Genomic DNA, 72,089 nt, shown 5'->3' with positions numbered 1-72,089 from the left:
ATCTGACAGGACTGACATGACTGACTGATCTGACAGGACTGACTGATCTGACAGGACTGACTGACAGATCTGACAGGACTGACTGATCTGACAGGACTGACTGACTGACTGATCTGACAGGACTGACTGACTGACTGACTGATCTGACAGGACTGACTGACAGATCTGACAGGACTGACTGACAGATCTGACAGATCTGACAGGACTGACTGACTGACTGATCTGACAGGACTGACTGATCTGACAGGACTGACAGATCTGACAGGACTGACTGATCTGACAGATCTGACAGGACTGACTGATCTGACAGATCTGACTGGACTGACTGACAGATCTGACAGGACTGACTGATCTGACAGGACTGACTGATCTGACAGATCTGACAGGACTGACTGACAGATCTGACAGGACTGACTGATCTGACAGGACTGACTGACAGATCTGACAGGACTGACTGACTGACTGATCTGACAGGACTGACTGACAGATCTGACAGGACTGACTGACAGATCTGACAGGACTGACTGACTGACAGATCTGAAAGGACTGACTGATCTGACAGGACTGACTGACTGATCTGACAGGACTGACTGATCTGACAGATCTGACAGGACTGACTGATCTGACAGGACTGACTGACTGACTAATCTGACAGGACTGACTGATCTGACAGGACTGACTGACTGATCTGACAGGACTGACAGGACTGACAGATCTGACAGGACTGACTGACAGGACTGACAGATCTGACAGGACTGACTGACTGACAGATCTGACAGGACTGACTGATCTGACAGGACTGACTGACTGATCTGACAGGACTGACTGACTGACAGATCTGACAGGACTGACTGACTGACTGACTGATCTGACAGGACTGACTGACTGACAGATCTGACAGGACTGACTGACAGATCTGACAGGACTGACAGATCTGACAGGACTGACTGATCTGACAGGACTGACTGACTGATCTGACAAGACTGACGGACTGACTGACTGACAGATCTGACAGGACTGACTGACTGACTGATATGACAGGACTGACTGACTGACAGATCTGACAGGACTGACTGACTGGACTGATCTGACAGGACTAACTGATCTGACAGGACTGACTGACTGATCTGACAGGACTGACTGATCTGACAGGACTGACTGACAGATCTGACAGGACTGACTGACTGACCGATCTGACAGGACTGACTGACTGGACTGATCTGACAGGACTAACTGATCTGACAGGACTGACTAACTGATCTGACAGGACTGACTGACAGATCTGACAGGACTGACTGATCTGACAGGACTGACTGACTGACTGACTGATCTGACAGTACTGACTGACTGACAGATCTGACAGGACTGACTGATCTGACAGGACTGACTGACTGATTGATCTGACAGGACTGACTGACTGACTGATCTGACTAGACTGACTGACAGATCTGACAGGACTGACTGACTGACTGATCTGACAGGACTGACTGACTGACAGATCTGACAGGACTGACTGACTGACAGATCTGACAGGACTGACTGACTGACAGATCTGACAGGACTGACTGATCTGACAGGACTGACTGACTGACTGATCTGACAGGACTGACTGACTGACTGATCTGACAGGACTGACTGACTGACAGATCTGACAGGACTGACTGATCTGACAGGACTGACTGACTGATTGATCTGACAGGACTGACTGACTGATCTGACAGGACTGACTGACTGACAGATCTGACAGGACTGACTGACTGACAGATCTGACAGGACTGACTGACTGACAGATCTGACAGGACTGACTGATCTGACAGGACTGACTGACTGACAGATCTGACAGGACTGACTGACTGACAGATCTGACAGAACTGACTGACTGGACTGATCTGACAGGACTGACTGATCTGACAGGACTGACTGACTGATCTGACAGGACTGACTGACTGACAGATCTGACAGAACTGACTGACTGGACTGATCTGACAGGACTGACTGATCTGACAGGACTGACTGACTGATCTGACAGGACTGACTGATCTGACAGGACTGACTGACTGACAGATCTGACAGGACTGACTGACTGACAGATCTGACAGGACTGACTGACTGACAGGACTGACTGATCTGACAGGACTGACTGACTGACAGATCTGACAGGACTGACTGACTGATCTGACAGGACTGACTGACTGACAGATCTGACAGGACTGACTGACTGACAGGACTGACTGACAGATCTGACAGGACTGACTGACAGATCTGACAGGACTGACAGATCTGACAGGACTGACAGATCTGACAGGACTGACTGATCTGACAGGACTGACTGACTGATCTGACAGGACTGACTGACTGACAGATCTGACAGGACTGACTGACTGATCTGACAGGACTGACTGATCTGACAGGACTGACTGACTGATCTGACTGATCTGACAGATCTGACTGGACTGACTGACTGACAGATCTGACAGGACTGACATGACTGACTGATCTGACAGGACTGACTGATCTGACAGGACTGACTGACAGATCTGACAGGACTGACTGATCTGACAGGACTGACTGACTGACTGATCTGACAGGACTGACTGACTGACTGATCTGACAGGACTGACTGACAGATCTGACAGGACTGACTGACTGACTGATCTGACAGGACTGACTGACAGATCTGACAGGACTGACTGATCTGACAGGACTGACTGACTGACAGATCTGACAGGACTGACTGACTGACAGATCTGACAGGACTGACTGACTGACAGGACTGACTGATCTGACAGGACTGACTGACTGACAGATCTGACAGGACTGACTGACTGATCTGACAGGACTGACTGACTGACAGATCTGACAGGACTGACTGACTGACAGATCTGACAGGACTGACTGACAGATCTGACAGGACTGACTGACAGATCTGACAGGACTGACAGATCTGACAGGACTGACAGATCTGACAGGACTGACTGATCTGACAGGACTGACTGACTGATCTGACAGGACTGACTGACTGACAGATCTGACAGGACTGACTGACTGATCTGACAGGACTGACTGATCTGACAGGACTGACTGACTGATCTGACAGGACTGACTGACTGATCTGACAGATCTGACTGGACTGACTGACTGACAGATCTGACAGGACTGACATGACTGACTGATCTGACAGGACTGACTGATCTGACAGGACTGACTGACTGATCTGACAGGACTGACTGACTGACTGATCTGACAGGACTGACTGACTGACTGACTGATCTGACAGGACTGACTGACTGATCTGACAGGACTGACTGACAGATCTGACAGGACTGACTGACTGACAGATCTGACAGGACTGACTGATCTGACAGGACTGACTGACTGATCTGACAGATCTGACTGGACTGACTGGACTGACTGACTGACAGATCTGACAGGACTGACATGACTGACTGATCTGACAGGACTGACTGATCTGACAGGACTGACTGACAGATCTGACAGGACTGACTGATCTGACAGGACTGACTGACTGACTGATCTGACAGGACTGACTGACTGACTGACTGATCTGACAGGACTGACTGACAGATCTGACAGGACTGACTGACAGATCTGACAGATCTGACAGGACTGACTGACTGACTGATCTGACAGGACTGACTGATCTGACAGGACTGACAGATCTGACAGGACTGACTGATCTGACAGATCTGACAGGACTGACTGATCTGACAGATCTGACTGGACTGACTGACAGATCTGACAGGACTGACTGATCTGACAGGACTGACTGATCTGACAGATCTGACAGGACTGACTGACAGATCTGACAGGACTGACTGATCTGACAGGACTGACTGACAGATCTGACAGGACTGACTGACTGACTGATCTGACAGGACTGACTGACAGATCTGACAGGACTGACTGACAGATCTGACAGGACTGACTGACTGACAGATCTGAAAGGACTGACTGATCTGACAGGACTGACTGACTGATCTGACAGGACTGACTGATCTGACAGATCTGACAGGACTGACTGATCTGACAGGACTGACTGACTGACTAATCTGACAGGACTGACTGATCTGACAGGACTGACTGACTGATCTGACAGGACTGACAGGACTGACAGATCTGACAGGACTGACTGACAGGACTGACAGATCTGACAGGACTGACTGACTGACAGATCTGACAGGACTGACTGATCTGACAGGACTGACTGACTGATCTGACAGGACTGACTGACTGACAGATCTGACAGGACTGACTGACTGACTGACTGATCTGACAGGACTGACTGACTGACAGATCTGACAGGACTGACTGACAGATCTGACAGGACTGACAGATCTGACAGGACTGACTGATCTGACAGGACTGACTGACTGATCTGACAAGACTGACGGACTGACTGACTGACAGATCTGACAGGACTGACTGACTGACTGATATGACAGGACTGACTGACTGACAGATCTGACAGGACTGACTGACTGGACTGATCTGACAGGACTAACTGATCTGACAGGACTGACTGACTGATCTGACAGGACTGACTGATCTGACAGGACTGACTGACAGATCTGACAGGACTGACTGACTGACCGATCTGACAGGACTGACTGACTGGACTGATCTGACAGGACTAACTGATCTGACAGGACTGACTAACTGATCTGACAGGACTGACTGACTGATCTGACAGGACTGACTGATCTGACAGGACTGACTGACTGATCTGACAGGACTGACTGATCTGACAGGACTGACTGACTGATCTGACAGGACTGACTGACTGACAGATCTGACAGGACTGACTGATCTGACAGGACTGACTGACAGATCTGACAGGACTGACTGACTGACAGATCTGACAGGACTGACTGACTGGACTGATCTGACAGGACTAACTGATCTGACAGGACTGACTAACTGATCTGACAGGACTGACTGATCTGACAGGACTGACTGACTGACAGATCTGACAGGACTGACTGACTGATCTGACAGGACTGACTGACTGACAGATCTGACAGGACTGACTGACTGGACTGATCTGACAGGACTAACTGATCTGACAGGACTGACTGACTGATCTGACAGGACTGACTGATCTGACAGGACTGACTGACTGACAGATCTGACAGGACTGACTGACTGACAGATCTGACAGGACTGACTGACTGGACTGATCTGACAGGACTAACTGATCTGACAGGACTGACTAACTGATCTGACAGGACTGACTGACTGATCTGACAGGACTGACTGATCTGACAGGACTGACTGACTGATCTGACAGGACTGACTGACTGACAGATCTGACAGGACTGACTGACTGACAGATCTGACAGGACTGACTGACTGACTGATCTGACAGGACTGACTGACTGACTGATCTGACAGGACTGACTGACTGACAGATCTGACAGGACTGATCTGACAGGACTGACTGACTGACAGATCTGACAGGACTGACTGACTGAACTGATCTGACAGGACTGACAGATCTGACAGGACTGACTGACTGATCTGACAGGACTGACTGACTGATCTGACAGGACTGACTGATCTGACAGGACTGACTGATCTGACTGATCTGACAGGACTGACTGACTGACTGGACTGACTGACTGACAGATCTGACAGGACTGACAGATCTGACAGGACTGACTGATCTGACAGGACTGACTGACTGACAGGACTGACTGACTAACTGATCTGACTGGACTGACTGACAGATCTGACAGGACTGACTGACTGACTGATCTGACAGGACTGACTGACAGATCTGACAGGACTGACTGACTGACAGATCTGACAGGACTGACTGATCTGACAGGACTGACTGACTGACTGACTGATCTGACAGTACTGACTGACTGACTGATCTGACAGTACTGACTGACTGACAGATCTGACAGGACTGACTGATCTGACAGGACTGACTGATCTGACAGGACTGACTGACTGATTGATCTGACAGGACTGACTGACTGACTGATCTGACTGGACTGACTGACAGATCTGACAGGACTGACTGACTGACTGATCTGACAGGACTGACTGACTGACAGATCTGACAGGACTGACTGACTGACAGATCTGACAGGACTGACTGACAGATCTGACAGGACTGAGTGATCTGACAGGACTGACTGACTGACTGATCTGACAGGACTGACTGACTGACTGATCTGACAGGACTGACTGACTGACAGATCTGACAGGACTGACTGATCTGACAGGACTGACTGACTGATTGATCTGACAGGACTGACTGACTGATCTGACAGGACTGACTGACTGACTGATCTGACAGGACTGACTGACTGACAGATCTGACAGGACTGACTGACTGACAGATCTGACAGGACTGACTGATCTGACAGGACTGACTGACTGACAGATCTGACAGGACTGACTGATCTGACAGGACTGACAGACTGACTGATCTGACAGGACTGACTGACTGACTGATCTCACAGGACTGACTGACTGACAGATCTGACAGGACTGACTGATCTGACAGATCTGACAGGACTGACTGATCTGACAGGACTGACTGACTGACAGATCTGACAGGACAGACTGACTGACTGATCTGACTGGACTGACTGACAGATCTGACAGGACTGACTGACTGACAGATTTGACAGGACTGACTGATCTGACAGGACTGACTGACTGACTGATCTGACAGGACTGACTGACTGACTGATCTGACAGGACTGACTGACTGACAGATCTGACAGGACTGACTGATCTGACAGGACTGACTGACTGATCTGACAGGACTGACTGACTGACAGATCTGACCTGACTGACTGACAGATCTGACAGGACTGACTGATCTGACAGGACTGACTGACTGATCTGACAGGACTGACTGACAGATCTGACAGGACTGACTGACTGACAGATCTGACAGGACTGACTGATCTGACAGGACTGACAGGACTGACTGACCGACTGATCTGACAGGACTGACTGACTGACAGATCTGACAGGACTGACTGATCTGACAGATCTGACAGGACTGACTGATCTGACAGGACTGACTGACTGACAGATCTGACAGGACAGACTGACTGACTGATCTGACTGGACTGACTGACAGATCTGACAGGACTGACTGATCTGACAGGACTGACTGACTGACAGATCTGACAGGACTGACTTATCTGACAGGACTGACTGACTGATTGATCTGACAGGACTGACTGACTGACTGATCTGACAGGACTGACTGACTGACAGATCTGACAGGACTGACTGACTGACAGATCTAACAGGACTGACTGATCTGACAGGACTGACTGATCTGACAGGACTGACTGACTGATCTGACAGGACTGACTGACAGATCTGACAGGACTGACTGACTGACAGATCTGACAGGACTGACTGATCTGACAGGACTGACAGACTGACTGATCTGACAGGACTGACTGACTGACTGATCTGACAGGACTGACTGACTGACAGATCTGACAGGACTGACTGATCTGACAGGACTGACTGACTGACAGATCTGACAGGACTGACAGATCTGACAGGACTGACTGATCACTAGCAGGACCCTCAGGGGTCCTGAGCGCTGCGGGACCACCCACCGTTTTTAAACGTCGGCGCTGCACAGAGCCCAGGCAGCGCCGACATTTATGTACAGTGGGCGGTCGGGAACCGGTTAAATAAAAGGAGGGCATTACCAGTGTGAGACATGTAATGATTGACAGTCTGCTCTCCTTATCTACATGTATCACACTGGAATCCCCCTTTCATCTAAAAAAAAATAAATAAATCTTTGGAGGCAGATTGTTATGCAGATCAGTGTCCAGACCATAGTCCTAAACATAAGGAAAATTATATGAAATAAAACATTGGATCGCAAATATAAAGGTATCATTTTATTCAGCTTTCTATGACCTACATTGCCCTTAAGTTCCATTCTAACAAGGTAATGAACACATTTGTTTTTTTTTTAACCTCAATAGGAAAAACCATTGAAACATCATAAAAATGGACATTGTAATAGCAACCTCTAAGTTAAGTGAGGAAACTGATCATTTAAATGTATCAATGGGGAAATTGTGATATTTTATTTCTTTTACCCGCTTTAATAGAGCCCTCAAATTTCTCCGCGCTGTACAGACATCATCATCACTGTCCTCATTGGGGCTCACAATCTGAATTCTCGATCAGTATGTCTTTGGAGTGTGGGAAGAAACCGGAGAACCCGGAAGAAACCCACATATACATGGGGAGAATATACAAATTCCTTGCACTTGTTGCCCTTGGTGGGTTAGGAGATTGCCGAATATACAGCTCTCTGGTATATACTTTTAGATGGATCAGTGCATTACCTGAGAAAATAAAGGCGTTTTACACCTGGGAATACAATTTTAAGGGTGGATTCTTGCCACCCTAGACATATTAAAACTAATATTCCCATTGGAGAGATGATTAGGGTAGGACATTAAGCTCTAAAATCTCTTGATAATTCTCTGATGTCATGATTCCTGTGATACAGTCAAGGCTTCTAGTACCAGATGCTGCAAAGCAACCCACAGCATTATGGATCCTCCACCATGCTTAACTGTTGGTAAGGTGTTATTTTCCTTATATGCTTCATTGCACCATCTGTAAACAGACTGTTGCTTTGCATTACCAAAAAGCTCTATTTTTGTTTCATCTGTCCACAACTTTTTTCCAGAAGGATTGTGGTTTAAGGTATTCTTTGGCAAAGATCAGTCATTCCTTTTTATGTCTTTTCTTCAGCAATGGTTTCTTCCTTGGCCTTCGCCAATGAAGCTCTGCTTGGTTTAATGTGTGGTGTATGGTACTTGTTGAAACCATGACCCCAGACTGTTCCAGGTTGGCATTGAAGTCTTTGGATGTTTGACGTGGTGTTTTTACCACTATTCGCACCAACCTTCGAAGACCTCTCTTGTTAATTTTCCTCTTTCCCCCACATCCAGGGAGGTTCTTGACGATTCTATGCTTGGCAAAGTTCTTAATAACATTGCGCACTGTTGAAACTGGGATACCAAGGTCTTTGGACATAGAATCATAGAACATGGCCTTATACTCTTTGAAAGTCTTGTGTTTTCTAATAATAGCAGTTCTGATGTTCTCAGATAGCTTTGTCTTCACAATTGTGACAAAGGAACAGGGCCTACCATGTGTTTTTTTTAAAACACTGAAGTCATCGTTTATTGGCTAATTCTCTTTTGTGATTTACCACAGGCGAGTCAAAATGTGTCGCAGCAAGCTTTAGGTTTTTATATTTTTCCCTCCCATTGTTTTTGGTTTTAAATTATTGTTTATCATTTACTCTTTTGTATTCAACACAAGTGCTCTATACAAAAAACTGTTTCACTTGATTCATTTTTTTCAGGAGATATTCCACATTCTGTACTTTAAACTTCATGGGTGCCAATAACTATGAGCTGGACTGAAAGTTGCATGTTTGCTTCTAGACCTTCTGTTCTATCCATTTTGCTGTAAGAGATGTAGTTTTATTTCATTTATCCTCTAACTGCAGCACGGTGGCTCAGTGGTTAGCACTGCAGCCTTGCAGGGCTGGGGTCCTGGGTTCAAATCCCACCAAGGACAACATCTGCAAGGAGTTTGTATGTTCTCCCTGTGTAGGTTTCCTCCGGGTTTTCCGGTTTCCTCCCACACTCCAAAGACTGAGATGTCCCCTGCTGTATAGCATTAGGAACCGAACAAAGCAATTTTTTTACTCATGGATGAGGCCTGTATAACATAGAATATACAGGTTCATCTCAATAAATTAGAATATCATCAAAAAGTTAATTTATTTCAGTTCTTCAATACAAAAAGCAAAACTCATATTTTTTATAGTCCATACAAACAGAGTGATCTATTTCAAGTGTTTATTTCTGTTAATGTTGATGATTATGGCTTACAACCAATGAAAACACAAAAGTAATTATCTCAGTAAATTAGAATAATTAACAAAAAACATCTGCAAAGGCTTCCTAAGCGTTTAAAAAGGTCTCTTAGTCTGTTTCAGTAGGCTCCACAATCATGGGGAAGACTGCTGATTTAACTAGGCTTTGTGTGTGGGGCTCTTGAGACAACATTTCTATGGATATCTGTATTGAACCAGTACTCACACGAAGTGATTTCATCAGATAGCTTAAATTGACTGCAGAGGCATGGATGAAGATTCCAGAAGAAGTTTTATTCTCAAGCTGAAGTCTTGTGTTATGCTCAGGTAGCAGTAGCTGCAGTAGCAACAAGATGTTTCTGAACCAGAGACATATAGAGATGAACCTCAGACGAATATGGCTGACCAACACTGGAACATGAGGAAAAAGGGAAGTGTTACTTACATGAGAGCTGGGCAACAGGGAGGGAGACGGAACAAACTTCTAAACAGCAAACTGATTCCGAAGCAATGTAATAACAATACAATTATGGATGATTCCAAATTCCTGCAACATGACAATGTCCGATTGCAAGGGGGGCTACAGTAGCTGCAAACAAGAGGGAAACAACCTAAGGCTGTGTTCGCACGTAGCGTAAATGCAACCGTTTTTTTATGCTATTTATCTGCATCTCTTCTGCAAGTGTCCACTTCGAAATACACAATAATGATCTTTGATTGTTTTGCTGCATTTTGTTTGTGTGGTTTCCCATTTATTTGATGCATTAATTTTTTAGTACAGAAAATCTTTTGAGTCTGCACTTAAAAACGCAAGTGTGCTTTTTACATGCGTTTTATCAGGCTCCCCATTGTAGCCTATCGAGAAAAAACACATAAAAATGCATAGTTCACCAGCATCTTTGCATGCACAGTGGGCAGGAGTTTTCATTAAAGTCCATCCACTTTACATGGACTGGCAAAAAATGCAAAAAAAAAAACGGCAGCCATTACATTACATGGCCTATCTGTATGCAACAATATTATTCTTTAGGCCAGGTTTAGGAGGCCGTTGTAGAGTGACTATGACCAAGGGGAGCATTGTGCTCCAGTAATGCATCTGAGTGACTATGCCTTCACCAGTTCATAATTTTTAATGAAATTGACATCTGATAAAGTTTGAAGATTTTTACTTAAGACTTGATGTGCCGTCCTCCCCTTCCTTTCATAAGTAGGTGGGATGCTGTATTGAACAGCTCGGCCACACCGAGTGTGCACCAAGCACCTCATTAGTATACTTCGATAAAGAATAATATCGGGAAAATGCATAAATGGATTAGCACCCTAAAGTTAAAATTTATAGGAGGATTATGTCCCCTACACCATGCTCTTGGTTTGCACACTCATGTACTGAAAATAGTGAATTATCCACATTTTTTCTTCTGTAACACATGTACACACTATTTTCTTGCCTGAATACATTTATTCTCTAAAATGCTATGTAAACCTTTTGTGAGTCTCGGGCAATTTGTACTGTGAAGCAATCTAGCAACCTATAAATACACAGAGTATGGGTGGAATAATATTTAGCTTTCCTTCATGTGCAATGACTCAAAACAAACTAGAGGCACACTGTTCACACTGATGAACATATTGTACAAATCCCCCCCACGCATTCTGAGGAGGGAAAAGAATAGGAAAATAGACCAGTTTGTTTTTCTTAAATAGTTGTTAATGCTCTGGGAGTCCAAGGAATTTAATGCACTTAAATGTGCAATTATTAAGAGAAAGTGTTTTATTTCCATGAAATTCTGGTCAATTCATGATGTCTGCAATTGACATCGTGTGAATACTGAGAAACTTGTTTCTTGACCTGAAATATCAGCACAGTGTCAGTCCAAGTCACTGGATTCAGATTCAAACTGGTTTCTTAGAAGGCTGTAGCTGCTCGGAAGTCTATTCTTTGTGCGGTCAATATGTCACTGTTCTTTAGGTCTCTAGTTCAGGCTCAATAAATGTTGAGGAAATGGTAGCAAGGGTCTGTGTAGTTTAGTTAGCGCCTGGATAAGGTTAGAGGTTTATGTTTATGGTTTTGTTTTAGTGCTGTGCAATCTGTGAAAAATAAACGGCACATGGTTTTGATACAAAAGTCCGGTGCCTGTGTGAACACTGCCTACCTGAGAGTGTGAATACCTACAATATATATATATACTGTAGGGTTTCTACTCACTCGGTTGCCTTTGCAGTAGGCACAGGAAGCGGTTTCATTAAAATTAAAAAAAAAAAAAGCATGGACCGCACCTCCAAAAAATCATACATTTGATCCAATGCCCCTCGGCAAAAAAATATATAGCTGAACATGAGGTTCTTAGTTTAACATTCTGATCAGACTGCATGAAGCCCACTGCCACGTCACGACAAACCTCGTAGTGGGTCCTAACATTTCCTACCTGAACGGGAGCGGAGCCGTGCGCCAACCACTGCCGCAGTGACAATGCACCAGCAGGGCGGGCGGCCTGGTGCCTCACAGCACCCATGCTGCAAGACCGAGTCCCCATGACTCCAGGCCGCACCGCCCCACAAGCACAAAACCACAGCAACAATGGCCGACACACTGCACCAACACCACATGAAAGGAGCATTTCTACTCGCCTTCCTCAAGCTCTCAAGTGAGAGCAAAATTAGGCTAGACCCTCTTTGCAGTCTCCTGCTAATTAAAATCGCCTGTGCCAAATGGGAGGCTCGTCCAAGAAAGGGGAAAGAATATGCAACGCATATTGTTGCTGTGGTTTTGTGCTTGTGGGGCGGCGTGGCCTGGAGTCATGGGGACTCTGTCTTGCAGCATGGGTGCTGTGAGGCACCAGGCCATCCGCCCTACTGGTGCATTGTCACTGCGGCAGTGGTTGGCGCACGGCTCCGCTCCCGTTCAGGCAGGAAATATTAGGATCCATTACGAGGTTTGCCGTGATGTGGCAGTGGGCTTCATACAGTCTGATCAGAATGTTAAACTAAGAACCTCATGTTCAGTTATATATATTTTTGCCGAGAGGCATTAGATCAAATGTATGATTTTTTGTAGGTGCGGACCATGCTCCCATTTTTTTTTGCGGTTTCATTAAAATGTCCAGGCTGGTTTATTAAGACTTCAAAAACTGCTCAGGAAACAAAACAAAAAGACAGCCTTTTCCTGCACAAAGTGGAAATACAAAGTAAATATTCCATACAGTATTTCCAATCCAGTTCTTCAGATGTTAGCAAAGACCAACACACTGGAGATCTACACATTTCCAGACACAGACACTGAATGAGACAACTGGTCTCCATTTTATCTGCCATACCCTGCCCCCAGGGTGGGGATATGTGAGCAGTCAGTCTCACCCATTTCTTTGACTATTCGTAAACCCGGCCCTAATATGCCATATTAACTCTCAGCACTATACAGTTAGTTCCATATATATTTGGACAGAGACATTTTTCTAATTTTGGTTCTAGACATTACCACAATGAATTTTAAACAAAACAATTCAGATGCAGTTGAAGTTCAGACTTTCAGTTTTCATTTGAGGGTATCCACATGGCACATGTTAAGGAGCTGAAACTCCTAAACCCTTCATCCAATTTTAATGTGGATACCCTCAAATGAAAGCTGAAAGTCTGAACTTCAACTGCATCTGAATTGTTTTGTTTAAAATTCATTGTGGTAATGTCTAGAACCAAAATTAGAAAAATATTGTCTCTGTCCAAATATATATGGACCTAATTGTACGTGCTGGAGCCTGCTATAACAGGCTTACATCACTAAAGCTACCAACCTTGATGATGCATATCTCCCCTCAAGGACCTGTCCGGCGGCCATCTTACTTACCCCCCCCCTCTCTGCCCAAAGTCAGGGGGCTTGGTACCTTTCAGACAGTGGACCCCTGACAGAGCATCAGCATTGCCATGCAGTTTCCCAGGCCTATGTTCTACGTGAAAGCTAAAATCCTGAAGTGCTAGGAACCATCTGGACATTTCTCCCCTTCTCCCTCATCAACCTCAGCCGGGCATGGTCTGACACTAGCCTGAATTTCTAGTCCATGAGAGTGTCCAACGCCCACTTGATGGCCAATCATTCCTTCTCCACTATAGAGTAATTATTCTCGCAGGATGGCAGCTTCCGACTTAGATACATTATTGGGTGCTCTTCACCATTCACCTCTTGTGATAAGACAGCGCCTAGCCAGACATCTTATGCGTCCGTCTGGACAACAAACTCCTTAGAGAAATCCGGTGCCACCAGCACTGGCTGTTTACACAGGGCTAGCTTCAGTTCCTGGAAGGCTGTCTCAGCTTCTGGAGACCACTTAGCCATAGCCAACTTTGTCCCTTTAAGAAGGTCCATCAGAGGGGCTTCTATCATGGAGAAGTTAGGGATGAACCAGCCGAAGTAGCCCAGGAATACCCTGACCTGCTTCTTTGACAGAGGTTGTGGCCAACTCTGGATCACATCAACTTTATTTATTTGGTGCTTTATTTCGCCCCTGCCTGCGACATTGCTCAAGTATTTAGCTTCCTCTATGGCCATGGCACATTTCTTCGGGTTTATGGAAAACTCCGCCTTCCGTAGAGCATCAAGTATCGCCTGGACTTTGCTGGATTTTTCGCTGGAGGTTTATTTTTCCTGCTGTCGTCTGCTGAACTTGGTCCTGGGCGTCTCCTTGTGAGGATATACACGGCTTCTCTACAATACTTATCCAGTGAGCAGACTCTCCCATCCCCTCTTCCCTTCTCGAGTTCTCTTTCTTCATATGTTCAATACTTTTTCCCTGTGTGATTTCTCATTATTACACATAACTTAATTTATGGACATCTGTGGTTTGATTTCTTTGCCTGTGTGGATTGGATGGGTTGTTACCGACGTCTGGTGAGAATTTCATGTCAATAACACCTTTATAAATATAGTTACATAGAAAATTGGTGACATGTTCAATACTTATTTCACCCGCTGTGTATGTATATGAGATAGGGTGCCAGAGATGTAGGCACTTTGTACAGTTAAATGGGTTGGCCACTTTATCTTTATTGTAACAAGTGTGTTGAGGATGTTATTTTATTGCACTTATATATTAAGTTTACATGTTTTCTTCCTGGACTTGTTAGTACAGCCTTAATCACTTAGTTCCACAGATTTCCTGTTCCCAAAATGATTGATGATGGAGGAGCATGTGACCAGACCTGTCCATTAACCTCCTCTTAATTGAAAAACACATCACAAGGGAAAGCTGCTGTTCAGTTGAAGAAGGTTGATAGTCAGTTCTGGTCCAACAGCAGCCATTTTGAGAATAGTCTGTGAGGAAGACTGCATTGGCAAGCCAAAGGAGAACATGTACATGTAAATGGCACATTTGTAAATTAAAGATAAAGGCATTGATTCATCAAGACCGGCCATGGGGAGATGGTGGGCTGAAGTCAGATGTTCCTGATTCATTAAGTGGTGCACTCCTTTTAATGAATCAGGAGCGTGTGAAAAGTGTCAGCCACTGGAGTAAGATTTGTGGGGTAGCAAATGCCGCTGCTAGTCATGAATTTGATAAGCAGGGATGGCCATGCCCCTGTCCTGCACGAGAACACCAAAAGTCGCAAAATGTATGAGCAGCCAAAACCTCTGGCGTTAAAGCTTTGATGAATTGGGCCAAAGTAGCTAGCCCCCTTATGTATTAAATGAACATTACTACATAATATAGCATCCTTTATAAAAATAAAATATTTTTGTCTTTATATGAAATTTGAAGCTTTTGGAGGTACAGTTGGGCCTTTTTAAGTCTATGGCAGATACATAAAATAAGTGTTCATGAGCTTAAAGTGCAAGACCCAAACCAACTACATCTGGAATGAATAAATGAGTTACAGAGTCCTTGTCCTTATCAATTTGCTGGTTTGTATTAAGTGGGATTGATATTATGACATTTTCCTGTTAAAAATAAAAAATAAGCTAGTTTAGGAAATAAAAAAAAAACAATTTTCAAATATTTGCTATGGGAAATCCAAGTTCTATATCAGAAGGCCATAATTAAAGGGAACCTGGGCACCATGAAAATGCAGACCAATCTGCTGGCACCATGTTAAAGAGCAGGGTGAGGGGCATATATTGATATATAGTTTTGTGGGAACACATTTAGTATAACCTGTGTATTAACCATTTAAACCTTTTGATCTTTCTATGATTTCAAGTCCAGTAGGCGGTCCTATTGGTGACTGACAGCCTTCCTTATATAAGAGTTCATACCGAGAGCTGTCAGTCACTGATAGGACCACCCTCTGGATCAGAAATATTAGAGCGGAGGTTTAAATGGTTAAACCACAGGTTATACTAAATGTTTTCCCTCAAAACTATATATATCAATCTACTCTGTTCCCCCTGCTCTTTACCCCTTAACGACTTATGACTTACTATGTCCTTCATAAGTCGTATCCCTGCCTTTGATGTGGACTCGAAAGCCAAGCTCACATCTTTCACTGTAGATAATGGCTGAAGTATTCAGCTATCATCTGTCTCTAACAGCCACAGGTGGAGCAGAGCCATTTCTGCTATATACAGCAGTGCTGTGGCATTGATTTATATAGCACAAGCAATCATATGATTGCAAGTTTAAGTTCCCTTAGGAGACTAATAAATACTGTAAAAAGTAAAAAAAAAGTTTTAAAAAAATATGAAAAAATGAAAAAAAATATACTTCAAATCACTCCCCTTTAAAAATTAAGAAATACAAAAAATACACACATTTGGTATTACTGCGTTTGTAAAAGTCCAATCTACCAAAATATGGAATAAATTAATCCGATCAGTAAATGGCGTAATGAGAAAAAAAAAAAATTGTCAGAATTGCAGTTTTTCAGCCGCTACAGCAACAGAAATAATTTTGGGGTAGATATGTTTTGATCACCTCTTATTAAATTTTATCTATAAAAACATCGGCTTGGGGTGAAAAAAACAAGCCCCCAGACATCCCAATATCCCGAAAATTGAAAATGTTATGGCTCTCGGAAAGTGGCGACATTTTTTTTATTTTTTTTACATATTTCTGAATTTTTTTCATCTCTTAAAACAAAAACTATACATGTTTCATGTCTGTGTAATTGTACTGACCTGTAGAATCTTATTACCAGGTCAGTTTTATTATAAAATTAACGCTGTAAATGAAAACCCCAAATCACTATTGCAGAATTGCACTTTTTTGTTATTTCGCCCCACTTTGAATTTTTTTTTCTGCTTTCCAGTACATTGTATGATAAAATGAATAGCGTCATTTGAAAGTACAATTTCTGCCACAAAAACACAGCTATATTGATGAAAAAATAAGAAAGTTATGGCTCTTGTAATAAGGGGAGGAAAAGCAAAAACGAAAAAAATGGAAAATTGCCTGGTTCTTAAGAGGTTAACACAATGGCAGCAGATTGGACTGCATTTTCATGGTGACAGGTTCCCTTTATGGCCAGAAGGTGGGGTCACTACTATCAGCATCATTACCCTTGGAGGACTCTGCATTAGGGTAGGTTCACACGACTGATTTTTCCACATACGTGAAAAGCGTGCCGATTATTCTGATCAGATAACACACAGGCAAAGTCAGTATGAAAAATGAATGAAAAGTAACAGGGAGAGCATACCGATCCGGGGCTGCACCTAGGACCACCCCTGATGCGCGTTTCACATCAGCTCCCTTCCTCGGAGGAAGCTGATGTGAAACACGCGTCGGGTGGTCCTAGGTACACCCCTGGATCGGTATGCTCTCCCTGTTACTTTTCATTCATTTTTCATACTGACTTTGCCTGTGTGTTCCACTCTCCACTATATGTCTAACATGATAGATATATATATAGATAGATATATAGATAGATATATATATATATATTTATATATATATAATTCATTAGGATATAAAACATTTTGTTAAAATATTTGATACCTTTTTAGAGTGGAATTAGTCTAACACCTTGCCTATGTATTCCACTTTTCGCTCATATCAAATATGATATATATATATATTACTGGGATATGAAATATTGTGTTGAATACTGGCTACCCTATTTTGGTGGAATTAGTCATAAATCCGAAGTATTTGGTGTTTTCATGTGATATTCTGATTGATTATATCCACTGTGTGAACAGGCTGTTGTCCACCTTATGTTAGACCTTGATTTGCAGGGGGAAGACATTGTAAACATTTTTTGAGTGATTGCTATAAACTCCTATGGCAGAGATGAGGTAGCTATTTAGCTGATATATGATTTACCTTCCCCAACCGATCTGTTAGTGCTTGAATGTTGCTTGTATATTCACCTTTTATTCCGTTTTTAATATATGTATGTGTATATCTATCTGCTGAAATAAACATTTTCTCTACATTTTGACATATTGCTCCAATCTTTCTTGTAGGATTTATATCCCTTTAAAGGAAACCTGTCATGTCGTGTCTACTATGTAAACTACCCCCATTGCGTTGTTAGTGATGCAATGTGCATCACGAACACGCTTTTTTAATTAAAATCGGTGCTGAAACCGTGAGTATAAAGCATTTTATAAACTTATATCATACCTCCCACACATTTGCATTCATGCGCCGAGTCAGTGAAGCTGTGACCTCAACACAGCCTCACTGCGCGGGAAGCCGCTCGTCACGGCGCATGCGTGGCTCCCCTCACTGCAAGCTTTGCTGTCTAATGGTTTCAGCCCCGATTTGCATCACTAACAACGCAATGGGGGCAGTTTAGATGGTAAACAGGACATGACAGGTTCCCTTTAAGTACAAAACGACTAATATTCTTAGCTTTTAAAATATTTTCAGATTAGAACCATATTAAAAATACTTAGAAAAAAAACAGTAAGCAACATGACACTAAAATTTCTAGGCTTATTGCAACAGGAGAATATAAAAAATTAAAATCTAAAATTTTCTAACATAACACAATTGGAATGTGTAGACATTTGAGTGTAATTTCAGACCAGATCTGTTCCTTACTACGCTTTGCATTATAATCTCATCTTTCCAATTGTTACTTAATATGGTATTACGCTCCGGCACAATGAGCAGGGTTGGAGAGGTCTTTTTGTTCACAGTGAGGAAGAATTTCTGGTATTTTTTGTGTGTATATAGGATATATTGTAAGACGTCACTTGCCATGAGCGCTCCCTGCCAGCGTTTAAGGAAATGTTTAACTCTGCTATAATTTATATATGGTCCTTTCAAAACATAAAAACGTGTTTGCTGAAGAGGCAAGTCATAAAAAATAGGAAACAGATTTTTTTTTTAATTTCCATTAAACATAAACCATGGGTGCATACTGCTTGGCTATACATCTGACTGGAGTCTTATTTTGATGTGGAGCAGCATTTCTCATGTCCTCATGGTTATAAAACTTTACAGAGTTGAACTCTTGTGGTTATAAGTATTGTGAAGGCATCCTTCTTATGATCAGCACTACACAAATATAATTTTCCCAAAATAAAGCTTAATAAGCTAATGAAGGGGCAAGTAAACTATGTTCAAACTTTTTTTTGCAGATAGTTCTGGACGCATAATGCCCAATGGTCTAAGAAAGGTGCAATTTGCATATCTATATAAAGATAAGAAAAAAAGGAATTGACCCAGGCATGCTCTTCTGCCCGATGTGACATCTGACGTATAGAGATACTAGTGCATTCTGGGCAGTTCTGTTGTAGAGTCAACCAGCCAATGTCTTGTGAGTATCAGCAATGGTCTCGCTCTTAAAGGGAATCTGTCACCACTTTGGAGTTATCAGACCTCTACTATGGGCATACAGGGTATAGAAAAGTAAATCTATACATACCTGTATGGCCCATGGTAGAGGTCTGAATGCAGAGAAATGTATTTTTATCTTCTTGGTTTTTCACAAGCTATCCCCGGCCATCTGCTTATTATTCCACCAAATCCCCCCCTATGTACACGTTTATCATATTTACCCCCCTCCCCACACGTCACAGGGCCCTGTGACGTGCGCTTTTTTCCCTCACCTCTGTGCGTGCATCATGCAGCGCGGGCCTGTGTGCCAGGGAGAAAGTTACCAGAGACGAGTAGGATGCTGCAGAGAAGCGAGCTGAGGTAAGTTGCGTTTTTTAGTTTTTATTTTTTTAACTGAACCTGGGGAAGCTGGGGAGAGGAACAGGAGAATGAGGAGGCTGGGGTGAGCAATGTGGGGAGGCTGGGGAGAACAATGTGGGGAGGCTGGGGAGAACAATGTGGGGAGGCTGGGGAGAGCAATGCTGGCGCTAGGAAAAGCAATGAGAGGGAGGCTGGGGAGAACAAAAGGGGGAGGCTGAGGAGATCAATGAGGGGAGGCTGGGGAGAGCAATGTGGGGAGGCTGGGGAGGTAGAGCAATGTGGGGAGGCTGGGGAGATCAATGAGGGGGGGCTGGGGAGAGCAATGCTGGGGAGAGCAATTATGAGGATATGGATGGGGAGAGCAATGATGGGATGGTGGGGAATGGGAGAGCAATGATGAGGATGGGGGTGCTGGGACAGAGCAAAGATGGGGGTGCTAGGAGAGAGCAATGACGGGGGTGCTAGGAGAGAGCAATGACGGGGGTGCTGGGACAGAGCAATGACGGGGGTGCTGGGACAGCAATGACGGGGGTGCTGGGACAGAGCAATGACTGGGGTGCTGGGGCAGAGCATTGATGGGGGTCTCTTTGCTTGTACTGTAAAGTCTTGTATATTTTCCATGTGCACATAGCATTACAGTTAATTGGGGAGAGTCACAGAGACTGAATAATTTATATTATTGGCCAGTGGAGATTGTAGTTAATGGGGAGCACAGTGCTTTTTATCACTTTATATTTTGATTACTAAGTGGCTAATAGTATATTAATGGGGGGGGGGGGTACATATCTGTAGTCAGGGGCGCAGTGTGGGGTAGACACATGTGTATATACAATATATGTGATCTTGTTATTTTCTAGGCTGGAGATCGTGACAAGACAAGTCGTGGCTGGGAGATGTCGATATGAAGGTCTGACCAGATGGAGAAGAAACAGCAGAAACTGACTCTGATGAGATGAGATGTCAGCCGTAAGTGCCTGGATGTAAATATTATTCTGTATCTGCACTGTGTGACTTGGAGTGATAATGTTCTCTGTAAAATCCTTTAGGCTGCATTCTCACATTTGTGTGAAATGTCTGTGTGCTGCCAGATTTTTTTATCGGATGGTCCACGGACTCGTAGAGTTTTATAGATCCATTCACACATCCATGAAAATCACGGATCTGAGAATGAGATCTGTGAGGGTTAGAGAATGTCCTGTTCTGATTCGATTTTAAGGATCAGCATAGGACATGCTCAATGTGTCTGTAAAAGCGGGCAGCACACCGACACTGCACACGGATACAGGAATGTAGCCGTATTATGTATAGCATACTCCCTTAGTATATAGTGTGCTCACTTATGTATAGCGCCGTCCTTAGTTACATAGTTTCCTCTTTTATTACAGTGTCTTGTGAAAGTATTTGGCCCCCTTGAACTTTTCTACCTTTTGCCACATGGCTTCAAACATAAACATATAAAATTCTAATTTTTGGGGGAGGAATCAACAAGTGGGACACAATCGTGAAGTGGAACAAAATTTATTGGATGTTTTAAACTTTTTAAAAAAATTAAAAATTGAAAAGTGGGGTGTGCAATATTATTTGGCCCCTTTACTTTCAGTGCAGCAAACTCACTCCAGAAGTTCAGTGAGGATCTCTGAATGATCCAATGTTGTCCTAAATGACTGGTAATGATAAATAGAATCCACCTGTGTGTAAGTCTCCGTATAAATGCACCTGCTCTGTGATAGTCTCAGGGTTCTGTTTCAAGTGCAGAGAGCATCATGAAGACCAAGGAACACACCAGGCACGTCCGAGATACTGTTCTGGCGAAGTTTAAAGCCGGATTTGGATACAAAAAGATTTCCCAAGTTTTAAACATCTCAAGGAGCACAGTGCAAGCGATCATATTGAAATGGAAGGAGTATCAGACCACTGCAAATCTACCAAGACCCGGCCATCCCTCTAAACATTCATCTCGAACAAGGAGAAGACTGATCAGAGATGCAGCCAAGAGGCCCATGATCACTCTGGATGAACTGCAGAGATCTACAGCTGAGTTGGGAGAGTCTGTCCATAGGACAACAATCAGTCGCACACTGCCCAAATCTGGCCTTTATGGAAGAGTGGCAAGAAGAAAGCCATTTCTCAAAGATATCCATAAAAAGTCTCGTTTGAAGTTTGCCACAAGCCACCTGTGAGACACACCAAACGTGTGGAATAAGGTGCTCTGGTCAGATGAAACCAAAATCAAACTTTTTGGCGACAATGCAAAACGATATGTTTGGCGTAAAAGCAACACAGCTCATCACCCTCAAAACACCATCCCCACTGTCAAACATGGTGGTGGCAGCATCATGGTTTGGGCCTGCTTTTCTTCAGCAGGGACAGGGAAGATGGTTAAAATTGATGGGAAGATGGACAGAGCCAAATACAGGACCATTCTGGAAGAAAGCCTGTTGGAGTCTGCAAAAGACCTGAGAGTGGGACGGAGATTTATCTTCCAACAAGACAATGATCCCAAAAATAAAGCAAAATCTACAATGGAATCGTTAAAAAATAGACGTATCCAGGTGTTAGAATGGCCAAGTCAAAGTCCAGACCTGAATCCAATCGAGAATCTGTGGAAAGAGCTGAAAACTGCGGTTCACAAATGCCCTCCATCCAACCTCACTGAGCTCGAGTTGTTTTGCAAGGAAGAACGGGCAAGAATTTCAGCCTCTCGATGTGCAAAACTGATAGAGACATACCCCAAGCGACTTGCAGCTGTAATCGCAGCAAAAGGTGGCACTACAAAGTATTAACTCAAGGGGGCCGAATAATATTGCACGCCCCACTTTTCAGTTTTTAATTTTTTTAAAAAGTTTAAAATATCCAATCAATTTCGTTCCACTTCAATTGTGTCCCACTTGTTGTTGATTCTTCCCAAAACAATTAGAATTTTATATGTTTATGTTTGAAGCCAGAAATGTGGCAAAAGGTAGAAAAGTTCAAGGGGGCCAAATACTTTCACAAGGCACTGTATGTATAACACCCTCCCATATTACCTACCATACTCTCTAGTTATATATGGCTCTTATTATACAGCTTCCTCTGCTATTATGTACATTGTTGTCCCTTATATAGCATATTGTTATTTTTGTCAATCACAGTGTCCTCTTTTATTACATAGTCCTCTCTTTTTAGACATAAAATGACTGCTGATGGAGCAGTCGATGACCAGAAGACTAATCAATCAGCTCCTCCATCAGAAAAGAAGCTTTCCCATGCTCCATCAGCCATTATTGCATTATATATTTAACAAGAGAGGACGGTATGTAATAAAACAGGGTGCTATATTATCCGATATGTAAGGGACGGTGCTATACATAACAAGAGAGGGCATTGTGGGAGGGACGGCAATATACATAACAAAGGAGGCTATGTAAGAGGTATATATGTACAGTACAGACCAAAAGTTTGGACTCACCTTCTCATTTAAAGATTTTTCTGTATTTTCATGACTATGATAATTGTACATTCACACTGAAGGCATCAAAACTATGAATTAACACATGTGGAATTATATACTTAACAAAAAAGTGTGAAACAACTGAAAATATGTCTTATATTCTAGGTTCTTCAAAGTAGCCACCTTTTGCTTTGATGACTGCTTTGCACACTCTTGGCATTCTCTTGATGAGCTTCAAGACGTAGTCACTGGAAATGGTTTTCACTTCACAGGTGTGCCCTGTCAGGTTTAATAAGTGGGATTTCTTGCCTTATAAATGGGGTTGGGACCATCAGTTGTGTTGTGCAGAAGTCAGGTGGATACACAGCTGATAGTCCTACTGAATAGACTGTTAGAATTTGTATTATGGCAAGAAAAAAGCAGCTAAGTAAAGAAAAACGAGTGGCCATCATTACTTTAAGAAATGAAAGTCAGTCAGTGCGAAAAATTGGGAAAACTTTGAAAGTGTCCCCAAGTGCAGTTGCAAAAACCATCAAGTGCTACAAAGAAACTGTCTCACATGAGGACTGCCCCAGGAAAGGAAGACCAAGAGTCACCTCTGCTTCTGAGGACAAGATTATCCGAGTCACCAGCCTCAGAAATCGCAGGTTAACAGACGCTCAGATTAGAGACCAGGTCAATGCCACACAGAGTTCTAGCAGCAGACACATCTCTTCAACAACTGTTAAGAGGAGACTTTGTGCAGCAGGCCTTCATGGTAAAATAGCTGCTAGGAAACCACTGCTAAGGACAGGCAACAAGCAGAAGAGACTTGTTTGGGCTAAAGAACACAAGGAATGGACATTAGACCAGTGGAAATCTGTGCTTTGGTCTGATGAGTCCAAATTTGAGATCTTTGGTTCCAACCACAGTGTCTCTGTGCGACGCAGAAAAGGTGAACGGATGGACTCTACATGCCTGGTTCCCACCGTGAAGCATGGAGGAGGAGGTGTGATGGTGTGGGGGTGCTTTGCTGGTGACATTTTTGGAGATTTATTCAAAATTGAAGGCATACTGAACCAGCATGGCTACCACAGCATATTGCAGCGGCATGCTATTCAATCCGGTTTGCGTTTAGTTGGACCATCATTTATTTTTCAACAGGACAATGACCCCAAACACACCTCCAGGCTGTGTAAGGGCTATTTGACCAAGAAGGAGAGTGATGGGGTGCTACGCCAGATGGCCTGGCTCCCACAGTCACCCGACCTGAACCCAATCGAGATGGTTTGGGGTGAGCTGGACCGGTGAGTGAAGGCAAAAGGGCCAACAAGTGCTAAGCGTCTCTGGGAACTCCTTCAAGATTGTTGGAAGACCATTTCCGGTGATTACCTCTTGAAGCTCATCAAGAGAAGGCCAAGAGTGTGCAAAGCAGTCATCAAAGCAAAAGGTGGCTACTTTGAAGAACCTAGAATATAAGACATATTTTCAGTTGTTTCACACTTTTTTGTTAAGTATATGATTCCACGTGTGTTAATTCATAGTTTTGACGCCTTCAGTGTGAATGTACAATTTTCATAGTCATGAAAATACAGAAAAATCTTTAAATGAGAAGGTGTGTCCAAACTTTTGGTCTGTACTGTATGTGTGGCTATATACACATCTGTACCTTTGTCACCATAAAAGGTGGGGGGCCCAGACACATTTCTTGCACAGGGGCCCCAAGCAATCAGTGTCCGCCTCTGGGCAGGAGAGTATGCCCGGTCCTTTCTTTGATTTCCTTGCTGTGTTTACAATATGGAAGAGGGCCTGTGAATCCTTTCTGTTTTGTTGTGTTCCTAAATGAGTAAGTAAATAAGCACTTTGGTTCCTTCCGAGCTTCTCACCCTAGCCATGTCACCTAAACAAGAAACTGTAATACAAAGATAGGAGACGATTTATTAAGTTGTTTATCCCAAACTTCTGCTCTAAAGCACCTTAATAAATTGCAATGTTTTTGTGCAACCCAGATTTTGCGCAAAAATATTGCGGCTTTTGTCGATTTCATGCCAGTTCTGGCCACCTATGCTAGTATGGGTGCAGCATAAGTAGGATGGGTGTGGCTATAGCCATCTGTCAAGTTCATGAAAAGTTACATGACCTTAAACACCGGAAACTAAAGCAAAACCAAAGAAATGAACCGGAACATATGTTGGTAGGTGCAAAGTGTAGGTGCACATTCACACTGTAGGCATTCAGTTTTTGTCTGAAAATTGCCTACAGTGTGAATGTGCACTTACACTTTGCGCCTACATCCAAATTGAGGTCTGCTGGCACATGGTGAGGTTTAATACTACAGATAGGACCATCCCGATTGGGTACACCTTGTTGCGGTGGGGTGGCTTTTATGCTTTTTGGTGAAAACAGTGTCAACTAAGTTATTTACATGTACTATTACTATTTATTTACTTACTGCAGGATATTTGCTCATTTTGTTTTTATCTTAGGTTTTGTCTGAAAATTGAATAAATACCCTGTATTAAGTAAATAAATAGGAATATTACATGTAAATAACATAGAGTATTTAGTTGACACCATTTTAATCTAAAAAGCGTAAAAGCCATCCCACCCTCACAAGGTGTACCCAATCGTTACAGTCCTATTTCTAATATTAAACCTCACCATATGTCAGTCGACTTTAATATGGATTGGGTCAGAGCAGGACCCAGGCCCACCTGTTCAGATACCTGCCCATGATAAGCTATATAGATGAAATGCCCAGCTAAAAAAAGGGAAGCAATGCCATTGTTTGTATAAGAAACTAAAGCAAAACCAAAGAAATAAGCCGGAGCGTATGTTGGTATAAGTGCAAAGTGTAGGTACACGTTCACACTGTGCATATTCAACATACGTAATCCCCACCCATGCTGAGGTCTGCTGACACATGGTGAGGTTTAATGCTACAGATCGGACTGTCCTGATTGGGTACACCTTGTCGCAGTGAGATGGCTTTTCCGCTTTTTTTAATCTAAATAATGTCAACTAAGTAAGCTATGTTATTTACATGTACTATTACTATTTATTTATTTACTTACTGCATGGTATTTGTTCATTTTATTTTATCTTAAGTTTTGTCTTTTAAATGGTCACAGTGTGAACATACACCTACACTTTGCACTTATACCAACATAATGTATGTTGCGGCTCATTTCTTTGGTTTTGCTTTAGTTTCTTGTACTTTGTACAAATAGGAGTGGTATATCTACTGTATACAGAGTTTTTACCTCTCATTGTAGTCCTGTCTTTGAAGATGAGACTGCTGATAAGTCATCTGTTCAGAATATGAGGTATAAGTCTAACATTAGACTTAGTGGCAATGTGAAAATTGCAAGATTTCAAAACTGTTTTAATATAGATAGTGAAATAAAAATGTATACAAACTTTTTAAAAAATATATATTTAGTACAAAAATCTGATTTAAATAATAGGTCACTCTCTTTAACAGCATGCTTTAGTTTTTTTGTACATATGATATTGCTTCCTTTTCTACTCTAACAATGATTTTTTTTGTTATAACAGGTTGATTTTACTGGCATGTGTAGAAACGAAATTTGAATGTTATAAATAATCATGGGACAATTCCTTCTTGTGTACATGGCTTTCGCAAATATAATTGGGATAACTGGGAACAAAAACTATGCTCACGAGTTTAGGAACAGATGCTTCAATAGAACAATAACCACAAATCCATCTGCGTTTCATTGGCAAGCTTACTTTTCTTTTAAATACATAGTAGGAATCCGGGTTTCACAAGCTAAAAATGTAGTACAAAAAAAATGAAGAAAAATACCTCCAGCGTCATGTATATAATGAATATATACTCTCTAACAGAAAAATAGTAAGAACCCCTCCTGTTAGCTATGGAGGTGATTAATATAGCAGCAACCGCGGACATTACACTCAGAATTGTCCTATATTTTATTGCTAGCAAGTATTTTATAAAGACATTATTTCCACACACTAATTTGCTATCATTTGTGCACAGTATGTCAGCAATAATGTAGCAATGTAGAGTTACATTTTTTTGAGGTCTGAATGGAGTCTTAACTGTACAATATATGTAACATCACTATAACAATGTACAGCATTTCAACTGCTTACTGCATGGTAGTATTAATGTTGGGACATTAAAAATACAATGATGAGGGGTTGATGAACCACTTTTATAGGTATAGTATACAGTGCTGGATAATTTTGATGTTTTGAAAGGCCATCCGGGACAGGCCAAAGTTCCAATCAGGCCGGGGACACACAAGTGTATGGTTTCTCGTGTGAGAGAATCGGCCAATTATTCTAATGACACTTGGATAAAACTCTGTCAGTGTTTGATCCGAGTGTCATGTCAGTGTGATCCAATTCTTTTGCATGACAGAATTGCAGCACAAGAGCTGAGAAATTCATTTCTCCATCTTCTCCATTGTTATTGTGCGCATACATCGGACTGCACTCGGATGATGTCTGAGTGCAGCCCGATGTCTCACATTTACCCATAGACTTGTATGGGTGTGAGCGATCGGATTAACGGATGCACTCACAGCATGCTGCGATTGTTTTCTCATAATAAAATAATCGCAGATCTGCACTGCCCCATAGTATAGCATTGGGCTGAGTGCTATCCAATAAAATATCAGATAGCACTCGCCGTGTTATATGCTAGTGTGAGCAAGGCCTTAGTGTCAGACTGGACCTTCAAAATATTACCATATTCATACTGTATATATGTGTTGAACTTCAGACATAAAATGTATCAATGGATTAAATGTCTAAACATAAGAGATCCCTTGTATAACCATATATTTATGGCATATGCAAGTTTTTGATTTAGACTATGATTTTCTTTTTTATATAGGTGGCAAATTGCATCTCACCAGAAGTCAGCCAGGAAATTGTTAAGTTGGGTTCACATTATGTTTTTGTCAAATGTGAGTCAATTGGGGCTTCACTCTGAAGCCTAAAAAACGGGATTCAGGCGTATGCGCCGACGGGGCCAGTGACTTTAATAAACTAGACAGAGTCATTTTGTGCTCTGTCTGGCTTCATTTTTTGGCAGTGTCTGCCTTTTTAAGGTGGGCACAAAACGGTGGCCGACAGCATTTTTGTTCTAGTCTCAAATATGGACCTTGCTTTATTAAAATGAATGACCCTATTGACGCATATGCCTTAATGCCATTTTTAAAGTTTCAGATGGAAGCTCCAACAGTGCCACTGATGTATGGCTAAAACATAATGTGAACATAGCCTTAGACTAAATGTTGCACTACGTTAATAAGTCAACAGAGTGTAGAAATCAAGATCAGCGCTGCTCAGAAGACCATAAGAGATTCAGGGTTGGGTTTTTTTGTCACCTCCCCCTAGCTCGGAGCATGAGATTCAGGGTTGGTTTTTTTTGGCACCTCCCCTAGCTCAGAGCATGAGATTCAGGGTTGGGTTTTTTTGGCACCGCCCCCTAGCTCGGAGCATGAGATTCAGGGTTGTTGTTTTTTGGCACCTCCCCCTAGCTCGGAGCATGAGATTCAGGGTTGGTTTTTTTTGTCACCTCCCCCTAGCTCGGAGCACGGGATTCAGGGTTGGTTTTTTTTGGCACCTCCCCTAGCTCAGAGCATGAGATTGGCTCTCTCATTTTCTTCTATGCAGGTATAGGGCATATTCGTGGTGTCAAGGACTGAGTATGCTCTGCTTGGATTCAATTGACATCACATTGAGTATAGGATGCTGGAAGCACAGCTATCTGGAGCTAGAACTAGGGACTTGATGGCACTTTTGACAATTATTGGCATATATAGGAATCATACAGTCTAATAAAGGGGCTTTCCCTAGACTGGCAAAAACTGGGAGAAGATTACTACATGCTAACTATACTTTGTCCGCCAATCTATGGGTAACACTGTGTCTGGCAAAGATAGTAATACAAACAGAGATTTTCGCTTAGTGAATGATTACAATTAATGACTGCGGCACAGCGTTCAACCTAGAGCAATGGTTAGAAGCATAAGATACAAGAGGGTTTTAGAAAGGCAAGCTTGCATTTTACTTGCAATTGGAGGTATACAGTGGCATGTAAAGTTTGGGAGTCAAAATTATTGTTATTGTGAATAGTTAAGCAAGGTGAAGATGAAATGATCTCTAAAAGGGCTAAAGTTAAAGATGACACATTTCCTTTGTATTTTAGGGAAAAAAAAGTCATTTTTTACATTTTAAAAATTACATAAAGGAAAATGGGCACCCTGCATGGTTAGGACCTAGTAGCACCCACTTTTGCAAGTATCACAGCTTGTAATTGCTTTTTGTAGCCAGTCAAGGGTCTTTTAATTCTTGTTTAAGGGAGTTTCATCCATTCTTCCTTGGACAATTCTTCCAGTTCAGTGAGACTGCTGGGTCATCTTGCATACACTGCTATTTTGAGGTCTAGCCATAAATTTTCAATGATGTTCAGATCAGGGGATTGTGAGGGATTTTGTGAAACCTTCATCTTGCGCCTTTAGAGATAGTCTATTGTGGATTTTGATGTGTGTTTAGGATCATTATCCATTTGTAGAAGCCATCCTCTTTTTAACTTCAGCTTTTTTTACAGATGTTGTTATGTTTGCATCAAGAATTTGTTGAAATTGCATTGAATCCATTCTTTCCACTACCTGTGAAATGTTCCTGATGCCATTGGCTGCAACACAACCCCAAAGCATGATTGATCCACCCCATGCTTAATATTTGGGAAGATGTTCTTTTCCTGAAATTCTGTGATCTTTTTTCTCCACACATACCTTTTATCATGGTGGCCAAAGAATTCTATTTTAACCTCATCGGTCCACAGGACTTGCTTCTAAACCAAAATGCATTAGGCTTGTTTAGATGTTCTTTTGCATACTTCTGATGCTGAATTTTATGGTGAGGACGCAGGAGAGGTTTTCTTCTGATGAGTCTTCCATGAAGGTCATATTTGTGCAGGTGTCTCTGAACAGTAGAACAATGTACCACAACTCCAGGGTCTGCTAAATCATTCTGAAGGTCTTTTGAAGTCAAGCGGGGGTTCTGATTTGCCTCTCTAGCAATCCTACAAGCAGCTGTCACTGAAATTTTGAATGGTCTTCCAGATCTTATCTTGACTTCCACTGTTTCTGTTAACTGCCATTTCTTAATTACATTTTGAATTGGAGAAAGGGCAACTTGAAAACGCTTTGCTATCTTCTTAAAGCTTTCTCCTGCATTGTCAGCCTCCACCATTTTTATTTTCAAAGTGCTAGGCAGGTGCTTAGAAGAACCGATGGCTGCTGTTTTTTGTCACAAGGTTAGAGGAGGCTGGGTTTTTATAAAGCTGGGCAATGTGCATCACCAGGCCTTTCCTAACGATGATAGTGAACAAGCCATAACCCTAACAGGCTATTTAAGGTCTGAAACCTTGGTCAAAGTTATCTGAGCACACAAATCACTAAGGGTGCCCAAAATTTTGCATCGGCCCATTTTCCTTTTTGTAACTTTTAAAATGTAAAAAATGGCAATGTCTATTTTTTTTGCCTAAAATACAAAGGAAATGTGTCATCTTTAACTTTAGACCTTTTAGAGATCATTTAATCTTCAACTTGCTTAACTGTTCACAATAACAGTAATTTTGACCAGGTGCCCAAACTTTTACATGCCAGGGGAATTTACAACAATTACATAAAAACATACTATATACCAACCCATTGCAGGTCAAGGTCACTAATGGCCTCGATTGGTTAATTTGGGGCCTACAGAAATATTTAATGCTTTTTTTGGCACATACAGACTATAAAAACAACCCTAAGCCTTCTAAAGTAATGGGTTTTGGTGACTCCAACTATTCATGCTGCTGCTATTGGAGCTATGGGCTGGGGGCTATGGCTGTTGGTGTTATGACTGTAGACTCAGAGTGGCAAAGGAAAGGTTATTAAGGATGTTGGCCTATTTTTGGAAAACATTGCAGGACCTATGGTCCATTTCATCAACCACTGATTGTATAAAATATATTTGTACAGACTGAATTCAATATAGTAATTATAATTTAATAAGGCAATTATGATATCAAGAATAAAAAAAAAATAGTATGTCTATAGTCAGTATAGATAGATAAACTACACCTTTGGAATATAGTATGGTGCCATATTCTGGCCTCGTGAGTAGCCTCATGAGTATCATATAGCATTCATACACATGCTGTTTGAGTTTTGAAGTATTAACGGGATAAAAATTAGTTGTTAGAAGGTTCCTGCACACTTATGATGGCTATCCGCCAAACGTACTATGGGCACCTTAAAGGGGTTGTTCACTACTCGACAACTCCAGCTTAATCAATTAAGGACTCCAGTTGGAATAAAAACAGTATATATTCCCCTCCAGTGACATCAGCTTAGATGGTCCCGGCATTGTTGTGTTACGTGCCAGTTGCAGCCAAAGAGTGCTAGCTCTTCGGCTGACTTATTATTAATTATGCCTAGTACTTATGAGTGATTCTTCTTCATTTTTATTACCACCTCCTCCTTGGTACAGAACTTCACCTATTTTTGAGCTGTTCTGAATTCTTTCTACCCGATTACAAATTGCACATAAAACATCAATTGCTGTGTGTAATATATTCCTGGTTTTCACCACCAGTTACTGTGAACATAACCTAACAATCTGATCTGAGCCTGGGGGCCTTAAGACCTCAATATTATAAATGCCTCATGGTAGTTGGGTTCAGAAGCTTCAGGTGACATCTGATCGCACTACTTTTGTCTGTGCCCGTTATAGATATGCAGAAAGAAGAGTGGATTTAGGAAGTTGAATACACTGATATCTCAAGAATGTTTAAGCAGTTCAGGAAGAAACTTGAATAAACATGAAATATAAACTGTCTCTATATGCATTGCCACATAAATATATATTTGATATGTATGCTGTCATTAAACATAAGAGCCTTGTCACTTACCAAATACGTAAAGCCCTAAGAACTCTTACATTGGTCTTCTTTGTCACAGGAAATGGCTTAGTAAAATGAGCTTAAATAATCAGTCTAGACTAAAGAATCATAACAGAACATGTGAAAGTCTCTTGTTTACATGAATGTAAATGCTTTACAGTACAGAATGTAACAGACGATGGACTTGTGAAAAGTACAAGGTACACTCTACCGCAATGATGACCCAAAGAACTTAGCCAGAAATAGAGACACACAGAGTACACAAGTGTAAAATCCATTCCTGGATGTGGAACATAAATAATATATGAGAGTTTCTGACTGAATCTAGAGATGAGTGAATATATTAGAGTGGAAATGTATTCTACTCGAATGTTTCAACAGTTCACGTTCGCCAAAATACAGATTATTTTGCAGCTTCCATGTGAATCTAGCAAAATGGCAGCCATTTTTTACATCAAAAGGTTAATAAATAAAAAAAGTTCTTATACTCACCTCATTGCTCAACTCTCCGGCCTCCACGCTCCTCACCATCACCCATTACATTGTCTTATCACCGCTGCCAGCACTGAAATCCCTGTCCCTATTTTGTCCTAGGGTCTGGAGAGACAGAGCATAATAAGGGACATTAAATTTGCAGAGAATAACTTCTCTATGAATCTAATTTCCTAGGAAAATCAGTGTGAGCAGGCGAATTTGAATTTTTCCTGATCCGCTCATCTCTAATTGAATCTTCAGAATTGTCTATGATTAATTTTTCCACCAAATTTATCAAAATGGTAGACATGGCATTTTATTTTGGCACAACTTACTAGGAACATTATGCAATTGCTAGGCTGGCGTATATACAGTGGGTACGGAAAGTATTCAGACCCCTTTAAATTTTTCACTCTTTGTTTCATTGCAGCCATTTTGTAAATTCTAAAAAGTTTTTTTTTTTTTTCTTTAAAGTACATTCTGCACCTCATCTTGACTGAAAAAAAACAGATAAAGTAGAAATTTTTGCAAATTTATTAAAAAAGAAAAACTGAAATATCACATGGTCATAAGTATTCAGACCCTTTGCTCAGACACTCATATTTAAGTCACATACTGTCCATTTCCTGGTGATCCTCCTTGAGATGGTTCTACTCCTTCATTGGAGTCCAGCTGTGTTTAATTAAACTGATAGGACTTGATTTGAAAAGGCACACACTTGTCTATATAAGACCTCACAGTGCATGTCAGACCAAATGAGAATCATGAGCTCAAAGGAACTGCCCAAGGAGCTCAGAGACAGAATTGTGGCAAGGCACAGATCTGGCCAAGGTTACAAAAGAATTTGTGCATTACTCAAGGTTCCTAAGAGCACAGTGGCCTCCATAATCCTTAAATGAAAGAAGTTTGGGACCACCAGAAGTCTTCCTATACCTGGCCATCCAGCCAAACTGAGAGAAGAGTCTTGGTGAGAGAGGTAAAGAAGAACCCCAAGATCACTGTGGCTGAGCTCCAGAGATGCAATAGGGAGATGGGAGAAAGTTCCACAAAGTCACCTATCACTGCAGCCCTCCACCAGTCGGGCCTTTATGGCAGAGTGGCCCAACGGAAGCCTCTCCTCAGTGCAAGACATATGAAAGCCCGCATACAGTTTGCTCAAAAACACATGAAGGACTCCCAGACTATGAGAAATAAGATTCTCTGGTCTGATGAGATGAAGATAGAACTTTTTGGTGATAATTCTAAGCGGTATGTGTGGAGAAAACCAGGCACTGCTCATCACCTGCCCAGTACAATCCCAACAGTGAAACATGGTGGTGGCAGCATCATGCTATGGAGGTGTTTTTCAGCTGCAGGGACAGGACGACTGGTTGCAATTGAAGGAAACATGAATGCTGCCAAGTACAGAGATATCCTGGATGAAAACCTCTTCCAGAGTGCTCTGGACCTCATACTTGGCCGAAGGTTCACCTTCCAACAAGACAATGACCCTAAGCACACAGCTAAAATAACAAAGGAGTAGCTTCAGAACAACTCTGTGACCATTCTTGACTGGCCCAGCCAGAGCCCTGACCTAAACCCAATTGAGCATCTCTGGAGAGACATGAAAATGGCTGTCCACCAACGTTCACCATCCAACCTGACGGAACTGGAGAGGATCTGCAAGGACGAATGGCAGAGGATCCCCAAATCCAGGTGTGAAAAACTTGTTGCATCATTCCCAAGAAGACTCATGGCTGTACTAGCTCAAAAGGGTGCTTCTACTCAATACTGAGCAAAGGGTCTGAATACTTATGACCATGTGATATTTCAGTTTTTCTTTTTTAATAAATTTTCAAAAATTTCTACATTTCTGTTTTTTTCAGTCAAGATGGGGTGCAGAGTGTACTTTAATGAGAAAAAAAATGATCTTTTTAGAATTTACCAAATGGCTGCAATGAAACAAAGAGTGAAAAATTTAAAGGGGTCTGAATACTTTCCATACGCACTGTATAGTATGTACCAAAAAGTTTAATAAAAAAGTCACATATATTTAATACATTTAGTCTTCTTCAACACATTTTCGAAGAGTTGTGCAGGTTCAGAAACTGTCCTAGGACACATAACAGATTTGACACTCATGGACTCAAGTTCTTGCTTAAATTGTGATATATTTTGTTTAATAAATGTCGTCCAATGTCCTAAACAACCTCAATGATGAGCTGAGATCTTAATCTGTGCATGCTTAGCCAAGGCACCATTTTACGGAAGACCAACAAGAGGTCAATCTGCGCATGTGCCGTTACACACACAACTTTATTGAAGACCGCCAGGAGATCAATCTGCCCAAAGGCTGCCTTGGTCAAGCATGGCACCAGCGCAAATTTTCAAACACGAGGCAGACAGTCACCAGAGGCAGGCGGAGGGGCCGAGGTAGGAGCTAAAGACCCTACCCACAGTACTCTTCCTATGCACCTAAAGCTTATTACAGCAAAACTTCAAATGCTAATTAAAGAACAACCACCATGCGGATTTCTTCACTAAAGATACCTATTTAATCTACAGTCATGGCCAAAAGTTTTGAGAATGACACCAAAATTATATTTTCACATGATCTGCTGGCCTCTGGTTTTTATTAGTGTTTGTCTGATGTTTATATCACATACAGAAATATAATTGCAATCATATTATGAGTACCAATAGGTTATATTGACAGAATGAGTTAATGCAGCAAGTCAATATTTGCAGTGTTGCCCCTTCTTCTTCAAGACCTCTGTAATTCTCCCTGGCATGCTCTCAATCAACTTTTGGACCAAACCCTGACTGATAGCAGTCCATTCTTGCATAATCAATGCTTGCATTTTGCTAGAATTTGTTGGTTTTTGTTTGTCCACCCGTCTCTTGATGATTGACCACAAGTTCTCAATGGGATTAAGATCTGGGGAGTTTCCAGGCCATGGACCCAAAATCTCTATGTTTTGTTCCATGAGCCATTTAGTTATCACCTTTGCTTTATGGCAAGGTGCTCCATCATGCTGGAAAAGGCATTGTTGGGCGCCAAACTGCTCTTGGACGGTTGGGAGAAGTTGCTCTTGGAGGACATTCTGGTACCATTCTTTATTCATGGCTGTGTTTTTAGGCAAGACTGTGAGTGAGCCGATTCCCTTGGCTGAGAAGCAACCCCACACATGAATGGTTTCAGGATGCTTTACAGTTGGCATGAGACAAGACTGGTGGTAGCGCTCACCTCTTCTTCTCTGAATAAGCTGTTTTCCAGATGTCCCAAACAATCGAAAAGGGGATTCATCAGAGAAAATGACTTTGCCCCAGTCCTCAGCAGTTCACTCCCTGTACCTTTTGCAGAATATCAGTCGGTCCCTGATGTTTTTTCTGGAGAGAAGTGGCTTCTTTGCTGATGTCCTTGAAACCAGCCCTTGCTCAAAGAGTCTCCGCCTCACAGTGCGTGCAGAAGCACTCACACCAGCCTGCTGCCATTCTTGAGCAAGCTCGGCACTGCTGGTAGTCCGATCCCGCAGCTGAAACAGTTTTAAGATACGGTCCTGGCTCTTGCTGGTCTTTCTTGGGTGCCCTGGAGCCTTTTTGACAACAATGGAAGCTCTCTCCTTGAAGTTCTTGATGATGCGATAGATTGTTGACTGAGGTGCAATCTTTGTAGCTGCGATACTCTTCCCTGTTGGCCATTTTTGTGCAGTGCAATGATGGCTGCACGTGTTTCTTTAGAGATAACCATGGTTAACTGAAGAGAAACAATGATACCAAGAACCAGCCTCCTTTTAAAGTGTCCAGTGATGTCATTCTTACTTAATCATGACTGATTGATCGCCAGCCCTGTCCTCATCAACACCCACACCTGTGTTAATGGATCAATCACTAAAACGATGTTAGCTGCTCCTTTTAAGGCAGGACTGCAATGATGTTGAAATGTGTTTTGTGGGTTAAAGTTCATTTTCTGGGCAAATATTGACTTTGCAAGTACAGTAATTGCTGTTAAGCTGATCACTCTTTGACATTCAGGAGTATATGCAAATTGCCATTACAAAAAATGAAGCAGTAAACTTTGGAAAAATTACTATTTGTCTCATTCTCAATACTTTTGGCCATGACTGTATATAACCGTGCCATTATGGCCATGGCTTTATTATAACTTCCAATATTGTGCTGACAGGTTCTCTTTAAGATTCAACCTATGCATACTTACACATTAGTGCCACATGTCAAAGTAACATTCATATGAAAGGTATCACAGCAGAACATTGCACAAGAATTCACACTTCATCTGTCCTCTAGCCTTCCTCCCATTGTGCATCTTGGTGCTATCTGTCCCCTAAGAAAATGATGGACTCAAAGCCAACTACTAATCACTTGATGTATAAGAAGACTTAAGCCATCAAACCAGGCCTCCTTCTTTTATTGCTCCATGACAAAGCTTTGATGCTCACATGCCCATTGTATGCACTTTCAATGTTAGACAGGGGTGATTCACCATTCCCAATGAAGTGTTGGTGTGCTGTCTGATGTTTTTCTCAGATAGCGAAAGCAAACAAATGAGCCGGAGCATAAGTTGGTATGCATGCAACGTATAAGAGTATGTTCACACTGTGGCCATTTAACAGACAAAAACTGAGATAGAAACAAAATGAGCATATATCCTGATGTAAGTAAATAGTAAGAGTACATGTAAATAACATAGGGTACTTGGTAAACATTGCTTTTGATAAAAAAAAGCGTAAAAACCATCCAACTGCGACAAGGTGTACCCAATCGGGGCGGTCCTATTCTCTAGTATTATAACCTAACCTAGTGTCAGATGATCTCAATGTAGAGATGGGGCAGAGCAGGACTGGGGTCTGACTGGTCAGTCACCTAACTGGTCAGATAACACATTCAGTATGTCCTTTTCTGATCTTCAGAATCAGATCAGAATAAGAATGCTTAGAGTCTTGCACTCAGATCTTTGAAACTCTATGGGTCTGTATGCTGTCCAATGAAAAAATTGGCCAACACACTGACATTTCACATGGATGTGTGAATGTAGCCTTAGAAACACCACACAATGCTTTGACCTAGTCATCTAGCCATAACAATTTGTCACTTATTAATGTTGCTCTGATCCTTACACTTACCCATTTTTCTTGCTTCCAACACATTAACTTCAAGAACTGACGGTTCACTTGGTGCCTACTATATCCCACCCCTTGATTGGTGCCATTGTCATGAGATGTTATTCACTTCATCTGTCAATGGATTTAGTGTTGTTATAGATTGCGGTATAGTTTTTAAAGATTCCATCCAATCTCTTTGAGCAAAAAATCTTTGTAAGGGCTCTTTCACACTGCTGTGTTTTGAGTACATGTGGCGTGCATTTCTACATGTACTGGAGACACTGACACACGTAGACGCATTCAAATTAATGGGTTTGTGCACTTCAGTGTGTTTTGATGGACGGTGTGTCCATGGCAAAACACGCTGATATGTCCGTCTTTTACCTGCAGCACAGGCGGCAAAATGTCCCACACACATGCACACTGATGACACACAGATGACATCCGTGTGTCATCAGTGTGACATGTACAGGCACCTGTGAATCAGGGGTACAGTTAGCACTGTTCCCAAGCGCCGGGTGCTGCAGGCATCTATCATCATTGTCCCTTGCTGGCGCTGAGATCAGCGCCAGCAGGAGACAATGTTGAAAGTATTCTGCTCCCACTGTATCTAGAACCTGTCAAGAAAGAATAAAATTAAAAAAATACTTATACTCACCTGTCCTAAGTGTCCTACGCTGTAATCCAGCTGACCGCACATGCTGAAGAGCAGAGGAGAATGACTCGCTCCAGAGAGCGGGCGCCTGGCCTACGCTGAGCTCACCGAGCGGTGTCCTGTCACTCAGTGAGCTCAGAGCAGTTCAGTGGCCCACGTGCTGGAGCGAGTCATTCTCCTCTGCTCCTCAGCGTGTGCAGTCAGATGGATTACAGCGTGAGACACTTAGGACACGTAAGTATTAATGACTTTTTTATTTTATTCTTATTCTTACAGGTTTTGGACACAGCGGGAGCAGAATACTACTCTCAACCTTGTCCCCTGCTGGTGCTGATCGCAGCGCCAACAGGGGACAATGATAAGGGCAGCGTTCAGCACCCGATGCTTGGCAACAGCACTAACTGTACCGCTGATTCCCAGGCACTGGTTCATGTGATACTGATGCGGCACACAGGCGGCACATGGTTGCCACACGTATCATATACACGAACACACATACACATGAACACAGATATCTCCAGTACTGTTTTTTCCAGTACCGGAAATATCTGAACTTGTGGAAGAGCCCTAAATGCTGCTTGGAAGACCTGCAAGTCCTACTTCCTCTGCGAAGACACAGTGATTGACAGCATTACATACAAAGTCATACAGGAAAATCTGTCAATTAATATGTGTAGGTGGAGGAAGCAGGACCCCCATGATTTAACTGCTTTTGCACATGAAAAAATCCAGTTTTGGAAAACAGTATATCCCAAAGCTCAGAACATCCACGTCCCCTTAATTATATTTAGAGCAATGAGAACCACAATGGCATAAATGTATATAAATTGACACAGACAATATTTTATTGTATAGAATAGAAAGCATAATAACCATGTGCAACTTATTTCTAAAGCACCAACTAAACTTTTTTTCTCCACATTTCTATATTTTTAGTAGTTTCAGTTTAGGATGTCTAATTTGAGACCATTTGTGACGGTTTATTATTCCCTACTCTGCATCTACCTTAGATTCCCATATTTTCTATATCTATATTTTCTTTGGTGAAGAGACCTATTGTCACGCTAGGTAAGGGGAGGACCTAGTGTACAATGATGGGAAAAAGGGGGAAGCCCAACAACTAGTGAAAGGGGGAGTGGAGACCCCTAGGCCGATCTTACAACACCCTGACTGCTCTACCGTCCCTAAATAGGTTCCGCACCTATTGCGAAGCAGGATACCTAATCCCTAACTGACCCTAGAGCTAGGCCCTAGGTAGGGAGGGGAAGGGGTGAATACTAGTTAGCCCCCACTGCAAATAAAGACAAACAAGGAAAACAGAAAAGGGGGTACACTTAGCTTTGAGAAGACACCAGAGAGAAGACGACAACAATCCACCCAAAAAATCCAGGGGTGTGTCGATTAGCAGCAGAAGGTGGAGATCACTGCTGGGTCCTAGCGAGAGAAGGATACCACTACACTCGGAGATGAAAGGATCAAGAAGGTGTCTGCAAAGCCAAGCGCAGTGACCCCCTACAGCTGGATCCAGAATGACTGTCTGTCAAACCTGATACACCCGTGACAGTAGCCTCAATTCTATGAGTGGCCTCTGGACACTCAGGACCAGGTTGAAACCCACATCCTTTTCTCTGGACCATAACCCCTCCAGTGCAAGTACTGAAGGGAACCACACTGAACCACAATCCTCGAAATGTAGAACTCCAAATTGCCATCAACCATGATTAAGGGTGGTGGCAGGGGATAGGACTCAATAGTAGTGTTGAGCGAATTTGTTTGGCATTTCAAATTCGTGTTCGTGTTCGGGGTTCCGGGTTGTTCGCGCCAAAAAACAGCTCCGCCCATGAACATGAACGTGAACATCCCTGATTTGTCATGCTGTCACGCAGATAAAATCACAGATTTGTAATCGGGATAGCCCCTAGTCTTGAACCTCTCTCTCAGATCCATGGCTTGAAGTTCAAAAGTAGCAGTGTCAGTGCAATCTCTCCTCAGTCTCAGGTCCTGCCCTTTGGGTATACCCATTTTTAGATGTTTGGGGTGGCTACTGTCCCACTGTAAAAGGGAGTTTGTCACTGTCCGTTTTCTGTGAGTACATGTGGACAGTTCACCTATGTTATTTTGGTAATCAGCCAATCCAGAAATGGTAATTCTGATGTCTCAAGTACGGAAGTAAAGAACATTCCTATATCATTCTCATTGAGAGCAGAAATGTACTTACTAAAATCCTGCTGACCACCCTTCCAGACCAAAAACACGTCATCAATATAGCATGTTCAAAATTCCAGTCTGGAGGTATGCTCGTCCAAGAGGCCCCCAAAAACCCTAGTGTCTTCCCACCAGACCAGGAACAAATTTGCGTAAAAGGGCGCACAAGGAAGTGGCTTGCATTCCACTAGGTGAGCGTGCGTTCCACACACTGCCGCATGCCACTGTCCGGCGGGTCATTTCCTCATATACACCCAGCTGATGGGTTTGACACTATTGGCTATTATAGTGGACCTACATCCACCTGACCATTTATATTTGAATATCAGTATTATATATAAACTCCCCCTTCTCGCCATAACACTGCTTCACCTGAGACTAGTGAAGACAGTTATGCCTTATCATGTTGAGACAGCTTAGCCTCCATGGTGCTACATAGTAGGGTCCCCTGATGACTCCAAAAGGAAGAAACATGTCGGCACTACAGGGCAAGCACAGGGCTATTAGAGCAGTCTAGATGTGGACGGTCCTTGTTAGGGCAGGAGCAAAGGGGTACAGAGATAGCGCAGTCCATACTGGGTGTTAATAGGGGCAGAAATATACGCCTCCCCTGGACTTTTGCCTGCTTACCCACCTCCCCTTAAGGAAATATCTCCTCTTTTTACCCCACTGTGACGTGTACTACTCCACGTTGAGGACGTTCCATTACTCTTATTCAATATCTTAATGTTCTATATATACATATATGTATGGATAATATACGTTTTCTCTTGATGATGTCATTACCATAACTTTACCTCATCTATCTTGAATGTATATGAGAAATGCTTTATTTCATTCATCCTAAGACTTTTATCCTATGTTAATGATAAGTTCATAATCTGATATTATTTGATTTCACTCGAGAAACGTCTAATCTTGTCCACTCACTTTTTGGACGTTTCATAGGGACCCTGTGTCATTAGGGTTTTTGTTTGATTCTATCTCACCAGGGTTCGGTACGCCATTTAGGTGACGTGTTCTGCTCTCTTATTATAGTTGTTACCACGATCTGAGGAGTATGTGTACTTTGTCTCCGTCATATTTGTCTTATACTTAATATTTTAAACTTATCTAGTCTGAAATGCCCTTGTTGTATTGTATTGATGACTGGGTATGATATACAGTGCCTACAAGTAGTATTCAACCCCCTGCAGATTTAGCTGGTTGACACATGCGGAATTAACTTGGCATTGTGACATTTGTACTGTAGATCAGCCTGGAAGTGGGAAATGCACTGCAGCAAATTTTTTTTTTTTTAAAAAAAACGTTAAAAGTTAATTCAGAATGTCATTTATTATTCAACCCCTCAAACCACAAGAATTCTGTTTGGTCCCCCTAAAGTATTAAGAAGTAGTTCAGGCACCAAGAATAATGAGCTTCACATGTGTGGATTAAAGATCTCTTTTGCCAGCCTTTTCTGACTATTTAAGACTGTCCCCAAACTTGTGAACAGCACTCAGACATGGTCAACATGGGAAAGACAAAGGAGCATTCCAAGGCCATCAGAGACAAGATCGTGGAGGGTCACAAGGCTGGCAAGGGGTACAAAACCCTTTCCAAGGAGTTGGGCCTACCTGTCTCCACTGTTGGGAGCATCATCCATAAGTGGAAGGCTTATGGAACTACTGTTAGCCTTCCACGGCCTGGACAGCCTTTGAAAGTGTCCTCCCGTGCCGAGGCCAGGCTTGTCCGAAGAGTCAAGGCTAACCCAAGGACAACAAGGAAGGAGCTCCGGGAAGATCTCATGGCAGTGGGGACATTGGTTTCAGTCAATACCATAAGTAACGTACTCCACCGCAATGGTCTCCGTTCCAGATGAGCCTGTATGGTACCTTTACTTTCAAAGCGTCATGTCAAGGCTCATCTACAGTTTGCTCATGATCACTTGGAGGACTCTGAGACAGACTGGTTCAAGGTTCTATGGTCTGATGAGACCAAGATCGAGATCTTTGGTGCCAACCACACACGTGACGTTTGGAGACTGGATGGCACTGCATACGACCCCAAGAATACCATCCCTACAGTCAAGCATGGTGGTGGCAGCATCATGCTGTGGGGCTGTTTCTCAGCCAAGGGGCCTGGCCATCTGGTCCGCATCCATGGGAAGATGGATAGCACGGCCTACCTGGAGATTTTGGCCAAGAACCTCCGCTCCTCCATCAAGGATCTTAAGATGGGTCGTAATTTCATCTTCCAACAAGACAATGACCCAAAGCACACAGCCAAGAAAACCAAGGCCTGGTTCAAGAGGGAAAAAGTCAAGGTGTTGGAGTGGCCTAGTCAGTCTCCTGACCTTAACCCAATTGAAAACTTGTGGAAGGAGCTCAAGAATAAAGTCCACATGAGACACCCAAAGAACCTAGATAACTTGGAGAAGATCTGCATGGAGGAGTGGGCCAAGATAACTCCACAGACCTGTGCCGGCCTGATCAGGTCTTATAAAAGACGATTATTAGTTGTAATTGCAAACAAGGGTTATTCCACAAAATATTAAGCATAGGGGTTGTATAATAATTGACCCACACTGTTATGTTTAAAATTTAATAAAATTCAACTGAGCAACATAACTTTTTGGTTTGTAAGATTTATGCTTCTGTTCATAAAACCTACTCTCGTTTGCAGTTTGAAGGCTCTAACTTATTTGCATCTTATCAAACCAGCTAAATCTGCAGGGGGTTGAATACTACTTGTAGCCACTGTATATATGAATACAAATCATATTATTGCTACTTCGAAGGTGGGAAATACAAAAAAGGCAACTCTGTCATTGTTTTTTTTTTTTTTTTTTTCACGGCATTCACAATTCGGGTTAAATAGCATTATATTTGATAATTCAGGTCATCACAGATGCAATACCTATTATATGTACTCTACTTTTTGCCATACAAATTTTTTTAATGGGAAAAGGGAGTTTGTGCTCTTTATACACTGCTCAAAAAAATAAAGGGAACACTCAAATAACACATCCTAGATCTGAATGAATGAAATATTCTCATTGAATACTTTGTTCTGTACAAAGTTGAATGTGCTGACAACAGAATCACACAAAAATCATCAATAGAAATCAAATTTATTAACCAATGGAGGCCTGGATTTGGAGTCACCCCCAAAATTAAAGTGGAAAAACACACTACAGGCTGATCCAACTTTGATGTAATGTCCTTAAAACAAGTCAAAATGAGGCTCAGTATTGTGAGTGGCCTCCATGTGCCTGTATGACCTCCCTACAATGTCTGGGCATGCTCCTGATGAGGTTGCGGATGGTCTCCTGTGGGATTTCCTCCTACACCTGGACTAAAGCATCCGCCAACTCCTGGACAGTCTGTGGTGCAACGTGATGTTGGTGGATGGAGCGAGACATGATGTCCCAGTTGTGCTCAATCGGATTCATGTCTGGGGAACGGGCGGGCCAGTCCATAGCTTCAATGCCTTCATCTTGCAGGAACTTCTGACACACTCCAGCCACATGAGGTCTGGCATTGTCCTGCATTAGGAGGAACCCAGGGCCAACTGCACCAGTATATGGTCTCACAAGGGGTCTGAGGATCTCATCTCGGTACCTAATGGCAATCAGGCTACCTCTGGCAAGCACATGGAGGGCTGTGCGGCCCTCCAAAGAAGTGCCACCCCACACCATTACTGACCCACTGCCAAACTGGTCATGCTGAAGGATGTTGCAGGCAGCAGATCGCTCTCCACGGCATCTCCAGACTCTGTCACGTCTGTCACATGTGCTCAGTGTGAACCTGCTTTCATCTGTGAAGAGCACAAGGTGCCAGTGGCGACTTTGCCAATCCTGGTGTTCTGTGGCAAATACCAAGCATCCTGCACGGTGTTGGGCTGTGAGCACAACCCCAATCTGTGGACGTCGGGCCCTCATACCACCCTCATGGAGTCGGTTTCTAACCATTTGTGCAGATACATGAACATTTGTGGCCTGCTGGAGGTCATTTTGCAGGGCTCTGGCAGTGCTCCTCCTGTTCCTCCTTGCACAAAGGCGGAGGTAGCGGTCCTGCTGCTGGGTTGTTGCCCTCCTACGGCCCCCTCCATGTCTCCTGGTGTACTGGCCTGTCTCCTGGTAGCGCCTCCAGCCTCTGGACACTACGCTGACAGACACAGCAAACCTTCTTGCCACAGCTCGCATTGATGTGTCATCCTGGATGAGCTGCACTATCTGAGCAACTTCTGTGGGTTGTAGAGTCCGTCTCATGCTACCACGAGTGTGAAAGCACAACCAACATTCAAAAGTGACCAAAACATCAGCCAGAAAGCATTGGTACTGAGATGTGGTCTGTGGTCCCCACCTGCAGAACCACTCCTTTATTGACTGTGTCTTGATAATTGCCAATAATTTCCATCTATTGTCTATTCCATTTGCACAACAGCATGTGAAATTGATTGTCAATCAGTGTTGCTTCCTAAGTGGTCAGTTTGATTTCACAGAAGTTTGATTTACTTGGAGTTATATTCTGTTGTTTAAGTGTTCCCTTTATTTTTTTGTATATAATATTCAGTGATGGCCAAAAGTGGACAAACAAAGGAAATAAACATGCATAATAAAACATGTGTAATTGCAATAATTTTCTGGGAGAAATACTTCATTTTCTGGAACAATTTCAAGGGAGTCAACACTTTTGGCCATGACTGTATATATTACCCATCTTATTTAACTTCTTTTTCACACATCTTGTACTCTTACTAGAAAACTTGACTGCAATACTTCTGAATTGCAGTGTATTATACCTGTCTGTACAAGGTTGGCGCTAGACAGCGACTTTGGCCACAACACCGGCTGTGCTAGCAAAGTTGCTTGTCGTGGTCGCAGTACCCTTGGGGGCGCAATGCGACCCCATTTACTTGTATTGTGCTGAGTTGTAGCAGTGACACCTAGCAAACTTTGGTCGTGCGAGAGGTGTCACTGTGAAAGTCGCCATGTAACCCCAGACTAATTCTAGTTGGCATCTTACTAGGCCCTGCCTAATACGTATACTAAGATACAAAGTCTTGGAATCCAAGACCGAAACAAAATGAGCATATAACCTGCTGTAAGCAAATAAGTAAAAGCTGCATATAAATAATGTAGGGTACTTAGTAAACATAGTTTTTGGTCGAAAAAATGTAAAAGACATCCCACCAGCGTCAAGGTGTACCACAATCGGGATGGTCCTAACCTCTAGTATTAAAACCTTCCCATGTGTCAAAGTGATGTCAATGTGAATAAGGGCAGAGCAGGAGCGGGTCCCAAATGGATATCCAGCAAATGGGAAACTATATAAACATTATGTCCAGCTCAAAGAAAGACAGGCCACACCCTTACCTGAGCTAAATGAAGAAACCTGAAACTCAACCGAAAAAATGAACTGGAGTATAATTGGTATGCTTGTAAAATATAGGAGCATGTTCACACTGGCCATTAAACAGACAAAATCAAAGACCGAAACAAAATGAACATAAACGCAATAGGGCATATAAATAATGTAGAGTACTTAGTAAACACCGTTTGTGATAAAAAAAAGCATAAAAACCATCCCACCGGCCTAATACTAATCATTGTTACGCCCCTGGCTGAATATGCTTCCCTTCCACATCCCAGAATTGCATCTGTGGATGGAACAATTTGGCGACAGAGGGATTAACCAACAATATGCCTCTGTCAGCTAGAATTATAATTATCTTCTATCCTCTCTGTTGATAGCACTATTGAGCCTGTGCCATCAAAGAGCCAAACAAGCAGCAATAAAAGCCTGTAAATCAAAACTTTATAACCCCTGGTTTACTGCTTTTGTGAAGAAAGTCTCTGTCCTATACAATCAAATGAATGAATAACTATGTAATGTATGATTGGCCTAGGCCAGTTTAGGTGCCACGAGGACATATTAGCTCCCGATTCAGGTTTCTAGAGAGGAGTGCTATCCTGAGGAACCTTCTCTGTAACATCCATGTAGGCTTATGAACATGGGTTGTTAGAGACCACCCATTTAAGTATTCCATTTTGTGCTGTGGTTTAAAAAGGATTATATTACTATTAACACCTATTTGGTTTTATTTTTGTTCTACCTGACCAATTAAAAAAAAATAAATGGGGTCTTGAAGTGGTGCAGCTTTAGTACAGCGTTTTGTCCATCCCTGACGTGAATACTGCTGAGCGTGGTCTGCATATCTGTCATAACTAGCGACATGACTCGCATTTCTATTCCATGTAAAGTTTTATCTTGACATGAAAGACAACGTCTACATGGTTTATCCTTCTAATGCCAACAGGAAATCCCTCTGGGTTTTAAAAAGGATAAAACATTTGGGCTTAGAGCCTCTGACAGGAACTGGCTGTCTGTGTTAAGCGTTTTCACTGAAGTTTTTCCAAAGCTTTAGAATAGAAGCCTCCAGCTTAGAATGTGTTTCCACCACCTGTATAATAATATGCTTAAAATTCAGCTACTCAGTAAATATAGGTTGTTACAAGGCTGAAAGCAAAGTGTTCATTATCATGTGGTAGGTCTGTTCACAAAAAAACAATGCCGTTCTCTGAGTGGAGCAGTGGGGAATTTTTTGGTAGGACTGTGTGTGATCTGTCCTCGTCTCCACAGCTGAAGAGGGGGTTTTATAGCATTTATTGAATTTTTATAGTTTATCTGTCATTTGAACGTGTATTAACTGTGGCATGTCGGTCCCCGGAACGAACACCCCTCATAGACACAAGGGACTCATAACGGAATAAAAATGTATTAGAGGAATAATTTAAGAGTGGAAAAAGAAAGCTTTTTTTACTCTTAAAGGGATCCTGTCAGGTCGTTCAATGCTTTTAAACTGCACCCAAAACCTTTTAGTCCTTTTCAGGTGTTCTAATAATGTTTTATGGAACTGCATATACTGTATTTGAGAAAAATAAACATTATATATATATATATATATATATATATATATACAGTACAGACCAAAAGTTTGGACACACCTTCTCATTTAAAGATTTTTCTGTATTTTCATGACTATGAAAATTGTACATTCACACTGAAGGCATCAAAACTATGAATTAACACATGTGGAATTATATACTTAACAAAAAAGTGTGAAACAACTGAAAATATGTCTTATATTCTAGGTTCTTCAAAGTAGCCACCTTTTGCTTTGATGACTGCTTTGCACACTCTTGGCATTCTCTTGATGAGCTTCAAGAGGTAGTCACCGGAAATGGTTTTCACTTCACAGGTGTGCCCTGTCAGGTTTAATAAGTGGGATTTCTTGCCTTATAAATGGGGTTAGGACCATCAGTTGTGTTGTGCAGAAGTCTGGTGGATACACAGCTGATAGTGATGGGGTGCTACGCCAGATGACCTGGCCTCCACAGTCACCAGACTGAACCCAATCGAGATGGTTTGGGGTGAGCTGGACCGCAGAGTGAAGGCAAAAGGGCCAACAAGTGCTAAGCATCTCTGGGAACTCCTTCAAGATTGTTGGAAGACCATTTCCGGTGACTACCTCTTGAAGCTCATCAAGAGAATGCCAAGAGTGTGCAAAGCAGTCATCAAAGCAAAAGGTGGCTACTTTGAAGAACCTAGAATATAATACATATTTTTAGTTGTTTCACACTTTTTTGTTAAGTACAGTGCTGGCCAAAAGTATTGGCACCCCTGCAATTCTGTCAGATAATACACAGTTTCTTCCTGAAAATGATTGCAATCACAAATTCTTTGGTATTATTCTTTTCATTTAATTTGCTTGCAAGGAAAAAACACAAAAGAGAATGAAGCAAAAATCAAATCATTGATCATTTCACACAAAACTCCAAAAAAGGGCCGGACAAAAGTATTGGCACCCTCAGCCTAATACTTGGTTGCACAACCTTTAGCCAAAATAACTGCGAACAACCGCTTCCCGTAACCATCAATGAGTTTCTTACAATGCTCTGCTGGAATTGTAGACCATTCTTCTTTCGCAAACTGCTCCAGGTCCCTGATATTTGAAGGGTGCCTTCTCCAAACTGCCATTTTGAGATCTCTCCACAGGTGTTCTATGGGATTCAGGTCTGGACTCATTGCTGGCCAACTTAGAAGTCTACAGTGCTTTCTCTCAAACCATTTTATAGTGCTTTTGGAAGTGTGTTTTGGGACATTGTCCTGCTGGAAGACCCATGACCTCTGAGGGAGACCCAGCTTTCTCACACTGGGCCCTACATTATGCTGCAAAATTTGTTGGTAGTCTTCAGACTTCATAATGCCATGCACACGGTCAAGCAGTCCAGTGCCAGAGGCAGCAAAGCAACCCCAAAACATCAGGAAACCTCCGCCATGTTTGACTGTAGGGACCGTGTTCTTTTCTTTGAATGCCTCTTTTTTTTTCCTGTACACTCTATGTTGATGCTTTTTCCCAAAAAGCTCTACTTTTGTGTCATCTGACCAGAGAACATTCTTCCAAAACGTTTTAGGCTTTCTCAGGTAAGTTTTGGCCAAGTCCAGCCTGACTTTTTATGTCTCGGGGTAAGAAGTGGGGTCTTCCTGGGTATCCTACCATACAGTCCCTTTTCATTCAGACGCCGACGGATAGTACGGGTTGACACTGTTGTACCCTCGGACTGCAGGGCAGCTTGAACTTGTTTGGATGTTAGTCGAGGTTCTTTATCCACCATCCGCACAATCTTGCGTTGAAATCTCTCGTCAATTTTTCTTTTCCGTCCACATCTAGGGAGGTTAGCCACAGTGCCATGGGCTTTAAACTTCTTGATGACACTGCGCACGGAAGACACAGGAACATTCAGGTCTTTGGAGATGGACTTGTAGCCTTGAGATTGCTCATGCTTCCTCACAATTTGGTTTCTCAAGTCCTCAGACAGTTCTTTGGTCTTCTTTCTTTTCTCCATGCTCAATGTGGTACACACAAGGACACAGGACAGAGGTTGAGTCAACTTTAATCCATGTTAACTGGCTGCAAGTGTGATTAGTTATTGCCAACACCTGTTAGGTGCCACAGGTAAGTTACAGGTGCTGATAATTACACGAATTAGAGAAGCATCACATGATTTTTCAAAGGGTGCCAATACTTTTGTCCACCCCCTTTTTTAGGTTTGGTGTGGAATTATATCCAATTTGGCTTTAGGACAATTCTTTTTGTGTTTTTTTCATTGAAGACAAATTAAATGAAGAGAATAATACCAAAGAATTTGTGATTGCAATAATTTTCAGGAAGAAACTGAGTATTATCTGACAGAATTGCAGGGGTGCCAATACTTTTGGCCAGCACTGTATATAATTCCACATGTGTTAATTCATAGTTTTGATGACTTCAGTGTGAATGTACAATTTTCATAGTCATGAAAATACAGAAAAATCATTAAATGAGAAAGTGTGTCCAAACTTTTGGTCTGTACTGTATATATATGTGCTTCTCACTAAATTAGAATATCATCAAAAGTTAATTTATTTCAGTTCTTCAATACAAAAAGTGAAACTCATATCATATTTAGAGTCATTACAAGCAGAGTGATCTATTTCAAGTGTTTATTTCTGGTAATAGTAATGATGATTATGGCTTACAGCCAATGAAAACACAAAAGTCATTTTTTGTTAAGTATATAATTCCACATGTGTTAATTCATAGTTTTGATGACTTCAGTGTGAATGTACAATTTTCATAGTCATGAAAATACAGAAAAATCATTAAATGAGAAGGTGTGTCCAAACTTTTGGTCTGTACTGTGTGTGTGTGTATATATGTCTTTATATATATATATATATATATATATATATATATATATATATATATATATATACACAGTAAGGAAGAAAAGTATTTAGTCAGCCACCAATTGTGCAAGTTCTCCAACTTAAAAAAGATGAGAGAGGCCTGTTGTAACATCCCTGGCGGCGTGCTTGCATGGTTTACCATCTCCCACCATGCAGGACCGCAATCTTACCTTTCAGGCCAGGCTGCACACTTTTCTCCAGTACCTGCTGTTTGTATGTCTCTTGTCTGCTGGCTTAGGGCGTCGGCGCTGTTGCTTTCTGATTCTTAAAGCTACAGTGTTCGCAGTCCTAATGCATCCCCAGCCTATTGCTGTGAGTCACTGGATACTTAAACCCCCTCCACCCAGTACGAGGTGCCTGAGCAACAGTTTCTTACAGTGTGTTCTGTGAAACTGTGAGTTGCCAGGTCCTGTCCTGAATCTAGTCTGTCTCCGCCACTCTGGGGGCTGAGTACACAGGGCCGCTACCTGTACCTGTGACTTCTAGTCAGTTTCTGCCTCCCTGGGGGCTGAGTTCCCAGGCTCATTTCTGTATCTTGTTCCTGGTTCATATCCTGTCTGAACAGTGTCCTAGTCCGTTACTTGTTTGTCTCTATGTCTGTATCTTCCCTTTTTCCTGCAGTATCTGAACCTGCACCTAACTCCAACTCGTTGTCTCTGTACATCTGTTTGTGAGTTTTGTGTCCACTCGCTACTTCATTGCAAGTACCTTGTGTGTATCTGGTTCTGCTCGTTCTGTTTCCCTGCCTCTGTATTTAACTCCTGTTTTCCAGCTATCTTCTTGTGTTTTCCATGTGAACAGAGCCCTGTCCTGTCTATCGCATCTGCGGGTTTTGCTTTGCTCTGCTTGTTCACCGCACCTGCGGTTTTGCTCTACTTCGCTTGTTCACTGCACCTGCGGGTTTTGATCTGCTTTGCTAGTTCACCGACACTGCGGTTTTGCTCTGCTTTGCTTGTTCACCGCATCTGCGGGTTTTGCTCTGCTTTGCTTGTTCACCGCATCTGCGGTTCTGCTCTGTTTTGCTTGTTCACCGCATCTGCAGGTTTTGCTCTGCTTTGCTAGTTCACCGCATCTGCGGTTTTGCTCTGCTTTGCTTGTTCACCGCATCTGCGGGTTTTGCTCTGCTTTGCTTGTTCACCGCATCTGCGGTTTTGCTCTTCTTTGCTTGTTCACCGCATCTGCGGGTTTTGCTCTGCTTTGCTTGTTCACCGCACTTGCGGCTTTGCTCTGCTCCGCTTGTCTACCGCACTTGCGGGTTTTGCTCTGCTCCGCTTGTCTGCCGCACTTGCAGGTTTTGCTTTGCTCTGCTTGTCTACCGTACCTGCGGGTTTTGCTCCGCTCTGCTTGTCTATCGCACCTGCAGCTCTGTTAATGTATCCCAGTCTGTACTGGTCCCTATCCTGCCTACGTTCCTACCTGCCAGTACCCGCCTGTCTGCATGTCAGCCGAGCCTGCCTGTGCCCACCTGTCTGCACGCCAGCCGTGTCTGCCAGTGCCCACCTGTCTGCATACCAGCCGTGCCTGCCAGTACCCACCTGTCAATATGCCAGTCTAACCTGCCTGTTCCTGCATTCCCCGGTGTGGGTCAACAGCTGTGACCAGGGTCTGACCTGGAATAGCACCTGGTCCCTCTGCTCGGTTCCTCCCTGGTTCACGGAGTCGACTGAGCCGCCGTGCGACCTTGGTCGGATCAGGTTGATACTTAGTTACGCCCCTCCAGGCACTCCTCGGTTCATGGTACAGTGGGATCACTAATCACGCCCATGCTAGTCAGTCTGGGCGCGAGCGTAACAGTTTGCTCAGGCCATGGTTCCCATTGAGCCCCACGGCCCTTCGCTCTCAGAGACATTTGAATCCTTGTCTGGCGAATACGTGCACCAAGGAAAAAAAATTTCGCAAGCAGAGGTCCAGGCGATTTACGCACCAGCCCAAATGGATCTATCAGCACTCGTTCCTGCGGATCCACCACGGTACTATGGGGATCCAAAACGAAGCTGTGCATTTGTGGAGCAATGTATGCTGCATTTCAAATTCTATGCTTACAATTTTCCTATCGATCGGGTTAAAGTAGCATTCATGATGTCCTACCTAGCGGGTGATGCCTTGAAATGGATCACTCCCCTATGGGAAGTATGGGATCCTATCGTCTCTGACCTGCAGGCCTTCCTGGTGGCCTTTCTAATGGTCTTCTATGACCCTAATACTGAAGCTTCTGCTAAAGCTTCCCTTCCCAATATCCTGGAGCAGCCCCGATGGGTGATGTGTGTAGGTAGCCTACCAGTTCTCCAGCCTGAAGAGACTGCTGCCCACACATAATCCACACAGGATGACAATGCTCCACAGAATACTTCTCTTCCCAACCTCAAGAGGCAGTCCAGATGTGCAAGGCGTAGAGGTAAACCGTCACGTCAGGGTCTGTCCTCCCAAAGACCTCCTGTTCCCCAGCCTGTTGAGGCAGCTTTCCGCACAGAATCCATGAAGGATGACTATGTTCGTCAGGCAAAGCAGAGGCCAGAACTCAGTCACAAAATCGGATTGCGGTCCCGCTGCGGTTGTTTGGGACCCCTTGACGGTCTTTGTCCAGCGAAGGTTGGAGAATCCCAAGACATTAGGTCTGTAGGAGAGGCTGCCCTTGGCGTTAGTGTTTCCTCTCCACAGATGACCATGACTGTCTCCGTGGCAAGTGAAGGCCTCGGATTAACCGGAAGTTTCGGGCTTAAAGCCTTGAAGAGTCGGGGTCTGATTCCCGTCCGACAACTCCAGAAGCCGGTTTGGGCATTGTCAGCGGAAGGACGAGCCCTACTCAGAAACAGTCAAAATATGTCTGTCCAAATTAAGCTCCAGATTGGAGAATTACACATGAAGAAGTTCACATTCCAGGTGCTGTCTGGTTTACCCACAGGTCATCCAGAGCCGAGAGATCTAGTGCCCGCTCGGGTCTGGAGATCCTGCATGGTGTTTCCTGGGGGACTGCTAAAGTGCAAGGGGTGTCCAGTCCCCATATCTTCAGGACAGTCAGCAGTTTCTTCTTCTTCACCAGATCTGCTAGTCGCTGACTCGCTGTGCGCTGAAGTCTCCGAAGGAAGGGAAGCGGAGGCATTGTTCCCACACAGTCTCGACGATTGTACCAATGATCTGGCTTTAGGCACCGCCCCACCTCGCAGACGTGTCATCTCAGAAACCAGACTGAAGTTGGTCCCTAAGCAAGGATCCTCCATCTCTAACAAATCTGGCAATAAGTCCATCCAGGCGGTGGCTACCTTCAAGTCTCTGCACCCTTCCAACCAGGCGGAGGACTTCCAGTTGTCTCCTGAATCCCCCGAGGTGCTACCTTATAACAAATGGAGAGAGACTTTTCTGCACCCTGTACCTGGTACTTCGCCCACTTCATCCAGTAAGCTTGGCAAAGTGTACGTCAAGGCGGTGGTTACCCCCGAGTATCTGCACCCCTCCAACCAGGCGGAGGACTTCCAGTTGTCTCCTGAATCCCCCGGGGTGCTACCTGATAACAAATGGAGAGAGACTTTTCTGCACACTGTACCTGGTACTTCGCCCACTTCATCTAGTAAGCTTGGCAAAGTGTATGTCAAAGCGGTGGTTAACCCCGTGTCTCTGCACCCCTCCAACCTGGTGGAGGACCTTCAGTTGTCCTGTGAATCCTTTGGGGTACTACCTGATATTAACAAGTGGAGAGAGACTTTCCTGTGTCCAGTTCCTGGTACTTCATCCATTTCATCTGTTGCTGAGGATGGTTTGATGGGAGGAAGCATCCTAGTCTCTGACTAAATACTTTTTTTCCCTACTGTATATATATAAATACACACAATAGCTTCTCACTAAATTAGAATATCATCAAAAAGTTACTTTATTTCAGTTCTTCAATACAAAAAGTGAAACTCATATATTATATAGAGTCATTACAAACAGAGTCATCTATTTTAAGTGTTTATTTCTGTTAATGTTGATGATTATGGCTTACAGCCAATGAAAACACAAAAATCATTATCTCAGTAAATTAGAATACTTTATAACAGCTTGAAAAATGTTTTTAAATTCCAAAATATTGGCCTACTGAAATGTATGTTCAGTAAATGCACTCAATACTTGGTCGGGGCTCCTTTTGCATCAATTATTACATCAATGCGGCGTGGCATGGAGGCGATCAGCCTGTGGCACTGCTGAGGTGTTATGGAAGCCCAGGTTGCTTTAATAGCAGCCTTCAGCTCATCTGCATTGTTGGGTCTAGTGTCTCTCATCTTCCTCTTGACAATACCCCATAGATTCTCTATGGGATTAAGGTCAGGCGAGTTTGCTGGCCAATCAAGCACAGTGATACTGTTGTTTGTAAACCAGGTATTGGTACTTTTGGCAGTGTGGACAAGTGCCAAGTCCTGCTGGAGAATGAAATTTCCATCTCCAAAAAGCTTGTCGGCGAGGGAAGCATGAAGTGCTCTAAAATATCTTGGTAGATGGCTGCGCTGACTTTGGTCTTGATAAAACACATTGGACCTACACCAGCAGATGACATGGCTCCCCAAACCATCACTGATTGTGGAAACTTCACACTAGGCCTCAAGCAGCTTGGATTGTGGCCTCTCCACTCTTTCTCCAGACTCTGGGACCTTGATTTCCAAATGAAATGCAAAATTTACTTTTATCTGAAAACAACACCTTGGACCACTGAGCAACAGTCCAGGTCTTTTTCTCCTTGGCTCAGGTAAGACACTTCTGGAGTTGTCTATTGGTCATGAGTGGCTTGACACAAGGAATGTGACACTTGTAGCCCATGTCCTGGATACTTCTGTGTGTGGTGGCTCTTGAAGGAATGACTCCAGCAGCAGTCCACTCCTTGTGAATCTCCCCCAAATTTCTGAATGGCCTTTTCTTAACAATCCTTTCAAGGCTGCAGTTATCCCGGTAGCTTGTGCACCTTTTTCTACCACACTTTTTCCTTCCACTCAACATTCCATTAATATGCTTGGATATAGCACTCTGTGAACAGCCAGCTTCTTTAGCAATGACCTTTTGTGGCTTACCCTCCTTGTGGAGTGTGTCAATGACTGCCTTCTGGACATCTGTCAAATCAACAGTCTTCCCCATGATTGTGGAGCTAACTGAAACAGACTAAGGGACATTTTTAAATGCTTCAGAAGCCTTTGCAGGTGTTTTTGTTAATTATTCTAATTTACTGAGATAATGACTTTTGTGTTTTCATTGGCTGTAAGCCATAATCATCATTACTATTACCAGAAATAAACACTTGAAATAGATCACTCTATTTGTAATGACTCTAAATATGATATGAGTTTCACTTTTTGTATTGAAGAACTGAAATAAACTAACTTTTTGATGATATTCTAATTTAGTGAGAAGCACATATATATATATATACAGTACAGACCAAAAGTTTGGACACACCTTCTCATTTAAAGATTTTTCTGTATTTTCATGACTATGAAAATGTTACATTCACACTGAAGGCATCAAAACTATGAATTAACAACACATGTGGAATTATATACTTAACAAAAAAGTGTGAAACAACTGAAAATATGTCTTATATTCTAGGTTCTTCAAAGTAGCCACCTTTTGTTTTGATGACTGCTTTGCACACTCTTGGCATTCTCTTGATGAGCTTCAAGAGGTAGTCACTGGAAATGGTTTTCACTTCACAGGTGTGCCCTGTCAGGTTTAATAAGTGGGATTTCTTGCCTTATAAATGGGGTTGGGACCATCAGTTGTGTTGTGCAGAAGTCTGGTGGATACACAGCTGATATTCCTACTGAATAGACTGTTAGCTGCTTTTTGCTTTCCATAATACAAATTCTAAGTAAAGAAAAAGGAGTGGCCAACATTACTTTAAGAAATGAAGGTCAGTCAGTGTGAAAAATTGGGAAAACTTTGAAAGTGTCCCCAAGTGCAGTTGCAAAAACCATCAAGCGCTACAAAAAAACTGGCTCACATGAGGACTGCCCCAGGAAAGGAAGACCAAGAGTCACCTCTGCTTCTGAGGATAAGTTTATCCGAGTCACCAGCCTCAGAAATCGCATGTTAACAGCAGCTCAGATTAGAGACCAGGTCAATGCCGCACAGAGTTCTAGCAGCAGACACATCTCTTCAACAATTGTTAAGAGGAGACTTTGTGCAGCAGGCCTTCATGGTAAAATAGCTGCTAGGAAACCACTGCTAAGGACAGACAACAAGCAGAAGAGACTTGTTTGGGCTAAAGAACACAAGGAATGGACATTAGACCAGTGGAAATCTGTGCTTTGGTCTGATGAGTGCAAATTTGAGATCTTTGGTTCCAACCACCGTGTCTTTGTGCGATGCAGAAAAGGTGAACAGATGGACTCTACATGCTTGGTTCCCACCGTGAAGCATGGAGGAGGAGGTGTGATTGTGTGGGGGTGCTTTGCTGGTGACACTGTTGGGGATTTATTCAAAATTGAAGGCATACTGAACCAGCATGGCTACCACAGCATCTTGCAGCGGCATGCTATTCCATCCGGTTTGCGTTTAGTTGGACCATTATTTATTTTTCAACAGGACAATGACCCCAAACACACCTCCAGGCTGTGTAAGGGCTATTTGACCAAGAAGGAGAGTGATGGGGTGCTACGCCAGATGACCTGGCCTCCACAGTCACCAGACCTGAACCCAATCGAGATGGTTTGGGGTTAGCTGGACCGCAGAGTGAAGGCAAGAGGGCCAACAAGTGCTAAGCATCTCTGGGAACTCCTTCAAGATTGTTGGAAAACCATTTCCGGTGACTACCTCTTGAAGCTCATCAAGAGAATGCCAAGAGTGTGCAAAGCAGTCATCAAAGCAAAAAGTGACTACTTTGAAGAACCTAGAATATAAGACATATTTTCAGTTGTTTCACACTTTTTTGTCAAGTATATAATTCCACATGTGTTAATTCATAGTTTTGATGCCTTCAGTGTGATTGTACAATTTTCATAGTCATGAAAATACAGAAAAATCTTTAAATGAGAAGGTGTGTCCAAACTTTTGGTCTGTACTGTAGTTTTCACAGATAGATCTCCCCCAAATCTGTTTTCTTTTCAGATAATTCAGATAACACATACTGGCAAATAATTTAAATACAGATCAAAGAAAATGGATTTTAACAGAGTATTGGAAATCTCAAAATGCTGAAACCATTAGAGCAAATTGGGTTGAAACATTTGGTACTCAAGCCCCAAAGAGACAAACCATTTACCACATTTGTGACAAATTCAATGCCATTGGCTCAATCCTTAATGCTCCAAAAACTGGTCGACCCAAAACAGTCTATACAGAAGATAATAAACAACTTGTTGCTGAAACATTTGTTCAGAGTCCACAAAAGTCCACCAGAAGAGCCTCTTTGGAATTGGGAATTTCACGAGCTTCTATCATGCGAATCCTGAAATCTATCGTCCACGTCTAATTCATGGTTTATTGGAGGATGATCCAGACAGGCGGCTGCAATTTAGTGTTTGATAAATCTCCCCCTTCGTAACCTTATTACACTTTCTGTCCACCTACTTTTGGACCACCCTGTATAGTTATAGTCAAAAGAACTGAAGTTCTGCAGCACTTCTAATTTTTTTAAGCAACTGTTACAAAAGTTCACGGCAAGGCAAGGCCAGTTTCACACCAACAAGTAATGTTGGAATTGTCTTCCAATGCATGTTTCTAATATGTCCATATATTCTCATTAGCCAAAAATATGAAAAATAAAATAGCTTCGGCATAGCTTTGGCTGGTATACACAAGTACGCTTATAATGTAGAATTGGACTGTATTATTTGTAAATGTTGTCACTGAATTAATCATTATATTTAATTACATTTCATCATCAAAAATAAATATACACTGACAAATAATACATATCATTAGTTAAGCAGTAAAAGAAAATAGTAGTTTACTGTTCCACTTCCAAAAGCATTAGATTTAGGACTTGTAAACTGATCAGCTTAATCACAAAATGATTTCTTAGTCCCTGTGATGCAGGGAGCTCAAGTGGCAAAGCCTAAGCCAAGAAATGTTGAGGCCTCATAGGTTCATCTTAGACATGGGCTCCTGTGACATTCTTGTTAAGTGAATTTTGCGTTATTTTGGATAAAGCAAAGTTAAAACATACCAGTAGCAGCTGAACAATGCAGTTTAATTTGCCCCGAGATACTGTTCAGTAAAATAAAATATTGGATTTTTGGAGACCTGTGATTATGGCCAGCTGACTTATCAAAGAGCTGTCAAGAATCAACTGACATAATCACCACATTTTTATACTCTACTTTTGATAAGTCACTCTGAATGAGGGAAACTACTATGACAAAACATTCGGTTTATAGGCACCAATCAGTTTTGGTAACAATGATCATGTGAGAGGTGTATAATCTTAAATAAAGCACGCATATCTGCTTTTTTAAAAGTTAGTTTAGAAATCATAAGGCCCCATAGCAAAGCTCAGAATCACCCCGATTTAGAGCAAATCTGGCTGGTGGGATGGTTGGGCAGCATCTGTGCAGAATGCACAGCAGCATGGTCAATCATAGGACCTAGTTGTTTGACTAATCAGAACACTTGGTTGGCCAGTGTGCCCATGGCCATAAAAATACTGTGGTAAGAAGGCTGGGGATTCTTCTTGAACCTCTGGTGTAAGGGCCGCAGTAATTTCCTTCACCTTGTGGATTATTATTTCAGCATTTTGACCTAGCTGGCTCATCTCACTGTCTGATAAACCACTTCTGGTTGGCATGGATTTATATAGTGTGACTTTAAAGAATGGTAAAAAATAAAAAAATAAATCTATACTTACCTTCTGATGGCCCCCGGAGTCTTGCTTCGCTCCGTCCTGGCTTGCCAGCAGCTCGCGGTACAATGAAGGACCTGCCGACATCAGCGTCGCGTGACCCGTCACATGACTATGACGTCAGCGCAGGTCCTTCAGTCCACCGCGATCTGCCGGCAAGCGAAGACAAGGAGACCGCGGGCCATCAGAAGGTAAATATAATATTTATTTTTTATTTTATTCTTTTTTTTACAGGTACTATGGTACCCGGGTCCGGAGGAGAGTCTCCTCTCCTCCACACCCGGGTACCATCCGCACATTGAAACGCTTGGATTCCGCATGTACAGATGCAGTGATGCGGATGTCATGCGTTCCAATGCAAGTCAATGGCGGCGAAAACGCAGCGCTTCCGCAAAATAATTGGTAGTGCTGCGTTTTTTTCCGCAATGATAATCCGCAGCGGAAATTTCCGCAGCATGTGCACAGCACATGCGGATTATCATTGGGGAACATGGCAGGCCTTCTACCAAGCGTTTTTTAAGCATTTCTGAGCGTTTTTGCCGCTGCGGAAATGCTTAAAAAATGCATCTTGGGCACACAGCCTTACTCCTGAAAAGTTTCTCACTACATACCTGCTTGATCAGACTTTAGTAGCATCACTCTCCTGATTCTGACCTGACAATGTACCTACCAGTCCTAACCTTTGATAACTTCTTGTACCCTAAGTGCGTCTCTACTTCTAACCCAGGCTACTACTCCTGACTATGGTATACTTTCAAAGCTTATCACTTCTGATTTGTTTCCTGGTAATTAAATCGTTCATCTTTATGACTATATGACTATATTGGGAACATCCATGGGGCAATTGTCTTCCATAAAATCAAGTTTCCTATGCAGGAGCAAAAGGTGGAAAATCAGGTATTACCCTAAATAACACACCCCAGTATAGCCTTTCCCCAAGATGACTGAGGAACTCATCATTACTAGCAGCGAGCAGTCGTTACATTACCCTGACACATGAAGATAGTATTCGGGGGATTGCGATTCTGCAGGGCTTAATAAATAATTTATTTACACTTTTTCTGGTCGGCCATTCCTATAACATTTGTCCAGCAGCTGACAATCTGAATGATCAGGAAACAGGATCTGCACTTGGAGATTGTATGATCTAGGAAAATAGTAGTGCCTTATGCAGACACTCTAAATGTTGAAATAATTCGGCCCAGGCAGAAAGCCAGGAAAACTCTCTGTACTGATCCTACAATTGAAAGAGCAGGTGTGAATTTTGGAACATGGATCTGAGTCTGCTGAGTTTTGGACGCCATCTATTACGCAGACTTGAGGCTGAAAATAGCACATTGTAGTAAATTAGCTGTGCTGTTCTCATGATAACTGATTCCAGTTTATTTTTTTTTGGAGATTTCCAAGGGATGCTCAGTTCTTTTAGATTTTTACTACAATAATGTCACTGCATATTAATAAATTATATACACTTTTTACCGCCAAGCAATCACTTATTTTTGTTCTAAAGCTTCAGTATATCCACAATTAATTTATATCCACTCGACCCATATAAAGGGGTTGTTCTCAAATTGCCTTTTGAGGAGCGCACTCCTCCTCATTCTCTCGAACTTCTGGTTTGTTGGGGAGCACAGCCCTCCCACCGACTTAAACGTGCGTACTACCAAGGCTGATGTATCAGCTTTGTCTGTATCTTCAGCATCGGAGTAAATGGTGGGATTGTGATAATCAGACATGGTAAGCAGCTGAAGAGGGGAGAGCAGGAGACAAAGACATGCTTGTGATGGGGAGAGCAGTGGTGAGGAGGACATCTACTAGTATTGTAAGCTCCTCCTCAGAATTCTATTGAGATGCTTCTGCTGCTGGAGAGAGTCAGCACGGATTAGGAGCTTGTGCGCCTGCTCTTGAATGCGCGTTCCCGAGATCCTGGCCTGGCTGTTTTCAATGACATAGTGTTCGTACTGTTCATACTCTGCTTGTTTGGCCATCTTCCTGGTGGTCGATTCCCTAGGAAACAAACTGTACAGAATGAAATCCAAAAACTACTACCAGCAGAATGGTGCAACTTGAAAACATGATGTTAATGGCAAAATTGCTTATTTTCACATATTCTACATATAAATTCATAAAAACAGAATGTAGAATATGTTCATATATATATTTTACATATCTATTCTTCATAATGTATTTTCACATATTCTAACTATGACAACTTGATAACATGAGAATAACCCAATAAAAGGTTTTATAAAGGATTAGAAGTTCCACTTCGCTCACCCCAGAATGAAGGATTATGAGATTATGGTGAATCACCTTCTTTCCTATCCCTCCTGCTTTTCCTGAAATCTATTATTGCTCAGAAATCAAGTGAAGGACTGGAGTCCTCAAACTCTGCATGACAGGTAAAAAGTTTAGCACCCACTATTATTTTACTAGTAATGAAGGCCTATCAAGAAGAAAATCACTGAACTTAAAGGTCACTGCTGGACAGCCTTTCAATTCTTAGTTTCAGGGGTGGATGGGGGAGCGGGTGGAAAATGAAACTCCACCTTGAGAGACTTATCATATCTACTAGCTTATTCTGCTGCAGTGACACATGATAGCATGTCTTTGCTTGCTCTGAAGTGTACACTTATCATTGCATTTACAGTGCTCAGTATGAATTAGTACAGCCCCCTTAAAAAGTAAGATTTTTATTAATATCTCACTGAACACAAGAACAAGTTCCAAAATTTTCATGGAACATTTTTCCAACCCATAATGTGAAAGGAAGGTTAATAATATAACTCTCATTACAAAATCTTCAGTTTTACTCAAATTAATTTATGCAAAAATGAATACACCCCACATCCAAAACTCCTACATCTAGAATTTTTGTATGACCTCCATGATTCTTAAGGACAGCACCAAGTTTTCAGGTGTGGAATGATCAAGTTGGCGACATATTGCAACATTTATTTTTTACATTCTTCAAGAATGACCTTCTTTAGAGCCTGGATGCTGGATTGAGAGTGATGCTCAACTTGGATCTTCAAAATTCCCCATAGATGTCCTATTGGGTTCAGATCAGGAGACATACTTAGCCACTGAATCACTTTCACTCTTTTCTTTAGATATGTTTTTTGGATCATTGTTATTTTAGAAAAGTACTCATTAACCTAGCGAACAGAGTGGTGCTAGCATCTTCTCTTTTAATGTAGAGTAGTACATCTGTAAATTCATGATGCCATCAATGAAATGTAGCTCCACATCAACAGCAGCACTCATGCAGCGCCGCATAAGGACACACCTACCACCATGTTTCACTGTAGGCACTACCATGAGTACTCTACAGATCATTCCCTCCTCAAAGTATAATACCCCCACAGTACCTCCACAGTGTGAAGTCACAACAATGCATTCCCTTAATAGTATGATTCTCACACAGTGCCTGCATACACAGTATAATAGCATCTTAATGAATTCCTACCACAGTATGATACCCACATAATGCCCCCAGCACACAGCGTGATGCACCCACAGTGCCCACTTACACAATGTGATGCTTTCAAAGTGCATTCTTTCTACAGTGTGATGCACATCGTTATGACCTGGTCTGGATTGGAGTTTTTACTATTGTAACCACTAGGGTGAGCAGAGGCTAGTAAGGTAGTCAAAGGAATTGTAACAACTAGGGCGAGCAGAGGCTAGTAACGTAGCCTGAGGAAGCCACAGGTTGGTACACAGGAGTGGCAGTACAGTATTGGAGGATTAGCAAGTTGCATAGTCACTGAGGATCAACACAGGTACTGATATGTGGATTAGCAAGGAACTGTTCAGAGAGCTGAAAATCTCAAGTGGAAGACCTTCTGCCTGGTGCACAGGGGTCACCAGGTTTGAGTCCTGACAATAGTCCGCTCCTTGCAGGATGGCCTCTGAACATCTCAGGAGCAGGTTTCAGTGGATGTCTTTGATGAAAAGTTATTGTAAGCCTTGGTGCATGTAACATTCCTAACAGCATTCTGGCATGGCTTACCATCTCCCACCATGGAAGACCACCAATTTACCTACCAGTCCAGGCTGTGCACTGTGCTCCTCTACTTGCTGTGTACATATCGTCCTTAGTCTTAAAGGGACAGTGCGCGCATTCCTAATGCGTCCCCAGCCTATTGCTGTGAGGCACTGGATACTTAAGGCACCCACACCCAGTGGGAGGTGCCTTAAGTAGAGCAACACTTTCTTTCAGTGTGTTCTGTGCAACTGTGAGTTGCAAGGTCCTGTCCTGTATCTAGTCTATTTCCGTCACCCTGGGGGCTGAATTCCCAGGCCCATACCTGTATCTCGCTCCTGTGTCAGTTCCTGTCTGAACTGTGTCCTAGGCCATTACCTGTTTGTCTTTGTCCGATTCTTCCCTTTGCCTGCAGTGTCTGTACCAGAACCTCTCCTACCTGTTGTCTCTGTACTCGAGTTTGTGAGTGTGTCCACTCGCTACTTCATAGCAAGTGTCCACGCGCTACTTCATAGCAAGTACCTTGTGTATATCTGGTACTGCTTGTTCCATTTCCCTGCCCCTGTATCTACCTTCTGTGTTCTAGCTACCTTCCTGCGCTTTCCTGACCCTGTCTGTTCCATGTGAACAGAGCCCTCTCCAGCCCTCTCCCGCCTGGCCGCTCCTGCAGCATTCCCGCCTGACCGCTTCTGCGGCATTACCACCTGGCTGCTCCTCCAGCATTCCCGCCTGGCCCATTCCCACCTGGCCCCTCCTGCGGCATTCCCGCCTGACCACACCTGTCACTCTGCTCTGCTTCCGGTCTGTACCTGCAGCTCTGCTCTGCTTCCCATCCGCACCCACGGCTCTGCTCTGCTTCCCGTCCGCACCTGTGGCTCCGCTCTGCTTCCCGTCTGCACAAGCGGCTCTGCTTCCCGTCCACACCTGCGGCTCTGCTCTGCTCCACTTCCTGTCCGCATCTGTGGCTCTGCTCTGCTCTGCTTCCTGTCCGCACCTGCGGCTCTGCTCTGCCCTGCTCCACTTCCCGTCCGCACCTGTGGATCTGCCATGCTTTGCTCTGCTTCCTATCCACGACTTCGGCTCTGCCCTGCTCTGCTCTGCTTCCCGTCTGTGCCTGCGGCTCAGCCCTGCTCCACTTCCCATCCGCACCTGCGGCTATGCTCCTGTATCCCAGTCTGTACTGGTCCCTATCCACCCTGTCTACCTGCCTGCCTGTACACCAGCCGTGCCTACCAGTACCTGCCTGCCTGTATACCAGCCGTGTCCGCCAGTACCTGCCCGTACTGCATACCCTGGTGTGGATCAACAGCTGTGTGACCGGGGTCTGCCCTGGAGTAGCACCTGGTTCACCTCCCTCATCCCTTCTTGATTCATGGAGTCGACTAAGCCGCCGTACGAGCCATGGTCGGATCTGGCGAGGCCCCTAGTCAAGCCCCTCCAGGCACTCCTCGGTTCGTGGCTCAGTGGGACTACTAACCACTCTCACACCAGAGTGGTTAATTTGTGCAGACATATGAAGAGGTCCTATGAACTTTTGACCCCATTTAGAAGACAGTACGTGCGTTTTCAAATTTTTAGTAGTCAGCCAAACTTTGTCACCAACCTGAAGAGTAGGAGGTACTTTGTGATGTTTATCTGCTGCTTCTTTATAGATTTATTGGTCCTTTTGTAACATCTCTATCAGTTCTTTCTGAGATTCCTGCAATTTTGTGAGCCTGTCAGTAAAAGCAGGAATAAAGGTATTAAGTGAAAGATTTGGAAAAAATACTGGATACAAGCTATAGTTAGGATAAAATGGTCTTTGGGATGTAGAACTGTGTTTGGAGTTGTTATAGGCAAATTTCTCTGTTGGTAAATAGTTCACCCAGTCATCCTGCAGGTAAGAAATTAAACAGCGGAGGTATTGTTTGAGATTCCGATTAGTCCTTTCAGTATGGCCATTGGATTGAGGATGTAAGGTGGTAGCCAGATTAACAGTGACTTCTAAAGCTGTACAGAAGCATTTACAAAATTTTGATGTAAACTGAACACCTCTATCAGAAACTACATTGTCAATAATTCCATGCAGCCTAAATATGTAATTGAACATCAATTCTCTGGTTTACTCAGTGGTAGGAATCTCTTTGGTTTGAATGAAATGAGCCATTTTTGTGAGTCGGTACACCACGACAAGGATCAGTCATCTCTTTAGAAGGTGGTAGGTCCACATTAAAAATCCATTGAGATTGATGCCCAATTCCTTGAGGGAGCTGGAATACATTAAAGGAGTCCTAAAGGAGAAGATCACGGTGTCTTCTTTCGTACGCATGTTAAAAAGGAGGAAACATATTTTCTCACATCCTTCCTACAATTAGGCCACTAAAATGAACAATGCAGTAGTTCTTGAGTTTTCATAACCTGCAAGTTTAGAATCGTTGGCTAATTTGAGGACTTCAAGCCAAGCAGATTCGGGGACATATACTCTGGTTCTGCATCCAAGAGTCAATTTGGTATCCATCTTTAATCTTTGTTAAAAATTCTTTAAAGTTCAGTATTTTCAAGAATTTTTTAGGGCATAGAATGGTACAGTCAGTGTTAGACATCTCCTGAGGTTCAGCAAATATTCTTAACAGAGCATCAGCTTTACCGTTTTGTGGACCAGGCTGGCAGGAAATTAAATAATTTAATCTGCATAAAAATAAGGCCCATCATGCTTGTCTTGCAGACAATTTCTTAGCTGTACAGGTGAATGCAAATTTTTTGTGGTCAGTAAGGACAGTCACCGGATGATTGGCACCTTCCAAACGATGACTCCATTCAGAGAAGGCGACTTTTATAGTTAAAAGTTCTTTATTTCCAATGTCACAGTTCTTTTCTGCAGATGACATGGTATGAGAAAGAAATGCATATGGATGAAGCAGCATCTTGTCTCCAACTTGTGGAGAGTAAATGGCTCCCACCACATAGTCTGAGGCGAAGTAACAAGAGTTTAATTTGTCAAAATCCACCTATGCCTCTGGAGACCAGAAAAACGCTTTGGTTTTCTTTGTGAGTGAAGTGGTTGGTAAGATGATCTTTGAAAAGTTTTTAGGACTCTTCTGTAGAAATTGGAAAAGCCTATAAAGAGTTGGACATCTTTTAAGTCTTTTGGAGTAGGCCAGTCAACCACAGCTTTGGCTTTGCTAGGATCCATGCTGAGACCTTCTGGGGAGATGATATATCCCAGAAATGTAATCCTGGTTTGTTCATATTCACAGTTTTCGACTTTGATATAGAGATGATTCTCCTGTAGACATTCCAGGACTAACTGGACATACCTGTGATGCTCATTGAAGGTACAGTGGGGAAAATAAGTACAGTGCATTGTGAAAGTATTTGGCCCCCTTGAACTTTTCAATCTTTTGCCACATTTCTGGCTTCAAACATAAAGATATAAAATTCAAATTTTTTGGGGAAGAATCAACAACAAGTAGGACACAATCGTGAAGTGGAATGAAATTTATTGGATATTTTAAACTTTTAAAAAAAAAAGTTCAGTGAGGATCTCTGAATGATCCAATGTTGTCCTAAATGACTAGTAATGATAAATAGAATCCACCTATGTGTAATCAATTCTCCGTATAAATGCACCTGCTCTGTGATAGTCTCAGGGTTCTGTTTCAAGTGCAGAGAGCATCATGAAAACCAAGGAACACGCCAGGCAGGTCCGAGATACTGTTGTGGTGAAGTTTAAAGCCGGATTTGGATGCAAAAAGATTTCCCAAGTTTTAAACATCTCAAGGAGCACTGTGCAAGCGATCATATTGAAATGGAAGGAGCATCAGACCACTGCAAATCTACCAAGACCCGGCCGTCCCGCTAAACTTTCATCTCAGACAAGGAGAAGACTGATCAGAGATGCAGCCAAAAGGCCCATGATCACTCTGGATGAATTGCAGAGATCTACAGCTGAGGTGAGAGAGTCTGTCCATAGGACAACAATCAGTCGTACACTGCACAAATATGGCCTTTATGGAAGAGTGGCAAGAAGAAAGCCATTTCTCAAAGATATCCATAAAAAGTCTCGTTTGAAGTTTGCCACAAGCCACCTGGGAGACACACCAAACATGTGGAATAAGGTGCTCTGGTCAGATGAAACCAAAATCGAACTTTTTGGCCACAATGCAAAACAATATGTTTGGCGTAAAAGCAACACAGCTCATCACCCTCAAAACACCATCCCCACTGTCAAACATGGTGGTGGTGGCAGCATCATTGTTTGGGCCTGCTTTTCTTCAGCAGGGACAGGGAAGATGGTTAAAATTGATGGGAAGATGGACCGAGCCAAATACTGGACCATTCTGGAAGAAAACCTGTTGGAGTCTGCAAAAGACCTGAGACTGGGACAGAGATTTGTCTTCCAACAAGACAATGATCCCAAACATAAAGCAAAATCTACAATGGAATGGTTCAAAAATAAACGTATCCAGGTGTTAGAATGGCCAACTCAAAGTCCAGACCTGAATCCAATCGAGAATCTGTGGAAAGAGCTGAAAACTGCTGTTCACAAATACCCTCCATCCAACCTCAATGAGCTCGAGCTGTTTTGCACGGAAGAATGGGCAAGAATTTCAGCCTCTCGATGTGCAAAACTGATAGAGACATACCCGAAGCGACTTGCAGCTGTAATCGCAGCAAAAGGTGGCGCTGCAAAGTATTAACTCAGGGGGGGGCGAATAATATTGCACGCCCCACGTTTCAGTTTTTAATTTGTTAAAAAAGTTTAAAATATCCAATAAATTTCGTTCCACTTCACGATTGTGCCCCACTTGTTGTTGATTCTTCCCAAAAAAATTAGAATTTTATATCTTTATGTTTGAAGCCAGAAATGTGGCAAAAGGTAGAAAAGTTCAAAGGGGCCAAATACTTTTACAATGCACTGTATTTGATATACTGACAGTTTTGCAAAAAAAAAACAGAAAATCACATTGTATGATTTTTACGGAATTAACTAGCATTTTATTGCATGAAATAAGTATTTGATACAATAGAAAAACGAAACTTAATATTTGGTACAGAAACCTTTGTTTGCAATTACAGAGGTCAGACCTTTCCTGTAGTTCTTGACCAAGTTGGCACACACTGCAGCAGGGATTCTGGCCTACTCCTTCATACAGATCTTCTCCAGATCTTTCAGGTTTCGGGCTGCCGCTGGGCAACATTGAGTTTCAGTTCCCTCCAAAGATTTTCTAGGCCACTCCAGGACCTTGAAATGAGTCATAGGGATCCACTCCTTAGTTGCCCTGGCTATGTGTTTCGGGTCATTGTCATGTAGGAAGACCCAGCCACAACCCATCTTCAATGCTCTTACTGAGGGAAGGAAGTTGCTGGTCAAAATCTCGCAATACATGACCCCATCCATCTCCCCTTCAGTAGGGTGCAGTTGTCCTGTCTCTTTGCAGAAAAGCAAAAAGCAAAGTATGATGTTTCTCCCACCATTCTTCACATTTAGGACAGTGTTATTGGGGTTGTACTCATCCTTCTTCTCCTCCAAACACAGCGAGTGGAGTTGATACCAAAAAGTTCTATTTTGGTCTCATCTGACCACATGACCTTCTCCCATACCTCATCTGGATCATCTAGATGGCCATTGGAAAACTTCAAATGGGCCTGGATATGTACTGGCGTGAACAGAGGGGGACCTTGCGTGACCTGCAGGATTTTAATCCATGACGGCGTAGTGTGTTACTAACGGTAATGTTTGAGACTGTGGCCCAGTTCTTTTCAGGTCATTGACCAGGTCCTTCCATGTAGTGCTGGGCTGATTCCTGACCTTTCTCAGAATCATCCTTACGACACAAGGCAAGATTTTGCATGGAGCCTCAGACCGAGGAAGATTTACAGTCATCATGTGTTTCTTCCATTTTCTAATAATTGTGCCAACAGTTGTTACCTTCCCACCAAGCTGCTTGACTATTGTCCTGTAGCCCATTCCAGCCTTGTGCAGGTCTACAGTTTTATCCCTGGTGTCCTTAGACAGCTTATTGGTCTTGGCCATGGTGAAAAGGTTGGACTGTGATTTGACAGGTGTCTTTTATACAGGTAACGAGATCAAACAGGTGCAATTAATACAGGTAATGAGTGCAGAGTAGGAGGGCTTCTTAAAGAAAAACTAACATGTCTGTACGAGCCAGAATTCTTGCTGGTTGGTAGGTGATCACATACTTATTTCATGCAATAAAATGCAATTTAATTATTTAAAAATCATAAAATGTGATTTTCTGTTTTTTTATTTTTAGATTCTGTCTCTCACAGTTGAAGTATACCTACAATAAAAATTACAGACCTCTCCATTCTTTGTAGGTGAGACAACTTGCAAAATCGGCAGTATGTCAAATACTTATTTTCCCCACTGTATCTGAATATATAAGAATGTCATCAAAATGAGAAACAACAAATTGGCCCAATAAATCTCAAAATACATCATTAATGAAGTACTGAAAGGTGTTAGGGGTTTGCTAAGACCAAAAGGCATGACCAGATATTCAAAATGTCCATATCAAGTTTTAAGGGCGGTTTTCCACTCATCCCCGGGGCGAATCCGTATGACATTATAGGCCCCTCTTAGATCAAGTTTGGTAAAAATCTTGGCAGAACGGAGTCTCTCCAACAACTCAGGAATTAAGGGGAGAGGGTAGCGTTTTTTAATGGTAATCTTATTTATTTCTCTGTAATCAATATATGACTGCAGAGCTGAGTCTTTCTTTTCTACAAAAAACAAGGGTGTTCCAGCTGGGGATGAGGAATGTCGAATGAAGCCTTTCTTTAAATGTTGATCCAAGTATTCTCTTAGTACTTTCAATTCTGGTTCATAAAGATTTTTAATTTGCTCAAGTGGAATGGTTGATCCATGAAGCAATTCAATTGGCTAATTGTAATGAGGATGAGTAAGGTAATTGGTCACCTTTATTATTACTGCAGACATCAGTGAACTGCTGGTACTGAGGTGGTAGTTTATCATAATTCTGTTGAGACTTGGATTTGTTTGGGAACAGATGGATTAGAATGACAATTGTTCTTATAGTAGTCAAAAAAAAAACATAATGGTCCCTGGTGCCCAGTTGATAGAAGGGTTATGAATTGAAAACCAGGGACTTCCTAGAATAACTGAAAACTTTGGAGAAGAAATAAGATGGAAACTAAAAGCTTCAAGATGATCAGGTTCAATACAGATTTCAAGTTCAATTGTGTCATAAGTAACAGGTCCCATTCACATTTTTCATATTGATTGGCATGGATTTAGACCTAATTGCAATGTTATTATCAAGTGTGAATTGGAAGTCCATGAAATTTCCTCCTGCTCCAGAATCTAACATGGCAGAGCATTGTATTGTTTTGCTCCTAATTATGACCTGTATGGGAAAGACAAAATGAGAATATGGTGAAAGTATTTTGTTATTCTGCATTACAGATGAGATGGTATGCATCACAATATCTGGCTGATTAGAAAGGTCAACATTGCTTGCAGTCTTAGCACTTGTGAAGGCTATAGTCCTTTTATTAAGACAGTTATTTGCAAAATCTCCCAAGCCTCCACAATAGAGGCATAGATTTTCTGTTTTTCGCCTCTCCTTTTCTACTGCAGAGAGGTTTTCAGATGACATCAATTTGCATAGATTCAGGCACACTTTCTGTTTTTTTGTTGGTTGTTCGTTGCTGATTGAATAAAGGAGTAGGCAATGTTACTTCCAAATACTCGTAGTCTTTCCTTTCTTCGTTCGCTAAGTCTCTGATCAATTTGGATGCATAATTGAATAAAATTCTCCAAATTATCAAACATCTCAACTCTGGCAAGCTTGTCCTTTACTAGCTTTGATAATCGTCATCGAAATTGCCTCCTCTGGGCAGCTAAATCCAATGTGGCCTTCCATCGACAGAATTCTGATGTATATTCAGAGCAACAGAGCACTGTCTTTGAAGTCAGTTATGCAATTTGGTTTCAGCTGTGACACAATGATTTGAATTATAAAAAACTTGATCCTTAGCTGTGATAAAAGAATCTAAGTCATTGGGGAGGTCACAGTTCTTTTCCACGTTCTTTTCCACGTAAGATAAGGCCAATACAAGAGCATTATCAGTCAGGAGAATAATGATGAAGACTACCTTTTTCCTTTCACTGGTAAACAGAGCCGGTTGTATTTGGAAGTAGATATGGCATTGGTTAAGGAATCCTCTTTAATTTTGACAATCCCCACTGAACTTTGCAGGCAGCGGCATACGTGTGTTTGACTCTGAGCCTGAGTTGTGCAAATATAGAAGTTGGCTTTGTAATTTGAATTATTTCTTTTTGGTGATCCAGTACCAGTGTTTGCAACTTAGAAAATTTTTCTTGGTAGGTGGCACCAAAATCTTGACATTCAGCTGCTTGTAGCCTTAAGGTGGTTACAACGGACTCTATTTTGTGCTAGATTATTCTGTTATGATCTGGTCTGGATGGGAGTTTTTACTATTGTAACCACTAGGGGCTGCAGAGGCTGATAGCGTAGTCAAAGGAAGCCAGAGGTTTGTACACAGGAGTGGCAGTACTGTATTGGAGGATTGCCAGGATGCGTAGTCAGTAGGGAAGCCAGAGGTCAGTACACAGGAGACAGCAGTATGGTATGGAGCAGCAGAGGGTGAGAAAGCTAGACTAGAAGCTGAGAGCTCAATAATCTTTCAAGTCCAGGTTTATATACGGTGTTCAATCAGGAAATAACAGGATGAAGCCA

This window comes from Phyllobates terribilis, unplaced genomic scaffold (genome assembly GCF_046119375.1).
Source record: "Phyllobates terribilis strain yellow unplaced genomic scaffold, ASM4611937v1 Scaffold_11__3_contigs__length_659146591, whole genome shotgun sequence".
NCBI lineage: Eukaryota > Metazoa > Chordata > Amphibia > Anura > Dendrobatidae > Phyllobates > Phyllobates terribilis.
The sequence above is the reverse complement of the archived record's forward strand: the minus strand, read 5'-3'. Positions refer to the sequence as shown.